The sequence below is a fragment of the Carcharhinus amblyrhynchos genome, chromosome 9 (assembly GCF_965287045.1).
Source record: "Carcharhinus amblyrhynchos chromosome 9, sCarAmb.v2.hapA, whole genome shotgun sequence".
NCBI classification, from domain to species: domain Eukaryota; kingdom Metazoa; phylum Chordata; class Chondrichthyes; order Carcharhiniformes; family Carcharhinidae; genus Carcharhinus; species Carcharhinus amblyrhynchos.
The window spans coordinates 108,364,588-108,424,761 of record NC_137332.1 but is presented as its reverse complement, the minus strand read 5'-3'; the positions used below and the strand labels follow the sequence as shown (position 1 = coordinate 108,424,761).

General features: G+C 45.3%; 1 protein-coding gene across 1 annotated transcript; it reads right to left on the bottom strand.

Annotated features, from left to right (window-relative positions):
• Positions 1 to 9,669: 9,669 nt before the first annotated feature.
• LOC145348171 (uncharacterized) lies at positions 9,670 to 55,358 on the bottom strand. The gene is made up of 10 exons (XM_080196364.1): positions 55,118 to 55,358; positions 44,342 to 44,656; positions 41,192 to 41,461; positions 36,392 to 36,502; positions 35,194 to 35,295; positions 34,000 to 34,119; positions 31,373 to 31,468; positions 26,901 to 27,002; positions 15,594 to 15,643; positions 9,670 to 13,789 (listed from the first exon to the last, which is right to left on the bottom strand). Exons 1-10 carry the CDS (start codon positions 55,200 to 55,202, stop codon positions 13,697 to 13,699), a joined length of 1,344 nt encoding a protein of 447 aa, XP_080052490.1. The 5' UTR covers positions 55,203 to 55,358; the 3' UTR covers positions 9,670 to 13,696.
• Positions 55,359 to 60,174: the final 4,816 nt, after the last annotated feature.

Genomic DNA, 60,174 nt, shown 5'->3' with positions numbered 1-60,174 from the left:
TATACACAGTCACAAAAAAAAGAGTGGGGGCGTGGGTAGTGAGGGAATACAGGAAAGGATTTGATGAAGGAGCTGAGGCCGTAGTAACATGACATGGTGCACAAATGCCTCAGAAAAATTCAAGAGATTTCAGACAGATGGTGCTGGATGATAAAGTTGAGTCTAGAATGTTGGTAACACGGGGAATAGAAAGCATTCTTTCTGGTTGAATCATAACTTGGTGTGGCTCCAAGATTTGCAGCCCAAGACTGTAAGGACCTACAAAAGGCCTTGAATGTAGTCCAATCCATCACGCAAAACAGCCTCCCATCCATTAACGCTGTCTACACTTCCCATTACCTCGGCAAAGCAGCCAGAATAATTAAGGACCCCACGCACCCCGGACATTCTCCCTTCCACCTTCTTCCTTCGGGAAAAAGATACAAAATTCTGAGGTCATGTACCAACCAACTCAAGAACAACTTCTTCCCTGCTGCTGTCAGACTTTTGAAATGGACTTCCCTTGCATTAAGCTGATCTTTCGCAACAGCCTAGCTATGACTGTAACTACTACATTTTGCACTCTCTTATTTCCTTCTTTATGAATGGTATGCTTTGTCTGTATATAACACGAGAAACAATACTTTTCATTGTGTGTTAATACATGTGACAATAATAAATCAAATTCTAGCCCCTTCCACAAGAGGAGATGCCCTGTTAGCACTCACCCTGTTACTTCCCCTCACAATCTTATACATATTTCTATAAGATCACTTCACATTTTTTATCCTCTCATTTTCCAGCCCTGACAAAGGGTCATCTAGACTCAAAACGTTTGCTTTATTCTCTCCCCACAGATGCTGTCAGACATGCTGAGATCTTCCAACATTTTCAGTTTTTGTTTCATTTTCTAAACTCCAATGGGTGCAGGCCCAGCAGTTCCAAAAGACAACCCCATCATCCCAGAAATTTACACTCCATGTAAAGTCGCCTAAATATTTATTGTTCAATTTAAGGTATGGATGTATCCCATTCATCTATTTAGCAACATATAAGAACATGTGTGAATACATGGCAAGTTGTTTCATTGAATATGACTTCTCGTTTGGGTCACAGATTTAAGGTGAGGGGGGAAAGTTTAAGGGAGATGTGCAGGGGAAGTTTTTCACACAGGGAGTGGTGGGTGCCTGGAACGCACTGCCGCAGAAGATGATGGAAGCAGACACATTAGCAACATTTAAGAGGCATCTGGATGGGTACATGAATAGGGAGGGCACAGCACTGCTGCCTCACAGCACCCGGGACGCGGGCTCAATTCCAGCCTCGAGTGACTGCCCATGTGGAGTTTGCACATTCTCCCCGTGTTGGCGTGGGTTTCCTCTGGGTGCTCCGGTTTCCTTACACTGTCCAAATATGTGCAGGTTAGATAGATTGGCCATGCTAAATTGACTCTAGTGGCAGGGGGATCAGCAGGGTAAATATGTGGAGTTGCGGGTATAGGGCCTGGGTGGGATTATGGTTGGTGCAGACCCGATGGGCCAAATGGACTCCCTCTGCACCATAAGGATTCTATGGATTCTAGAGGGATACGGACTGAGTAAGGGAAGGTTTTTTTTAAGTTTAGTTAGGGCATCAAGATTGGCATGGCTTGGAGGGCAGAAGGGCCTGTTCCTGTGCTGTACCTTCCTTTATTGTTTCTTATTTATTGAAGCTAACCTTCTATAAACAATTAAACAGGAAATGATTACTTAGTGCACTTCTTTTTTTAAATGAGGTTGTAACATCCCATAAGTTTTTTTAATTAGTTGTATATCTTAAACAATTAGGACTAATACAAAATAGCAGAACTGATAAGATACCTGACAAACTGACATCTGAACTGCCTTCTGAAAATGCTCTTCTTGTGAAATGGAACTGGGGTATAAAGTGGCCTGATTGGACCACCAAATCTTGCTATTTGATCACCTCAGTCTTTGCCCTATCACAGACACGTGTGGTTTTCTGATAAGTAGATAAGGCTGCTAAAGTGTAGTTTTTTTGAAATGTTAATTCTCTCTCTCTGCACAGAGGCAGTCTCCTAAGAGTGCCTTTGTTCCTTCTCGGTCAGTTTATTCTTCCAGATTGTAATCATTGCTATCGTTAGACAAAGCATTCCTAACAATACTTTCACTCCATTAGAAGACCATTTTGCCAAGGCGTGCTGCATCAACACATATCATTAGTGAGACACTGACCTGTGAGCTCGCCACTTTTTCCAATGATCATCCACAGCCAGGGCTCCTTCAACTCAATAAGGTGTCACCAGGCACTGAAGTGTGTCCGAAGGAAGTAAGCAGATAGGAGGATATTATTGTCACACATATTAGTATACTTTGAAAAGCATTGTTTCTTGCACGTTATACAGACAAACTGAAATGTAGAAGTGAGGGCAAACAACAAAAATACTGGAAAATCTCAGCAGGATTTTGCAGCATTTTTCTGTTCTTGTTTCAGATTCCAGCATCCGCTGTATTTTGCGTTTATCTCTGTGAAAGTGGCGGCTTGCTCAGACTGGTACAAAACCGTTTTTTTTTCTCTAACGGGTTGTAGGGGACACCAGTCTTTCCTGAGGATGTCTGAGAACTAGGGCAACGTGTTGAAGCTGTGAAAAACAGACTGCTCCTGTCACAGGGATGAGCTCTGGAGATTCCACCCGGAAACTATAAGTTTACTACGGCCAATCAATCTACCCGCACATCTTTGGATGTGGAGGAAACTGAAGTGTTAATGAAACAACAATGACATGTTAAAAGGAATCTCGTGATGCCTGAGGTGATTTTCCCTACCCAGAAAGTGCAGATTCTGCACAGTCATCCAAAACTGGGTTCCCGGCACTGTGAAGCAGCTGGGCTAACCTCGTTTGAATGAACTTGATATGCAACCCCTCTGCTGAATGTGGCGGTCCCTATCCCAAGTTACAGACTCGCAAAGTTAGTCAGATCCCACCCCGTCTTTTGCACTAAAAATAGAGTTTTAAAAAAAACCTCCAATTACTATATAATGTTTTTAAAAAAATAGCTACAGCCTGCAGTCTAAGAAATGTTCTCTAATCCCCATATTTAAATAAAAAATCGCCGATGCGACGCATTCATTGAAAGATTTTAAAGTAAGTGAAGCAGCTCCTGTGGACTTGCAAAACATCCCCCGTGGGCTCCCACATTCAAAACCCCAAAGAGACGCAGGTTACTGACCCTCGCAGCGGCTGCACTGAGGCACCGACAATGCCAGTTGTTTTTTTCAGGGGTGTCAAGGTTTGAAAGTAAACTTAACGGCCAAGACGGGTGTTTCCCCTAAAAGATGAGCAAAGACCAGTATCTCAAAACGAAAGCAGCGCCTACCAGCCAACTCTTGTCCGTGTGCCCGAGTATCTCCCTATCCCTCTCGTTGCTTTCGTCGCCTCTTCTTAAGCTCCGTGTGCTCCTCAACATGAAGATTAATATATTCAGCAAAGGCTTTTAACTGACACTTCCTGTGGGTGAGCCCAGACAAATGAGCAAGTTGTTACTTCTCAAAAATAAAAACCAATCCCTGCAAGGATTCATGAGCTGTAGCAATACTTATTTCAATCTTTGATCAAGGATCTAAGTCTAATATGGTCGTCCTTACACCTCTGTGGCGCCCCTCAATTGTGTTCATAATTCCCGTCTCAGCGTAGTTTACTGTCACGCTTCGGGGACGGTGCCTCTGTGAGAGGGTCATTCCTCACTCGTCCGAGTCTCACTCCCCCCTCCTCATCACAATGATAGCACCCGCGGCAGCCTGTACCTGCACTTGTTGCTCTCGATAAATTTTCGTAACACGATCTGCGTTACACAGATGTAACAATCGGGGAAATAAATATTGGTAATACATTTTTAAAGGGCGGCAACACAGGCACAGATTGCAAAAGGCGAGAAATGAAACATTGAATGGGAAAGGCGGGAACTCCTTATCCCTCGGAAAATCTGAGGGCCGGGCTATAAATTGGAAATAGTGGCTACTGAGTTATAGGTTGGGAGATTATGGAGCAATTTAGCATGGCCAATCCACCAAACCCACATATCTTTGGACTGTGGGAGGCAACCCACACAGACACGGGGAGAATGTGCAAACTCCACCCAGACAGTGCCCAAGTCCAGAATTGAACCCTGGTTCCTGGCGCTGTGAGGCAGCAGTGTTAACTATTTTGCCACATTTTGATTTGATCACACCTTTTGTGACCTCAAGCATTCTGAAAGTGATTTGCAAGTGCCAAAGATTTTTTTAGGTGTGGTCCTGTTGTAGCTAGCTCACTGCCAGGGAATTTGTGAATGTCAGGATCCCATTCACAGCAAAGCGGCCATTTCTTGTAAATTGGCCCAATCCTACAAAACAAGTGGCTACACATTAAATGTACTTTATTCACTGTAAAGTGTTTTGGAACATGCTGCAGTTGTGAAAAGCATAATTAAATGTGAGCTCTTCCCTAAAACCTGGGGCATTCTTTCTGGTTGTATCACAGCTTGGTACGGCTCCTGCTCTGCCCAAGACCGCAAGGAACTACAAACGGTCATGAATGTAGCCCAGTCCATCACGCAAACCAGCCTCCCATCCATTGACCCTGTCCACAGTTTGAGCTGCCTCGGAAAAGCAGTCAGTATAATTAAGGACCCCGTACACCCGGACATATTCTGTTCCACCTTCTTCTGTCAGGAAAAAGATTCAAATGTCTGAGGCCCCATACCAACCGACTCAAGAACAGCTTCCTCCCTGTTGCTGTTAGACTTTTGAATGGACCTACCTTGCATTATGTTGATCTTTCTCTACACCCTAGCTATGACTGTAACACTACCTTTTGTACTCTTTTGTTTCCTTCTCTATGAACAGTATGCTTTGTCTGTATAGTGCACAAGAAACAATATTTTTCACTGAATGTTAATACGTGTGACAATAATAAATCAAAATCAAATCAAATCAAGTCAGAAAGGTGCAGATGTGACCCCACTGATTAAGAAAAGAGGTAGACAAAAGGCGGGTAACTAAAGGCGAGTTAGCTTATCTTCTTTAGTAGAGAGAATGCTTGAATCTATCATTAAGGAAGAAATAGTGAGAGATCCAGATATAAATTGTCCCACTGGTAAGACACAGCATGGATTCATGAAGGGCAGGTCATGTTTGGTGGAATTCTTTGAGAACATTACATGTGCACTGGACAATGAGGAACCTGTGGATGTGGTGTACCTGGATTTCCAGAAGGCATTTGACAAGGTGCCGCACCAAAGACTGCTACATAAGATAAAGGTGCACAGCGTTACGGGTAATGTATTAACATGCTTAGAGGATTGGTTAATGAACAGAAAGCAGAGTGGGGGTAAATGGGTGTTTTTCTGGTCGGCAATCAGTGACTTGTGGTGTGCCTCACGGATCAGTGTTGGGACCACAATTGTTTAAAATTCACATACATGATTTGGAGTTGGGGACAAGTGTAGTTTATCAAAATTCACAGATGACATGAAGATGGGTGGAAGAGCAAAAAGTGTGCAGAGGATGGTGAAAGTCTGCAAAAGCATTCCCCTGCAGGGAATTTCCCTTGCATTAAGTTGACCTTTCTCTTCACCCAAGTTATGACTGGAACATTACATTCCACACTTTTGTTTCCTCCTCAGTGAATAGTATTGTTAGTGCGAGTGGGCATAACGACCACAACGGACTCAGGGGGAAGTTCAATAACGGCACAGCTTTATTTTCTATTTTTACATTGATGGAGAAACACAGTCAGGACATACAATCGGACTGTCCCGAAAGTGCTCTAAAGACTCCCCCCACACAGGCTATAGTTATGCCTGAACTGCGCAAGTCCAGAGCCACCAGTGCAACAACTACAGTGTCCACACGAGTCTGTCCAATATGTGCCAGGACATTCTGTGCCCGAATTGGCCTGATCAGTCATCTTCGGACACACCGCAACCAGCCTCAAAATGACTAATGGTGTCGAGGTCCTCATTGACGATGATGGACGAACAACAGCAGTGAGTGAGCGAGCCTACGAGAGAGTGAGCGAGCCTACGAGAGAGTGAGCGAGCCTACGAGAGAGTGAGCGAGCCTACGAGAGAGTGAGCGAGCCTACGAGAGAGTGAGCGAGCCTACGAGAGAGTGAGCGAGCCTACGAGAGAGTGAGCGAGCCTACGAGAGAGTGAGCGAGCCTACGAGAGAGTGAGCGAGCCTACGAGAGAGTGAGCGAGCCTACGAGAGAGTGAGCGAGCCTACGAGAGAGTGAGCGAGCCTACGAGAGAGTGAGCGAGCCTACGAGAGAGTGAGCGAGCCTACGAGAGAGTGAGCGAGCCTACGAGAGAGTGAGCGAGCCTACGAGAGAGTGAGCGAGCCTACGAGAGAGTGAGCGAGCCTACGAGAGAGTGAGCGAGCCTACGAGAGAGTGAGCGAGCCTACGAGAGAGTGAGCGAGCCTACGAGAGAGTGAGCGAGCCTACGAGAGAGTGAGCGAGCCTACGAGAGAGTGAGCGAGCCTACGAGAGAGTGAGCGAGCCTACGAGAGAGTGAGCGAGCCTACGAGAGAGTGAGCGAGCCTACGAGAGAGTGAGCGAGCCTACGAGAGAGTGAGCGAGCCTACGAGAGAGTGAGCGAGCCTACGAGAGAGTGAGCGAGCCTACGAGAGAGTGAGCGAGCCTACGAGAGAGTGAGCGAGCCTACGAGAGAGTGAGCGAGCCTACGAGAGAGTGAGCGAGCCTACGAGAGAGTGAGCGAGCCTACGAGAGAGTGAGCGAGCCTACGAGAGAGTGAGCGAGCCTACGAGAGAGTGAGCGAGCCTACGAGAGAGTGAGCGAGCCTACGAGAGAGTGAGCGAGCCTACGAGAGAGTGAGCGAGCCTACGAGAGAGTGAGCGAGCCTACGAGAGAGTGAGCGAGCCTACGAGAGAGTGAGCGAGCCTACGAGAGAGTGAGCGAGCCTACGAGAGAGTGAGCGAGCCTACGAGAGAGTGAGCGAGCCTACGAGAGAGTGAGCGAGCCTACGAGAGAGTGAGCGAGCCTACGAGAGAGTGAGCGAGCCTACGAGAGAGTGAGCGAGCCTACGAGAGAGTGAGCGAGCCTACGAGAGAGTGAGCGAGCCTACGAGAGAGTGAGCGAGCCTACGAGAGAGTGAGCGAGCCTACGAGAGAGTGAGCGAGCCTACGAGAGAGTGAGCGAGCCTACGAGAGAGTGAGCGAGCCTACGAGAGAGTGAGCGAGCCTACGAGAGAGTGAGCGAGCCTACGAGAGAGTGAGCGAGCCTACGAGAGAGTGAGCGAGCCTACGAGAGAGTGAGCGAGCCTACGAGAGAGTGAGCGAGCCTACGAGAGAGTGAGCGAGCCTACGAGAGAGTGAGCGAGCCTACGAGAGAGTGAGCGAGCCTACGAGAGAGTGAGCGAGCCTACGAGAGAGTGAGCGAGCCTACGAGAGAGTGAGCGAGCCTACGAGAGAGTGAGCGAGCCTACGAGAGAGTGAGCGAGCCTACGAGAGAGTGAGCGAGCCTACGAGAGAGTGAGCGAGCCTATGAGAGAGAGAGAGAGAGAGTGTGAGTGTGAGAGTATGAGAATGAGTGTGTGAGTGTGAGTGTGAGTGATGAATTTGTATCAATGCAGAGTAAAACACTTGACCAAAAAGATCTGTTTCAATACAATCACTTCAGGCTCATCAAATCCCTACTCTCTTCCTCTTGGCCATTGATCAGACTGACTGCTCTCCTTGCTTCATTCTTTATGGAGAGGCAGTGACACAGCGGTACTGTCGCTGGACTACTGATCCAGAGACCCAGGGTAATGTTCCGGGGACCCGCGTTCTATTCCCACCGTGGTAGATGGTGAAATTTGAATTCAATAAAAATCTGGAACTAAGAATCTAATAATAACCATGAAACCATTGTTGATTGTTGTAAAAACCTATCTGGTTCACTAATGTCCTTTAGGGAAGGAAATCTGCCAGCTTTACCTGTTCTGGCCTACATGTGACACCAGTCCCACAGCAATGTGGTTGACTTTCAAATGCCTTCATGGGTGGGTAACAAATGCTGGCCCAGCCAATGACACGCAACTCCATGGACGAACAAACTTTTTTTTAAATCCTCTTTTCACCCATTTCCTTCTTCATCTACCCCCAGCCAGGCAAGCTCTCCCCCGAGATCACTTGAAGCTGAATTCACAACTGCCCAAACCTTGGCCCCCATTCATCTCCACAGCAGATGATTAGCCCTTTGAAACATATTTCCCCATATAAACTCCCACTGCCTCCAATCCCAGTTGTCCTCCCAATGCGATCCATGTTTTTACTGGCTGAAGTCCAAGAGGTTGACATTTCCATACAATGGGTGCGCAATTAGGTTAGCTATCCATAGCTTAGTTATCACTTCCAAGTTACTGGAATGTGTCAGCTCAAAGGGTTGGTGGACGCAGAGTCAATGGCAACCTTCTAGAGGAAATGGATAAATGCTTAAAAAGTAACATTTTGCAATTCTGTGGCTAAAGACTAAGGGAGTGGTGCTAATTGGGTAAAAGAGACAGCACAGGCACAGTGGTGGAAAGGCCTCTGACACTGAGATATACAATTAAATCTGGCTGGATCAGATCAGGCTCCACTGAGATTCATTCTTCCCGTGAGACACTATCTATTATAGAATCCATATAGTGCAAAAGGAGGCTTTTTGGCCCATCGAGTATGCACCGTCCACCATCCCACCCAGGTCCTATCCCCATAACCCCATGCATTTACCCTAACTAGTCCCTCTGACACCAAAGGCAATTTAGCACGGCCAGTTCACCTAATCCGCACATCTTTGAGTGTGGGTGGAAACCAGAGCACCCGGGGGTAAACCCACATCGATGCTGGGACAAGTGTTTAGCCTTTACTTTTTAATTACTAAGCTAGTCCCAATTGCCCACATTTGGCCCATATCTATACTCTCTTACCCATGTAACTTGAATCATACCTGGAGTGAAATACCTTATGCTCATCTGTGCCAAAATCAAGTGTAAAACTTAGGGTCTAGGCTAACTTCATAAAACACCTTGGAATTTCTGGCCTGGGTCAGAATGCCTATCCAAATTCCATTTATCCGGGAGAACTTGCTTCTTGGTCTATAGATGTATCTCTGTGACAGCTGGAGGACAGTTGTCTTAGCCCAAAGCAACCCTTCTGATTTGCCCCTATCTACCACCTCCAACATACACTGCCTCTGGCACTAATGCACAGTGACGGCGGCGTGTACTATCTACAAGATGGAAACATAGAAAATAGAAACAGGAGTAGGCCATTCGGCCCTTTGAGCCTCCTCCGCCATTCCTTTTGATCATCAAATTCAATATCCTGATCCCACCTTCCTCTTATATCCCTTGATCCCTTTAGTTCCTACAGCTATATAAACACAGCTATAGATCCTTCAATGGCACTTTCCAAACTTACAACCACTACCACCTAGCAGGACAAGGGTAGCAGACACTTGGGGAACACCACCTGAAGGTTCCCCTCCAAGGCACAAACCATCCTAACTCGGAAATATATCAGCCATTTCTCCACTTCACTGGGTCAAAATCCTAACAGCACTGTGGGTTTACCTACATCATATAGTCTGCAAAAATTCAAGGCAGCAGCTCAGCACCATCTTCACAATGGAAATTAGAGATGAAGAACAAATGCAGGCCTAGCCAATCATCTTGCAAAAAAAATTTTTTTATTACAATTTCAAAGTAAATTTTATTTACTAGTTACAAGTAGGTTTACATTAACACTGCAATGAACTTACTGTGAAAATCCCCTAGTCGCCATACTCTGGCACCTGTTCAGGTACACTGAGGGAGAATTTAGCATAGCTAATGAACACTAACCAGCATGTCTTTGGACTGTGGGAGGAAACCGGAGCACCCCAAGGCAACACACGCAGACATGGAGAATTTGCAAACTCCACCCAGGACCCTGGTGGTGTGAGGTAGTAGTGCTAACCACTGTGCCACCCCTTTTTTGGATTGTATGAGTGGTTTTACAACTATATGAGCCTCCATTTATTAACCCTTACACTTAGCCTGGCTGGGCACCAGCACCAATGCATGCCAATTTATCTGTACCAGTGGCTTAGATCTTTGGTGGCTCATAACTCTTTGCAATGGGCTGAAACTAGGAGCCTTCTGGCTCAAAGGCAGGGAGCTAGCTATGGAACCACAGCAGTATTGCTTTTTTGTGACATTACACATATACAAATGATACAAAAGTTAAAACATAACACCGTAGGACAATATAATGAGGGTGTGTCCCTCATGAATAGCTTCAATATTCCATAGTTAATCAATTCCTTCTGTTTTGAGAAAAGATGATTGCTTAAATCCCTTTAGATTAGCTTACCAACAGTATAATTCCTGCTACATATAAGTGCCTTGTTCCCGAACAGGAACTTCCATTATAAATCTATCCTTGCTGCTGTGTCATCCAAACACACTTAAAACAATGACACTGGTTTTCCTTTGCAGACTTAATTGATTTCTCACACTTGGAGTAATCAGTTTTCTCATCAGTCTAGGAGTATCCAGTCTACAGCAGGTCAATAGAACTCAAGTGCATCCAGAACAAATAAATATTGCATTTGGCCAACAAGAAACATAACATAATGAACAATAACAAACTATAAATGGCTGAAGTCTCACGAGCCACTGATGGACCGTAAATACAGCTCTGCTCACATTATTCAGAGAAATAAAGAAATTGTTTGAATAAATATCAACAAATGCAAAGAAATGTTACATTAATATAATACTTTTTTCATATGAAGTAATAGCTTTCAGTTAAAAAATTAGCAGTCTTCAACAAGCAAACCAAGTTTGTTATGAATTAATGCTTTGCAGTTAAATAAATAGTAGTCTTTAAGAAGGAGACCACAAACAAACCGTTTTGGCACAATGTTCTGAGATCCAAGGATCCATGCAGGTACGGCAGATAATGAAGAAAGTTAATGGAATTTTGGCATTTAGAGCTAAAGGAATAGAATATAAAGATAAGGAAGTATTGTTGCAACTATACAAGGCATTGGTGAGGCCATACCTGGAGTATTGTGCACAGTTTTGGTCCGCTGTGTTGAGGAGAGATATAGTGACATTGGAGGCAGTTCAGATGAGGTTCACTAGATTGATTCCGGAGATGAGGGATTTGTCGTATGAAGAGAGATTGAACAGTTTAGGCTTATACTCTCTGGAATTTAGAAGAATGAGAGGAGATCAACTTGAGGTATACAAGATGATAAAAGGTTTGGATAAAGTGGACATGGAGTGGATGCTTCCACTGGTGAGGCATCCTAGGACGAGAGGTCATAGTCTTAGGATAAAGGGTAGCAAATTTAAAACAGAGTTGAGGAGAAACTTTTTCTCACGGCGCATTGTGAATCTGTGGAATTCGCTCGCCCAAATTGCACTGGACGCTGGGACCGTGAGTAAATTTAAAGAGGAGTTGGACAGATTTTTAATGGTTAATGGAGGGGTTGAAGGGTTAGAGAGAGAAGGCAAGAAAATGGGGATGAGGGGCATATCAGCCATGATCGAATGGCGAAGGGACTCAATGGGCCGAATGACTTAATTTTGCGCCGATATCTTATGAACTAATGCAGGAGGTATCACCGAAAGTCTAGATGGATTAAAGTTGTAAGGGAAGTCTGAATGAAGGTGTTAAAGAAGGTGAGGAATTCCAGAAATTTTAATGCACTGGGAAGCTGAAGGCACTTCTATCAATGGTGAAGTGGACAGGAGTTGGAGGCCTGAGGAGAGAGAAGCTGAAGTCTAGAATCAGAGAAAGTGAGAGCTGGAGGAGTGGCAAAAGCCTGGAGTGCTGAAAGTTAGAGACAAAGTCAAATCCCCTCATGGGGTATAGACTTGTGGGTAGAGATTCATTTAGTGTATAGCAAGGGATGTCAGTTCAACTCCACGTTACCACATCGCTGCTGATTCACACCCTGTTCTGATGCAGACACTGTGAACAAGTTAACACTTAAGATTGTGAAAAAGAAGATGTGAGAGCAATTTTTTTTCTAGGGTGGAAGGAAGTGGGCCTTCTGAATTGTATTCTGAGCAAAAGAATCATTCACAATGTCACACTGGGTCAGGAAAGAAATCTGAATGACAGAGGCTGAGTTGAAATGGGCAAGAGTAAACAAAGTCTTGTGGAGAAGAGAAATTTGGAGATGGGAGGGTGGGAATAGGGGGACTTGTTCGCTGAGACTGTGATACAATAAGAAGGGACTGCATGGTTTGATACAAATTTCCAGCAAAAAAGTGCATGGGTTGCTTCCACTTCAAGAAATGAAGGTGCAGGAATGGCCCAGGAGAAGAGAGGGGCGGGGGGGGATGGATAGAGGGAGTGCATTCAGCCCATCTAGTCTGCACTAATTTTCTGACCAAGTATCCCAACGAATTCCCCCCCTCCCAAACCTATCCCTGTAACCCTGTGTGTTTGCCCTGGTTAATTCAATTAATCTACACGTCCTCTGACACTAAGGGGCAATTTAGCATGGCCAATCCACCTAATGCACAGTCCCACAATCTTTGGTCTGTGGGAGGAAACCTGAGCACCTGGAGGAAACCCATGCAGACAGGGGGCAATGTACAGACTCCACACAGACAGTCACCCAAGGCCAGAATCGAACCCGGGTCCCTGGCGTCATGAGACTACAGTGCTAACAACCGTGCCAACCACTTCTTTAAGCTTACATTCCAATCCCCAAATTGCCATTTACTTTCCTAATTCCTCATTCTACCTACACACCATCTTTCTGACAAACCAGACTATCAATAGTTAAAATTTATTTATTGGTGTCTCAAGTAGGCTTTCATTATCACTGCAATGAAGTTACTATGAAAACCCCCTAGTCACTGTTCAGATACACTGAGGGAGAATTTGGCATTGCCACTGCACCTAACCAGCACATCTTTGGACTGCGGGAGGAACCCAGAGCACCCGGAGGACATCCATGCAGACATGGAGAGACTGTGCAGATTCCGCACAGATAGTCACCCAAGCCGGGAATCGAACCTGGGTCCCTGGGTCTGTGAGGCAGCAGTGCTAACCACTGTGCCGCCCACAATACAAATACAAATCACTGAGTGGCAAAAAAGAGCTGGTTTGTCAGTAAGCTGGCATTCTGCAGGGAAATGCAGAAAGATTTGGTGATCATTGATCCTTCATTTGAGTCCAGGGGTTTGGGGACATTGTGAATAGCAGCACTGGAAGGTGGGAAGTAGGCAAACTGAGCAGCCAAGCTGCCAAGGATAGATTAGCTGTGGTTATAGCTTGATAACAACACAATGAGTAGTGTCAGAATAGACCTAACCCTGGTGTACTAGCAGGGAAAGGTAGAGAACTAGTGCCCTATTGAGTAGGGGATGAGTCAGGAAGGGAACACTAAAGAGGAGGTAACAAGCTTAAAGTGACGCTAATGGGTGCAATAAACGGTAAACAATGCACTTGCTATTTTCTGATAAGCCATCCTCTTGTTAGCCCCACACATTGTAAACTCTCAGAACATTCTGCTTCACAGAGTGAAAACATTTTTTCACAAGTGTCTGAACACTGCATTTAAGAAAGCACCATAAGATAGTGGTAAAATACCTAAGGCACCTTTCAATGGGAGCCCAGCTCCTGCATATAAGACAGTTTGACCAGGGTGTCAGTGCAGCCAGGTTTCTTCAGAGTGTCAGTGCACCTAGGTTTCTTCACTGCTCTGAGTGGTCAGAGACTTCAGCTGTTCTTCACTGGATTCAATGCTTGAGGAGTTGAGAGATTCCTTGCTTTGCTCCTACAATAAATAAAAACATTATATTGAAATGCCTGGAAATAGTTGATTTCTTTAAAAACAAATTGAGAAAAGAAGTAACAACAACATTGACTAAAATTTATATGTATGACTTGTCTCTTTAATTTAGACTTTCAATCAAGTTTTTCACTTTTAGACATAGGGCTGAATTTTACAGGGAGCCACGTTGTTCACACTCCCCATCCCTGTCCATCCAATTTACCAGAACCTTTCCAAAGTGGCCAATGCAGAAAAAAATATCTGGCACTCAGCAATAACACAGTCTAGGCAGATTCAACTTCCCATGACTTCTGCCCTTGGTGGGACGAACTACTTGCCCTCAAGATATATTGACCAGTGTGATAGGGCAGCAGCTCCATTAGCCCCTGCAGTGCCAAAACTAGTAGTGGTCAATGCTGGAACTGCAGGGGGGGGGGGCCCTGGGAAGAAGACTAATGGTTCCCAGGCTAAGGTAAACTCTGGGCTTTTAGCACAGGAAGGTTTTGGGAGCCCCAGGAAAGAGAATGAGGGGTTGGGAAGGGGAGGGGAAAATGGTGGGACAGGTTTTGGAGGTCAAGCGGAAAGCTGCAAAGGGATAAAGAGTGACCATTATCTTGGTGGGGATTGGGTCTGCCACCCAATGTAAAGAGGGCACGGTGTTATAGTGGTTAGCACTGCTGCCTCACCATGCCAGAGACCCGGGTTCAATTCTGGTCGCAGGTGACTGTCTGTTTGGAGTTAACACATTCTCCCCATGTCTGCGTGTGTTTCCTCCCACACTCCAAAGATGTGCAGGTTAGGTGGATTGGCCATGCTAAATTGCCCCCTAATGTGAGGGAGATTAGCAGGGCAAACACGTGGGGTTGCGGGGATAAGGTTTGGGTGGGAGTTGCTGTCGGTGCAGACTCAGTAGGCCGAATTGCCTCCTTCTGCACCTCAAGCCAATGCTTTTATTCGATTAGACACTGATCCTCTATTCCACAAGCCTCAACTTAGTTAACCAGCCTTTTATATGGAACTTAGTCAAAGGCTTTCCTCAAATCCACATAGACAATGTCCACTGCATTACTATCGTTTATCCTAATAAACAAGATTTGTCAATTTTTTATTGTAAACCATATCATCCAGGTATTATTATAGGCTATGCAATAATACACGGCATTTAATATATTTAAATCTGCATTATACATGCAATGTCTCCACTATTTCACTTGTTTTCTGAAGTTTAGGCTATTGCCAAGAGAGCATGTATTGCAAAGTGGTTATCAATTTTTAACTTTCTGGCTTTCAAATCTTTGATATTAGTTCAATTTTGTATGTTTTGTCTACAATGATTTGGGTTAATTTCATTCTGCTTTTATATATTAAACACAGTTTAGCGTTACATGATCTTCTTTATCTGTGTATCACTAACATCGAACTCCTTTGCTTGCAGTCGGCACTGTTGAGTGCATCCATTTTGCTTCTTAGGAGCTGGAGCATTAGCTGGGTCAGCTCAGTCGGCTGGACAGTTGGTTTGTGATACGGAGCAACGCCAACAGCACTGGTTCCATTTGCGCACTGGCTGAGGTTATTCATGAAGGCCCCGCCTTCTCGATCTTGACCCACACCTAAGGTGTAGTGACCCTCAGTGGTTACCTGGAACTATGGAGACTTTACCTTTATTCAACCATCTGTGAGTTCTCCATAACAATTATTCTTTCACGACATATCTCCCTTTTCTGACTGCTAAAGGTTCAGGAAGGCTAATTTACAGGAGAATTCAGAGAAACAGCTGTATCTCTAACTCATCACATAACATACTCACTCCAAGTTCAATGTCATCCCTTCCAGTTGTCCCTTGATCCCTTTTTCTACCTGTTGATGTGAACATAGATTGAGTTGTGTTAATGAAATGAGCAAGTTTTCGCAACAATCAGAATATCAGGCTGTAAACTCTTTTCCAAATTTCTAACCAGGTAGTTTACCAAGGTTTAACAGTAGTTTTCCAACTTTGCTGTTCATGATATTATTGGCCTCTTTATTTTAGTGCCCTGGCTAAAGTGACAGATAAAGCCATTTGACAGAAGTGCGCGAGTGTCATTTTAAATCCGGAGACGTTCTCCAGTTTCCTTTTTCCTTAGGCAATCCCTTGGGATACAGGATAATTCACTCTAACTCAGTCGGTTCTGGCTCGGCTGAAATGTCCAGTGCACAATCTGTGGGTCATGATTGAAGACTTGGCAGATGTGTTGTTGGAGTTCAATGCTCTCTCTCTCTCTGGTTCTCAACTCCACCTCTGCATCTTCCCCACAAAATCTCTCGATGCATTTGGTGCTTTCCTGAAAGGACTTTTTCCAATTTGGTCGCTCACAAGCCAGGGACTCCCATGAGTCAATAGGGATGTTTGATTGGTTCAGGAATGCTTTAAGAACATCCCTAAAAAGAGTGACCTGGGAGCCTCCTGTCACAACCCACTTGCTGATGAAACCAAACTAGGTGGAAAGACAAGCTGCAGGGAGGATACAGAAAGATTGCAGAGAAATAGACGGACACAGGTTAGATGAGTGAGAAACAAGATGGCAGACAGAGCACACAACATAAGGAGTTGTGAAGTTAGTCCCTCTGACGGTAAAATAGTACATATCATATTTTTTTTGAAAGCTGAGAAACATGTAATTATTAGGGCGACACAGTGGCACAGTGGTCAGCACTGCTGCCTCATGAGGCCAGAGATCCAGGTTCAATTCCCAACTTGGGTCACTGTCTGTGTGGAGTTTGCGCATTCTCCCTGTATCTGAGTGGGTTTCCTTTCGGGTGCTCCGGTTTTCTCCTACAGTCCAAAGATGTGTGGATTAGGTTCTTTGGCAATGCTGAATTGACCCTGGTGTCAGGGGGATTGGCAGGGTAAGAGTGTGGGGTTGTGGGAGTAGGGCCTGGGTGGGATTATGGTCGGAGTGGACTCGATGAGCCAAATGGCCTCTTTCCGCACCGTAAGATTCTATGATTCTACAATAAGGAATTGTGAAGTTAGTCCCTCTGGTGGTAAAATAGCAAGATAATTTTTTTTTTAAAAAGCTGAGAAACATGTAATTATTAACATTCAGAGAGATTTGGGTTTATTTTACAAGGGACTTGGAAAGATGGCATGCAGGTACAGCAAGCAATTAAGGTGGCAAATACCACTATCCCAAGATTGGACTGGGATACAAGAATGAAGACATCCTGCCACGTTGTACAGGATGTCGGTGAGACTCCATATGGAACGTGTGTAGTTTTGGTCTTAACATTTCAGAAAGGATACAATAAATGTTCACCAAATTGGCCCCTGGGATAAGGGGGTTGTCTTTTGATGAGAGGCTGAGTAAATTGGGCCTATATTCCTTGGAATTTAGAAGATTGAGGAGCAATCTTATTGAAACTTAAAATTTTGAAGGGGCTTGGTATGGTGCATGCGAAGAGACTGTTTCCATTGGTTGAGGAATCGAAAACACAAGGACGCACAGTCTCAGGGCAAGGGGCTGATGATCTTTTTAGACAGAGAAATTACTTCACTCAAATCTTTGCAATTTGTTACCCGAGATGGTTGTGGATGCTCCATATTTGAATATGGTTACGGTTGGTCTGAGGTCTTCAAGGAAATGAAGGGATATTAGAAGCAAATGGGAAAATGGAGCTGAAGCCTAAGATCAGCCATGATTAGACTGGCATGATGGGAAATGTAGTCCATACTTAGTCCTATTTCTTATGTTCTAACCAAGTTCCAAGGAGAAAAGTTCCTTTTGGTGTTTGGTACGAGGCATACGTTTGAGATGCTCTGCCACTGGAGCTAGTTTTGAGTGTTAGAGGCATGATATGGGACATCTAGGCTTGCAAGAGGATGCTCCAATTGGACAGTCTTTCATACCATCACTTTTGGAGGGTGAAGGCACTGATGGTGATAATTCTCCAGTGCTTTGGGATGCCTTCTGTTCATTCTTTAAGTGTCTGAAGAAGATAAGAGTGTGGGTCCACTGCTAACAGGTAAAACATGACCTTAGTCTCGAGCTTGAGAGCCTGGCCTCAAAGACTCTTTTCCTCAGATGGCCAAAGGTTGAGCTGGCGATACTGAATTTTGTCCGCTATGTCTGCTTTTGTCAAGCGGAGACTGTGGAAAATGGTGAATCTCAATTAATGGGGAAGGGCAGCTTTTACGTGATGAAAGCTGATTGGATGAGGAGCTTAGATTTCCAGATGTTAAGCAAAAAGCCCATTTTCTCATATGTATCAAATCAAAGAATCCTTAAAGTGCAGAAGGAAGCCATTCAACCCATCGAGACTACACCAACAATAATCCCACACAGGCCCTATCTCTGTAATCCCACATATTTACCCTGCTAATTCCCCTGACACTAAGGAGTAACTTAACATGGCCAATCCACCTAACCCATATATCTTTGGAGTGTGGAAGGAAACCGAAGCACCCAGAGGAAACCCACAGAGACACAGGGAGAATTGCAAACACCACACAGTCACCCAAGGCTAGAATTGAATCTGGGTCGCTAGACCTGTGAGGCAACAATTCTGTGTCACCATGCTGCCCCAATAATACTTTCCACTATTTTTTTTTTGTGTGGGGCATGGGCATCGCTGGCTGGCCAGCATTTATTGCCCATCCCTAGTTACCCGAGGGCAGTTGAGAGTCAACCACATTGCTATGGTTCTGGAGTCACATGTAGGCCAGATCAAGAAAAAAAAAGCAGAATTATTTCCCTTGAGATGGATTTTTCCAACAATTGACAGTGGTCATCAGGAGATTCTTAATTCTAGATTTTTTTTTTATTGAATTCAAATTTCACTATCTGCCGAGGCAGGATTCGAACCTGGGTTCCCAGAACATTAGCTGAGTTTCTGGATTAATTGTCTCACCTTAATATCATTTTCAGAGAAGGAGTGACAATGACTTGGAGTTCAGTTTCTGCATGGCTACATATACAACTTCATCTACATACTGGTATTTTATGACCGGGATTTGAATTTGAGTCAAATGTGGAACAAGTTGAACTGTAGATTATCGCAATACTTTGTGTCTAATTTGATAGGAATAAAATGCAGAATTATGATGGGTTGTGACATTGCCCTGTTTGACCCCAAACTTCATTGAGACAGGGGGCGAGATCTGACTGTTCACACCGGTGGGTTCTTCTTTTCCTGCTGACAGTGCACCCTTACTGCAGGTTTCAATGGGGCGGATTCAATGGGGGATCCCATTGACAGTGGCAGGATCAGAATATCTCACCACTGGTCAATGGTGAGCCACCTCCCACCATCAAGAAACACACCGCAAGAGACCAGAGAATCTCGCCTGGAGTATGTGATGGTTCTGTTGCTAAGGGCAAGGACACGTCAGTCATTGTGGAGTAGGCGGAAGATGAGGATAAATTTCTGAGGGCAGCCAAGTTTGTGGGAAATCGACCATAAGCCTTCACTGTTGAGAGAGTCAATTACTTTGAGTGGTTGGGGACGGTCGTCATGTATCCATGACTCTCCCCATTTTATTTCCTCACTATCCTAGACTCTTGCTACAAAATGAAACCTGCACTTGGGCAAAATAATGTGGACAAGCCAATAGTTAATCACCAATTCTTCCAAATTAGAGTTCTGCACAATTAAATCACATCTTTTAAGTTAGCCAGATCTACTTGAACTAAAAGACAAATTTTAAAGTAAGGTGAAATGAGGTCTTGTGGGATACAGGGTGAAGATGTTGCCCAAAGCTCCAGAGAAAAACTGACCATATTATGATTGACAAAGAGGAGTGAACCAGTCGGAAGAAAAGAGCAGGAATCACAAAAAGTTGGTTTGCAGGTACAGTAGGTAATTAAGAAGGCAAATGGAATTTTATCCTTCATTGCTAGAGGGATGGAGTTTAAAAACAGGGAGGTTATGTTGCAACTATATAAGTTTCTGATGAGGCCACACCCAGAGTACTGTGTACAGTTTTGGTCTCCCTACTTGAGAAAGGATATACTGGCACTGGAGGGGGTACAGAGGAGATTCACTAGGTTGATTCTGGAGTTGAGAGGGTTGGCTTATGAGGACAGATCGAGTAGACTGGGACTATATTCATTGGAATTCAGAAGAATGAGTGGCGATCTTATAGAAACATAAGATTATGAAGGAAATAGTGAAGATAGAAGCAGGGAAGTTGTTTCTACTGGTGGGTGAAACTAGAACTAGGGGGAATGGCCTTAAAATAAAGGGGAATTGATTTAGGACCGAGGAGGAGGAACTTCTTCACCCAAAGGGTTGTGAATCTGCCTCGTACACCTCCTTTATACCTTGCAACTTAAACCTATGTCTCCTAGTAATTGACTCTTCCAACCTGGGAAAAAGCTTCTGACTATCCACTCTATCCATGCCTCTCTTAATCTTCTATCAGGTCGCCCCTCAACCTCTATCGTTCCAAGGAGAACGAACAATGTTTCTCCAACCTCTCCTCATGGCTATTGCCCTCCATACCAGGCAACACCCTGGTAAATCTTTTCCACACCCTCTCCAAAGCCTCCACATCCTTCTGATAGTGCGGCGACCAGAATTGAACACTGTATTCCAAGTGCGGCCTAACTAAGGTTCTATAAAGCTGCAACGTAACTCGTCAATTTTTAAACTCAATACCCCGGCAATGAAGGCAAGCATGCCGTATGCCTTCTTGACTATCTTCTTCATTACGTTGCCACTTTCAGTGATCTGTGTACCTGTACACCCAGATCCCTCTGCCTATCAATACTCTTAAGGATTTTGCCATTTACTGTACATTTCCTATCTGTATTATACCTTCCTAAATGCATTACGTCACATTTGTCTGTATTAAACTCCATCTGCCATCTTGCTGCCCAAGTTCCCAACTGAGCTATATCTTGCTGTATCCTCTGATGGACCTCATCGCTACCTGCAAATCCACCAAGCTTTGTGTCATTCGCAAACTTGCTAATCAAACCAGTTATATTTTCTGCCAAATCATATATTACAAAGAGACAGACAGTCCCAGCACTGACCCTTGGAGAACACCATTGTGTATCATACTCCAGTCTGAAAAACAACCAATGAATACTTAAGCAATTAAGTCCCATTGGTCTGAGATGACCTTGCACATATCTGCATCAATTGCACCATCACCATTCTGTGGCCTATAGAATACATTCAGGAGTGCAATCAGACCAGTTTTTGCTCTCAACTCTGACTAACTGGATTCTGTCCTTCCTCACAAAGCAAATTTCTCTTTCTAACACTATAATATCTTCTCTAATCTGCACTGCCATTTACTGGAGTCATGCAAGTCACAGGGAAGGTGTTATACATAGTCTACAGCAAAATAAAGTCATTTAATAGTCATGCATCCAGTGTCTTTCCTCTGGGTGCTCTGTTTTCCTCCTATACTCCAAAGTAAATACATGGGGTTACAGGGATGGGGCCTGGGTGGGCTTGTTGTTGGTGCAGGCTCAATGGGCTGAATGGCCTCTTTTTGCACTATTGGAATTCTACTCCATGCAGCTAGTGTAATGACTTTAATCAGGCAATTGAGGTGGGCCTGTTGGAATGTGAACTCCCTGATTAAAGGCCAAATTAATGGGCCAGTAAGGGAGCCTCTTGCTCTGTATTTAACCAGGCGAGCTAGTTCCTCTGGGACTCCTACTGCAGAATGCTAACCGAGAGCACTCTGTATGCTGCTGTCAGACTAGTAAATAAAGGGATTTTGGTGAAGGGAGTTCTTACAAGTAGATTCTGGAAACAGCTGAGAAAAACAAAGGTCACTTTTAACGAACACTGCTGATGATTTTACTATTCAGCAGGTTCATAAGAACCCGAATTAAATAGTCCATGCCAGGTGACAGCAAAGATGGGACTTGAAACTGGGAGTGTTTCAGGTCTGACTTTTAGACCCATTCTCAGGCGCCCCCATATACATTCTGCCTGAAAAAATAGCAGCGATTCCAAATCATGCCCCAAAGGCTTTTGGTGGGGCTGCAGCTCTGATCAGCACCTCCAACCACGCATGCACAGAGACAAAAGATGATAGAATGCGGCTCCCCAGCCATGTCGTTCCTGGGCTGGATGCATCCCCCTGGCCCCCACAGACATTGCCCCACCCCTACAACAGACCCCTTTATTTCCCCCCCCCCCCCCCACCGCCATCCAGACCAATTGCAAGCCCCTCCCCCCCCTTTTCTCCCCACCAATCTCAGGCAGAGTGGCAGAAGATCCCCCTTCCCCCTCACTCATCTCAGGCAGAGTGGCAACCAACTCTGCCTTCCCCCTCACTCACCTCAAACAGGATGGCAGCGGACTCCCCCTTCCCCCTCACTGATCTCAGGCAGAGAGGCAGCAGAACCCCTCCCTGCTGCCACCCCATTGACCTGAAGCAGAGAGCCATTGGATGCTCAGCACTTACCCCCTCACTAACTGGAGTGCCCGAATCAAACTTTTGTGGATCATGTCTGTTTCACACCAATTCAAATGCATTTAAATAGCCATTGTGTCCATTTCGGGAATGGTCCCAATCGCAGCCATTTTCAGCCCTTGGTAGGGAACGGGTATGGAGGCGGGCGCAGATCGTGCTACTCGCCTCACACTTGACTTTACCAAATTATCGTGCCCAAAGACAGGCGCTACTTGATGGTAAGATCTGGCCCATAAAGTCCAGGAAATTCCCTGTGACCCACTGACAGCATCAGGAGTACTCCAGCATCAATATCTCAGAGTAACAAGTGCTTTATTTTCATTTGTCCACTGAATATGGGCATTGCTGGCTGGACCAGAATTTATTACCCATCCCTAATTGCCCTGACCTGAGTGACGTACAAGCCCATTTCCGAGGGCAGTTGAGAGTCAACCACATTGCTGTGGCTCTGGAATTAAATGTAAACCAGACTAGATCAGGATTTCCTTCCCGAAAGGAACTACAGTGAACCAGATGGATTTTTTACAACAATCAACAATAGTTTCATGGTCATCATTAGACTTTTATTGAATTCAAATTTCAACTGAATTGGATTTAACATATCGCCATGATGGGTGGCATGGCAGGACAGTGGTATGGTGAGACAGTGCCTGTTCTGTGACAACTGACACAGCTTATTGGTCCCTCAAAACCTTTCTACCACCAACAAGGCATATCTATGATGCTACTTACTTGTCCAGGTGGATATAGCAACAATAACCACAAAACAATCCAGAACCAAGAATAACAAATTGATCAGAAGCTTAATCATCCAATCTCTCCACCACACAGTGTTAGCTTTAGCAACACCTTCCAGACCTGCAACTTAGAATCCCTACAGTGCAGAGGGAGGCCATTCAGCCCATCAAGTCTGCACTGACCACAAGCCACCCAGACCCCATTCCCCCCAGCCCCATGTATTTACCCTGCTAGTCCCCCCTGACATAAGAGGACAATTTAGCATGGCCAATCAACCTAACTCACATCTTTGGACTGTGGGAGGAACCCAGAGCACCCAGAAGAAAAACACGCAGACATGGGGAGAAACTCCACACAGAGTGACCCGAGGCTGGAATGGAACCCAGGTCCCTGGCGTTGTGAGGCAGCAGTGCTAACCACTGTTCCACTGTGCCGCCCTGAAGAACGGGGAGGAAGGCACATGGGGATATCATTTCCATGTTATACTTTAACTTTTTGTTTGGGCAGGCCTGATGAAACCATTGGTTTACGGTGAAATATGAACGTACAACCATTTATTTAAAGTTGAGGTAGACTCTGAAACCTCCTGCAAGACTTTCACTACATGAACTGCAACAATTCATCACTCTTCAGAAGAGAATCTGGTAGGGGTAATAAATACTGTTCTTGCCAGTAACTTACACACCCCAAAAGAAAATTTAAAAAATGTCATCAGGCTTCGTTATTTCATCAGGACAGCACACTGACAGAGTGGTTAGCACTGCTGGGTTCGATTCCCAGCTTGGATCACTGTCTGTGTGGAATCTGCACATTATCCCCATGGGTTTCCTCCCACAGTCCAAACACGTGTGAGTTAGGGACAATTTAGCGTGGCCAATCAACCTTAGTGTCAGGGGGGTTAGTAGGGTACACGTGGTTAAGGAGATAGGGCCCGGGTGGGATTGTTGTCGTTGCAGGCTCGATGGGCCAAATGGCCTCCCCCTGCACTGTAGGGATTCTGCGATCAGACACAGAAACAGGGAGAAAATAACCTGCAGCAACTCAGATCTTATAGGGCAGCATGGTTGTACAGTGGTTAGCACTGCTGCCTCATAGTGCCAGTAACCCAGGTTTAATTCCACCTTGGGTGACTGTGTAGTGTCGTATGTTCTCCCCGTGTCTGCATGCATTTCCTCCAGGTGCTCTGGTTTCCTCCCACACTCCAAAGATGTGCAAGCTAAGTGGATTGGTCATGCTAAATTGCCCCTTAGTGTCCCAAGACTTGGAGATTAGGTTAACTGGCCATGGTAAGTTGCCCTTTCATCTCAGGGGTTTAGCAGGGTAAATACGTGAGGTTACAGGAGTACGGTCTGGGTGGGATTGTCTTCGGTGCAGGTTCCATAGGCCAAAGGGCTGTGGGAGGAAAGCACAGCACCCGGAGGAAACGCCGCAGACACGGGAAGAGCTTGCAGACATTGACCGAAGCCGGGAATCAAACCTGGGTCCCTGACACGGTGCGGCAGCAATGCTAACCACTGTGCCACTTGTGACACTAATAAATAAAGAAAAAATCCCTAAGGGCCTTGTATTTTTCAGACTCAGGGGATAGAAACCAGAACCACTAGACAATGCGCTTAAGGATCCTTCGACCAAAATAAGATGGGTTCGGTGTTCAAACATTTATTCAGAGCAGAAGGCTTGACTGCAGCCAAATCTCTGGATACAAGAACTGGGTGGAGTTGGCTTCCTCTTTAGCTTACACAAAAAGTGACGGAAGCTTAGAGCCGGTTGACATTCGAACAAGTACTGAGTAATAAAAAGTCTAATCAGCCTGCCAGCAAAGTGTGTGACTGCTTTAGAAAATGAACTGCATTCTAAAATAGTCTGCAAGACGTTTGCAATAATGCAGCCCATTAGATTATAACAAATGTTATTATACAGGAATGCTCATTGCTCAGCTTAGAATCCCTACAGTGCAGAAGGCGGCCATTCACCCCATCGAGCCTGCACTGACTACAATCCCACCCAGGCGCTATCCCCGCAATCCCACGTATTTACCCTGTTAATCCCCTGAGATACTAAAGGGCAATTTAGCATGGCCAATTCACCTAATCTACACAAGTTTTGGACTGTGGGGGGAAACTGAAGCATCTGGGGAAATGCACGCAGACATGGGAAAAATGTGCAGACTCCACACAGACCCGAGGCCAGAATTGAACCTGGGTCCTTGGCGCTGTGAGGCAGCAGCACTAACCACTGCATCACAGTGCTGCTCCATTAGTTTCTCAGGGGTTTGGAGGAGCAAATGTGGTGGTATGTGCCAAATAAAACATCGGTCTCACATTTCAATGTTACAAACATGGGGAGGTGATGACCGGGTTGTATTATTGCTCGACTATTAAGCCAGAAACTCAGCAAATGTTCTGGGGATTTGGGTTTGAATCTTGCCACAGCAGATGGTGGAATTTGAGTTCAAAAAAAAACCTGGAATTGAGAATCTACTGATGACCATGAAACCGTTGTTGATTATTAGAAAAACTCATCTGGTTCACCAGTTTCCTTTAGCAAAGAAAATCTACCATTCTTACCCAGACTGGCCTACATGTGACTCCAGAGGCACAGCATTGTGGTTGACTCTCAACTGCTCTCTGAACAAGGGCAATTAGGGATGCGTAATAAATATTGGCCAGTCAGCAATGCCTATGTCCCAAGAATGAAAGAAGAAAACTCCCAAGTATATTAGCAGATAACTAAACGTTGTGAAGCACAAGGCTTTAGAGGTTAAATCACTGATTATATTTAGGAAGGAAATAGATTTATTTCTAGACTCCAGACTCCCTGGTCTTGTACATCCCACCACCACTGCCGGTGCAAATGGAAAAGCCAAAATTCCATTTGTTTCAGTGGGACTGGAGAATCCCAGCCATGGGCAACATCAGAGTTCCAGTCTAAAGGTGCTAGAGGGATCAACTATGGTCATGGTGAATGGTGGAGCAGGCTCAATGGGCCAAATGGCCTGCTTCTGCTCCAATTTTCATTGTTCCTCTGTTTTTACAAGTAATCTCCCGATTATAAGATGTGGGAAGTTAGTGGCACTGAATCATGCAGACAATAAAACAATATTCTTCAGCCAACTCACATCCAAGCTCATTTCAATAAAGTATCTCAGAGCACCAGTGTGTCAAACTGCCAGGTTAGTAAATGGAGTTCATTCACTCAGATCAGCAGCACCTCAAAGATAGGTGCTAGAATGAAGACCAGTATTTCCCACTTCAGCACAAACCAGAGAGCAATATTGTATCCCAGATCATAATGTCCTTCACTTGGCACAAAATAGCAGTTTGACAGCCATGGTACAGAATTTCCCTGCGTTCCCACTGATCACCAGGCATTAAACATGGAAAATCGGAGCAGGAGGCGACCATTCAGCCCTTCAAGCCTGCTCCATCCATCATTATGATCACAGCTGATCATCTGACTCAATCTCCTGATCCCGTCTTGGCCCTGTATCCTTTGGTCCCCTTTGCCCCAAGTGCTATATCTAATTGTTTCTTGAAAACATTCAGTATTTTGACCTGAACTGCTTTCTGTGGCAGCGAATTCCACAGGCTGGCCACTCTCTGGATGAAGAGGTTTCTCCTCATCTCCATCCTAAACCATCAACCCTGTATCCTCGAAGTGTGACGCCTGGTTCTGGACTCCCCTGCCATTGGGAATATCCTCCTTTCCTGTCAGAATTGTATAGGTTTTTTATGAGATCAACCCCCACCCCCTCTTTATTCTTCTGAATTCCAGAGAATACAATCTTAACCAACCTAATCTCTGCTCGGACGTCAGTCCCATCATCTCAGAAATCAAGCTTCTCTGCACTCTATCTCTAGAGCAACAACTGTTGAAGTATAAATAATTCCTGCCCACAGAATTTTGTATCCATTACAACAGTCTTGATACAATGTGTAAACCATCAACAATACTTACGCATGAAATTATATGCAAGAAATGACAACACTAAAACAAATGGCACAACCGTGGCAGGAATTAGATATTGTGGTAGTTTGGCTGCTGGCTCACATCCTTTTTCTGCAATAGATAACATCATATTAATACACAAACTGCACTTCTAACTATCACATTAATTTAATGACTCATTATAACATATAAACACAAGTTATTAACATCACATACCCTTTTTAATATGTATACAATGCAGAATTCATTAACTGTCCCCTCCTAGAGGTCTCTCAGTTATAAGAGACCATTAGAAATTCTTGGTTCTGAACACTTTCACCTTGTATCATTCTCTCCAGTTCATTGTTCCCTAGAAGGAAGGTGATGGCCTAGTGGTATTATCACTAGACTATTAATCCAGAACCTCAGCTCATGTTCTGGGAAAACCCAGTTTCGAGTCCCACCACGGCAGATGGAGGAATTTGGATTCAATGAAAAAAAATCTGGAATTAAGAATCTACTGATGACCATGAAACCATTGTCAATTGTCATAAAAACCCATCTAATGTCCCTTTAGGGAAGGAAATCTGCCATCCTTACCTGGTCTGGCCTATATGTGACTGCAGAGCCTACAGCAATGTAGTTGATTCTCAACTGCCTTGGGCAACTAGGGATGGGCAATAAGTGATGACCAAGCAGTGACGCTCATGTCCCACGAGTGAATAAAAAAATTGATTGGATGAATTCTGCATTCTGGACTCAACTGGGAACATGTCTCACAAAATTGTTCCTGATTACCAATCGTTGATCTCAACCATTTAAAAACAGTGAATGGTTGAGCAGAGTTTTTGTACACTCTCTACCAAGTTGGTGAGGAGCCCTGAAAGCGTCAATTGTCAGCAAGCATTTCAAATGTATCTCACTCCCTTGAAATAAAATACTCCTTCTTAAATGCTGTTTGCCTTTAGAGTGTGTGGAGAAGTATTCCAAGAGAATGAAAATGTCAGAGTCGAAGTAAGTTTAAAGTTTATTCAGTAGTGTCACAAGTAGGCTTACATTAACACTGCAATGAAGTTACTGTGAAAATCCCTTTGTTGCCATACTCTGGCACCTGTTTGGAGAATCCACTGTTCGCTGAGGGAGAATTTAGCATGGCCAATGCACCTAACCCCCTGGCCTAGGAAAACAACATGACATGAACCCAACATCCCAGTTGAGGCCATCCTCATATGTGCAGAACTTGGCAATCAGTTTCTGCTCAGTGACTCTGCGCTGTCATATGTCATGAAGGCCGCCTTGGAGAACGCTTACCTGAAACATTCTCCAAGGCAGCCTTCACAACATAGGAAAATAACAAACATTTAAGATCCAAATGTTTTAGAGTGATATAGAATTTTAGGATTTTTACAGCACAGATGGAGGCCATTCAGCCTATTGTGTATAGGCTAGCTGGTTGGTAAAATAAGATCTTTTCTAAGTATGTAAAGAGGAAGAGGGTTAAACATTGGTCTCTTAGAAGCAGAGACAGGAGAAATTATCATGGGGAGTGAGGAAAGGGAAGACACACTGAACACATTTTTTTGTCTGACACCTTCTATACTCTTCAAGGAATCCACTTGATCCCAGCTGTCTACATATGTCACATGCCTCCTCCTTTTTCTTGGTCAGGGCCTCAATATCCCGAGTGATCCAGGGTTTCCTACTTCGACCAGCCTTGCCTTTCACTCCAAAAGGAATGTGCTTACTCTGAACCCTGGTTAACACAATTTTAAAAGCCTGCAACTTGCCAGACATCCCTTTGCCTGTCAACAGACTCTCCCAATCAACTTTTGAAAGTTCCTGTCTGATAACATCAAAATTGGCCTTGCCCAAATTTAGAAATTTAACTTTTGGGTCAGACCTTTCCCATAGCTGTCTTAAGACTAATGGAATTATGGTCACTGGTCCCAAAGTGATCCCTCACTAAACTTCTGTCAACTGCCATTCCTTATTTCCAGAGAGAGGTCAGGTTTTGCCCCCTTTCTAGTCAGAGTATCCATATACTGAATGAGAAATTCCTCTTGAATAGATTCAACAAATTTCTCTCCATCCAAGCCCCTAATGCTATGGTTGTCCCAGTCAATGTTGGGTAAGTTTAAGTCCCCTATTATTACCACCCCATTTTTCTTGGAGCTATCTGTAATCTCCTTACATATTTGTTCCTCAACTATCTGGGTACATTAACACTGCAAGAAATTACTGTAAAAATCCCCTAGCCGTCACACTCCGGCCCATTTTTGGTTACGTTTAGAGACAGAATTTCAGCAGACCAATGCACCTAGCCAGCATGTCTTTCAGACCATGAGAGGAAACTGGAGCACTCGGAGGAAACCCACGCAGACATGGGGAGAACATGCAGACTCCATGCAGATAGTGACCCAAGGTGGGTATTGAACCTGATTCCCTGGCGCTGTGAGGCAGCAGTGCTAATCACTGTGCCACCATGCCCACTGATGACACAATTTTCTCATATAACAAGGTCTTTCTTGTTTTGGTCAAAGGAGTGAATTGCATTCCAATATATTCCCCCCCCTTACTGTCCTCCCAACCACAGTGGTTAGTACTGCTGCCTCAGCTCCAGGGACTCAGGTTGGTTGACTGCCTGTGTGGAGGCTGCATGTTCTCCCCATGTCTACGTGCATTCCTCCGGGTGTTCCGGTTTCTTTCTAAACACCAAAGATGTGCAGTTAGGTGGATTGGCCATGCTAAATTACTCCTTAGTGTCAGGGGATAAACAGGGTAAATATGTGAGGTTATGGGGATAGGGCCTGGGTGGGGTTGTTGTCGGTGCAAGCCCAGTGGGTCAAATGGCCTCACTGTGCATTTTAGGATTCTAGGAATCCTCATGGCTAATTTTCCTTCCCGCTGGAATCTCCTTTGCACTCTATCCAATGCATTCACATCCTTCCCCAAGTAACGCACCCAGAACCGGACATAGCACTAAAATTCAACATGACCTGCTTTCTTTTGCACTATACTATGGCCAAGTTCTCTAACCTCGCCTGCAGCTGGGATTCTCCAGTTGTGCTGCAGTGAAAGGAGTTTTGGCTGAGTGCCAAATTCTCCATTCTCGCTGGCAGTGGCAGGATGGACAAGATAGGAGAATCTTGGCCAATATGGTCTATCAACTACTTTCAAGATATCTTGCTAGTTTCAAAGACTTATGTTCATGTACACGAAGGTCCCTCTGTTTTTGCACCTCCCTAAGAGATTCTCACTCTATTTTATACTGTCTCTCCATATCCTTCCTGTCAAAATGAATCACCTCACACTTCTCTTCATCGGCCCAACCCACCACCTTTTGAAGTTCATCATAGTTGACAATGTTTCCAATCTTCATATCATCAGCATTGTTTGAAATCACACCCTCAACACCACAGTCTAGGTCGTCAACACTGCAGAATGAGGCCCATCAAGCCTGCACTAACCACAATCCCAACCAGGCTCTATACCAATAACCCCAGGCATTTATCATAGCTAGTGCCCCTTACGCTAAAGGGAAATTTAGCATGGCCAATCCACCTAATCTGCTCATTTTTGGAGTGTGGGATGAAACCAGAGAACCAGGAGGAAACACACACACACACACACACAGGCATGAGTAGAATGTGCAAATTGTGCACAGTGACCTGAGGCTGAGAATTGAACCCAGGTCCCTCATGCTGTGAGGCAGCAGTGCTAACCACTGTGCTGCCTCAAGAGGAAGATCAAGAGCAAGGTTCCCAACATTAACCCCTGGGGAACTCCACACCAAACCTTCAACTAATCTGAAATACAACCATTTATCAATATCTTCTTGTTTAGAATTAATTTATTTGATACAAGGGTTTCTGAACAAGGAGCGCCACAATGGTTAGCACTGCTGCCTCACAGCTACAGTGATCTGGGTTTGAATCCCAGCTTGGGTCACTGTCTGTGTGGAGTTTGCACATTCTCCCTGTGTCTGCACAGGTTTTCTCCGGGTGTTCCACTTCCCTCCCACAATCCGAAAGATGTGTCGGTTAAGTACATTGAGGGAGAATTTAACATAGCCAATCTACCCGAACAGGCACCAGAGTGTGGCAACTAGGGAATTTTCACAGTAATTTCATTGCAGTGTTAATGTAAGCCTACTTGTAGCTAATAAATAAACTTATAAAATAAATGAACTATCGATTGCTCTACCGCAGCATTGAGATAGTAAACACTGCATCATTCAAGCATAAAGTGGAACATTTTTCAAACAAAGGGAGATGCAGAACTGAGAGGAGAGAGAGGGGTTAGATTTGGAGTGGTCTAGTAAAGAACTGTCACAGCCACAGTGGACCAAATGGCCTTCTTTTGCATAGTTAACAAAACAAGTTGATGGTGTGAAAATTGCTCAAAACCACAGTGTAATTAGCTTTTCCTAGCCGCACTGGATTTAACAGGATATTACTTGCAGAGTTGAGCTTTTAGTTACAATTTTATCGCTTAAATCTCACCAGCTCGTTTCAATGTTTCATCAATCAGGATTGCCGACACAACTGTGACAACAGTGTCATGGAAGAGAGTGAGTGCACTCAGAACTTTGCTGCCAGCTGGAACCAAACAAAATGGAATTACAGAGTGCACAAGTGTCTCACACACACAAAGACATATAAGCACAGTTGAGTACACAGGTGCCCACGTACATTTCTGATCTCTGTCTCCCGTTCTGCTCATGAAGAATACAAATTATCAGGGACTGTGCAGTCCACGTTCCTGTGCTAGGGGCGAGATACAAAAGGGTCCAAAGAGGAAATTTGTTCACACAGAGGTAGTGTAGAGGCAAGTACAATTTTGTCTTTTAAAAAGCATTTAGACAGTACATGGGTAAGATGGGTACAGAGGGATATAGGCCAATATGGGCAATTGGGGCTAGCCTTAGGGGTTTAAGAAGAAAAGGGTGGCATGGACAAGTTGGGCCAAATGTCCGGTTTCCATGCTGTAAACCTCTTTGACCCTATGACTAAAGTGACCAAAGTTCAGCAAACCTACCTTACCTTAAGTTGATCTTTCTCTACATCCTAGCTATGACTGCAACACTACATTCTGCACTCTCTCTCTTTTCCTTCTCTATGAACATTATACTTTGCCTGTACAGCACGCAAAAAACAATACTTTTCACTGTATCCCAATACATGCGACAATAATAAATCAAATCAAACACAGGGAAATCAAGGGGAGAACAGCCCACATCCCTAACAACCGGCCCAATATCCTGCCCATTTTAAAATAACATGAATAGGATGGGAATAGGGGGATATGGTCCCCAGAAGGGTAGGGGGTTTTAGTTAAGTGGGGCAGAGGTGCTGTGTTTTACATGAAACTTCAAGTTGAAGTCTATTATTCCCTTTTACATCGATGTGAAAGCTTTTGTGACTTCACAGGCATCACGGTTGCACAGTGGTGCACTGCTACCTCACAGCGCCAGGGGCCTGGTTTTAATTCCCAGTTTGGGGTCACTACCTGTCCGGAGTTTGCACATTCTCCCTGTGTCTGCGTGGGCTTCCTCCAGGTGCTCCGGTTTCCCCCCCACACTCCAAACATGTGCGGGTTAGGTGGATTGGTTGTGCTAAATTGACCCTTAGTGTTTAGGGAACTAACAAGGGTAAATGTATGAGGATAGAACCTGGGTGGGATTGTGGTTGGTGCAGACCTGATGGGCTGAATGGCCTTCTTCTGCACTGTAGGATTCAATGAATAATTATTTTCCTGGTGCCCTAGACAACTTTTATCCTCCAAATATCAAATACAATAACTTGTTCATTAATCTGCCTTTTGTGGGATTTTCCTGCTTAATTTAGCGGCTTCATTTCCTGTTTCATAACGGAGACTATACATTCAAAAAGTACTTCCATTGGCTGTGAACTGGCAAAAGGAGCTATGGGAATACAATTTTGTCCACTCAGTCTGTCTCCTATCACTGCAGAATTAATCATTCCCCTGTCATTCAGAAGCCTATCTTTCTGCCCATCATATTGCTGCTGATCCTGGCCTCATCATTCAGAGACAGAATCGGAGAATGCCTACAGTACAGGAGGGCCATCCAGCCTGCACCAATAACAATCCCACCCAGGGCCTATTCCCATAACTCCATTAGCATTAACCACTGTGCTGCCCTCTATCAACACAAAAGCTCCAACTGTTATAACAGCCTCTTCTGGAGGCCTCGCTTCCAACCTTGGGCTTTGGAGAGGGTCATCACAATAGCGAGGACAGGTAAGACTCATCCTCCAGACAGAGAAACAGTAGCTGACCTAGTCACCAGAATTTTGCTGCCCCGCCCATCACAGAATTGGAGTGGACGAGGGGCAGACAATGGAAACGTCCATTGACCTCGGGCGGAATTTTACAATTTCCATAGAATCCCACTGCGCAGGAGGCCGCCATTCGGCCCATTGAATCTGCACCTACCACAATCCCACCCAGATCCCATCCCCATAACCCCATGCATTTACCCTAGCAAGTCCTCCTGACACTAAGGGGCAATTTTGCATGGCCAATCCACCTAACCTGCACATCTTTGGAGTGCAGGAGGAAACCGGGAGGACCCGGAGGAAACCCATACAGACATGGGGAGAATGTGCAAACTTCGCACAGACCCGAGCCGGCGATCGAAGCCGGGTCCCTGGCCCAATAGGCAGCAGTGCTAACCACTGTGCCACCTGTTTCAGGACAAGCGTGGCTATAAAATCCCGTCCAATTATTCAAAGCAGGAGTGTCAAATCCACGTGCTTTGTCGAGCCTGACCTGACATCCTGGCACAAGCCACAAGCCACGTTCGGCACAAGTTACTTGGAAAGATCGGGCTGGAATTTGGTAGATTGCTAATATCTCTCACTTAGCTCCATAGTACAACTGTTGGGTGCTGCCAATCCACACTTTTCCCTGCCAATCCTGTATTTCCCTCTACCCATGAGGAAACCAGAAATACAACAGGTTTATATTTGAAGTGTTCCGTTGAACAAGTTAACTGGCCATCCTCTTAACTCCTTCTTCTCTGCCCCTCACTGCTCCTATCTCCCACAATTAACCCTGGTCATTCTGATAGTGTGATATGAATATATAACATCATGTCTGAACTTACTTTCGGTTGCCAAGATCCTTTTGAATTTTTTGGGACAATATTTTGTGACGTTCAATATTGCACATTTTAATGACAACAGAGCAAAAAGTACCAACATGAACCATGCGATTTCATCAGCTCCTGTTGAAAGAACGAAAAAAAAATTCGAAATATCCCTCAATTAGAGGAGAAAAGGCATTATCTCACCACCATTCCTAAAGAATATGTAGCACGAAAGTAGCCGATAGCCTACTGGTATTATCGCTAGATTATTAATCCAGAAACTTCACTAATGTTCTGGGGACCCGGATTCGAATCCCACCATGGCTGATGGTGGAATTTGAATTCAATAAAAAAAAATACCTGGAATTGAGAATCTACTGATGACCACAAAACCGTGGCTGGAAAAACCCAACTCATTCACTAATGCCCAACAGGGAAGGAAATCTGCCATCCTTACTTGGTCTGGCCTACATATGACTCCAGTGCCACAGTGATGTGGTTGATTCTCAACTGCCAGCAGGCAACTAGGGATGGGCAATAAATGCTGGCCAGCCAGTGATGCCCCTGTCGCACAAATTAATGGAGGAATCGAAGGGTAATGTTGCGTACTTTGACCAGGTGTACAGATGATGTAGGGAAATGTCTGTAACTGCACACCATCCCTACATTCCCGATTTCAGACCACACACAGCTAACATCCCCTAAGGGATAACTCAGCTAATGATAATATATGGCGCTGCTGCCTCATATTGCCAGGGACCCAGGTTTGGATCACTGTCTGAGCGAAGTTTGCATATTCTCCCTGTGGCTGCATGAGTTTCTGCCAGGTCCTCTGGTTTCCACTCTCAGTCTGAAAGATGCACTGGTTAGGTGCATTGACCATGCTAAATTCTCCCTCAGTGTACCCGAACAGGTGCCTGAGTGTGGCAACTAGGGGATTTTCACAGTAATGTCATTGCAGGGTCAACGTAAACCTACTTGTGACACTAATAAATGAACTTTGGCCAATTAGTTGGCTCACTAGCCTATCAGCACCCTTTTCTCCTGTAGATCAAACTGTTGCGATTGTTTGAAATTTGCTATTTTTGTGTTTGTCCTGATGGGTGCAAAATGAAAAGCTTTGACAATGTGTGTCTCTTTTCAGCAATATGTCAGAGTGTACAATATTGTAGGATACTAACTAGTTGAAAAGAAATGGGTGCAATACAGTACCTTCGACTTGTATCCAACAGACGATGGCACACGTCAGAAGCACAGATGGAAGAATTGAGAGCAGCTGTAAGATGCTGAGAATATTTTCAGGTAGCTGAGGACCTGGATCATAAACAAATTCACATCAAAATTAATTGAGCAAATAATACGTTCAAATTAATTAATCCATGTAAAAAGGAGCAGAAATTAAAAAGTCACATCTAAATGTTTCATAGAATCTCTTATTAAATAGATAAAATTGATAGGCGGCACAGTGGTTAGCACTGCTGCCTCACAGCGTCAGAGACCTGGGTTCAATTCCCAGCTTGGGTCACTGTCAGTGTGGAGTTTGCATGTTCTCCCCGTGTCTGCGTGGGTTTCCTCCAGTTACTTCAGTTTCCTCCCACAATCCAATGATGCACTAGTTAGGTGCATTGGCCATGCTAAATTCTCCCTCAGTGTACCCGAACAGGCGCCGAAGTGTGGCAACTAGGTGATTTTTCACAGTAACTTCATTACAGTGTGAATGTAAGCCTACTTGTGACTAATAAATAAACTTTCAAAACTTTGATAGACGGCACGGTGGTATATAAGCAGCATGGTGATACAGTGGTTAGCACTGTTCCCTCATAGCACCAGGGATCTGGGTTTGATTCCCGGCTTGGGTCACTGTCTGTGTGTAGTCTGCACGTTCTCCCCACGTCTATGCTGGTTTCCTGCGGGTACTCCAGTTTCCTCCCACAGTCTTAAAGCTGGTTAGTTGGGTGCATTGAACCAAACAGGTGCTGGAGTGAGGCAACAAGGGAAATTTCACAGTAACTTCCTTGCAGTGTTAATGCAAGCCTTACTTGTGACTAATAAATAAACTTCTGAGCTTTACTTTAACTTTAAATGGAAGCATCGAAGAGTACAGGACAAACCTTTTAGGACAGAGACGAGGAAAAATGTCTTCACCCAGAGAGTGGTTAGCCTTTCACTACCACAGGAAATATTTGAGGCCAAAACATTGTTTTCACAAAGCAGTTAGAAATAGCTCTTGGGAAAAGGGGATCAAGGGATAAGGGCAAAGATGGGATCAAGCTATTGTGTTGGATGATCAGCCATGATCATAACGAATGGCAGAGCAGGCTGGAAGGGCCAAATAGCCTCCTTCTGCCCATATTTTGCGATGTTTCCAATTAACCGAACAGAAACCGTGTAAGTATCAACTTTGTCCTACCTTTCACTTTTTGCAAGCGTGAATTTATTCCAATGATGAAGAAAAGAGCAATCACAATGATCAATGCAGCAGTAGAGAATGCCAGTGTGCAATAATGCTGATGTGGAAGTCCTGAAATACAGAATTCATTTCAAGGTTTATGTTATTTTTGAACCAGATTATAGACAGTTTCCTCATCCATCTCAAAATCTAAGAACATGAGGAACAGGAGCAGGAGTGGGCAATTCTGCTCCTTGAGCCTCTTCCATTTAATATGATCATGGCTGATCTCATCTCAGCCTCAATTCCACTTACCTGCTCGTTCACCTTTCAAACATTTTACTAATTAAAAATCTGTCCACCTCTTCCTTAAATTTACCCAGCGTCTGGCAACCATTACATTCTGGAGTAGAGAATTCCCCAGACTCAATTCTTTGAGGGAAGTAATTGTTCCTTTTCTCTGTTTCAAATGTGTCACCCCCTTATCCAAAAACTATGGTTGGTTGCCCACAAGAGGAAACATGCTCTCCACGTCGACTTATCAATCTACTGATCATCTTGTCCAGCTCAATTAGTTCTCCTCTCACTCTAAATTCCAGGAGTACATAAGAACATAAGAAATAGGAGCAGGAGTAGGCCATCTAGCCCTTCGAGCCTGCCCCGCCATTCAATAAGATCATGGCTGATCTGTCGTGGCTCAGTTCCACTTTCCCGCCCTCTCCCCATAACCCTTAATCCCCTCTCTTATCAAAAACCCATCAACCCGCTTCTTAAAAATATTTAGCGAGGCAGCCTCCACCACATCAACGGGCAGAGAATTCCAGAGATTCACCACCCTTTGAGTGAAGAAGTTCCTCCTCAACTCCGTTCTAAACTGCCCCCCCCCTTTACCTTGAGGCTGTGCCCCCTAGTCCTACTGTCTTTTTTGAGCGGGAAGAGTCTCTCCACCTCTATCCTATCCATCCCATTCATCATCGTATACATCTCAATGAGATCTCCCCTCATTCTTCTAAACTCTAACGAGTACAAGCCTAGTTTATTCAGCCTCTCCTCATAGCTCAACCCCCTCAACTCCGGTGTCAGCCTAGTAAACCTCCTCTGCACTCCCTCCAAGGCCAAAATATCTTTGCGCAGGTGCGGCGCCCAAAACTGCACACAGTACTCCAGCTGCGGCCTCACCAATGCTCTATACAGCTGCAGCAACACCTCCCTACTTTTATATTCAATCCCCCTCGCTATGAAGGCCAGCATCCCATTCGCCTTCCTGACCACCTGCTGCACCTGCAAGCTGGGTTTTTGCGACTCATGCACAAGGACCCCGAGGTCCCTCTGCACCGTCGCCTGCTGCAGTTTTTCGCCACATAAGTAATAGTCCTTCCTACCATTCTTCCTACCAAAGTGGACCACCTCACACTTGCCAACATTAAATTCCATTTGCCATTTCCTGGCCCATTCTCCCAGCCTATCTAGATCCTTCTGCAGACTCTCCACACCCTCCGCACAATTTGCCTTTCCCCCAATCTTGGTGTCATCAGCAAATTTCGACACCCTACACTCGGTTCCCTCCTCCAGATCATCTATATAAATGGTAAATAGCTGAGGCCCCAGCACCGACCCCTGGGGCACTCCACTAGTCACCAACTGCCAATCCGAATAGCACCCATTGACCCCCACTCTCTGCCTCCTATTTGACAACCAATCCTCTATCCACGCTAACACCCTACCCCCAACTCCATGTCCCCTGACCTTCTGCAATAACCTCTTGTGAGGTACCTTGTCAAACGCCTTCTGAAAATCCAGAAAGACCACATCCACCGGCTCTCCTCTATCCATTGCCCTAGACACATCCTCATAGAACTCCAGTAAATTTGTCAGACACGACTTCCCTTTAATGAAACCGTGTTGCGTCTGCTCTATCAAGCAATTCCCTTCAAGATGCCTAGCAATTTCCTCCTTGAAAAGTAGAGGGCTAAAGTTCTCAACCTCTCTCTGCAAGTCAAACCCCTCATAAGTTCATAAAGTATAGGAGCAGAATTAGGCCACCTGGCCCATCGAGTCAGCTCCACCATTCCATCTTGGTTGATATGCTCTTAATCCCCATTTCCTGCCTTCTCCCCATAATCTTTCAACCCATTACCAATTAAAAATCTAATTCCTCCTTAAATTTACTCACTGTTCCAGCATCCACCACACTTTGGGGTAGCAAATTTTCTTCTTTGGGAGAAGTGGTTTCTCCTCAACTTTGCTTGAAATTTGCTACCCCTTATCCTATGACTACGGCCTTTCATCCTAGAGTGCCGCTCAAGAGGAAGCATCTGCGCCACATCTACTTTATCCATGTCTTTTACCATCTTGAATACTTCATTTTGATCTCCCCTCGTTCTTCTACATTCCAGAGAGTATAGGCCTAAACTGTTCAATCTCTCTTCATACGACAAATCCCTCATCTCTGGAATCAATCTAGTGAACTTCCTCTGAACTGCCTCCAATGCCATTACATCTTTCCTCAAATACAGGGACGAAAACTATGCACAATACTCCAGATGCGCCCTCACTAATGTTTTGTATAGTTTCAACAATACTTCCTTGCCTTTATATTCTATTCCTTTAGCTACAAATGCCACCATTCCATTTACTTTCTTTACTTCTGCTGCACCTGTGTGCCAGTTTTCTGTGACTCATGAATGAAAAATCTCTGGAAACAATCTAGTGAACATCGTCAGAACTTCCTCCTCAGGTAAGGGGACCAGATCATTACAGAATATTTTAAGCACGGTCTCACTAATGCTTTGTACGATAGCAGCAAAACTTCACTACTTTTATATTCTAGTCCTTTAGCAATAAGTACTTAGATTCCATTCGCAAGATTGACAAGATTGTCAAAGTCTTGTTTATTGACAAAAGGACACTTCACACCAGGCATGTTCACTTACTTTATGCACCCAACTCACCACCCCTGCGAAGATGGGATATCACAAACGTGAGGGCAGAATTGAGAGTTTCAAGTTGAGTTATCGAGATCACCAACAACTTGTCCTGGGCCCTCCATGTTGACACTATAGCTAAGAAATCACACCAATACCTCTACTTTCTCAGAAGACTAAGGAAATTTGGCATGTCAGCTACAACTCTCACCAACTTTTACAGATGCACCATAGAAAGCATTCTTTCTGGTTGTATCACAGCTTGGTCTGGCTCCTGCTTTGACCAAGACCACAAAAACTACAAAGGTTGTGAAAGTAGCCCACTCCATCACGCAAACCAGCCTTCCATTCATTGACACTGTCTACACTTTCCACTGCCTCGTAAAAGCAGCCAGCATAATCAAGGATCCCACGTACCCCAGACATTCTCTCTTCCACTGTCTTCTGTCGGGAAAATTATACGAATTCTGAGGACACGTGCCAACTGACTCAACAATAGCTTCTTCCCTGCAGCCAGAGTTTTGAATGGACCTACCTCATCTTAAGTTCATCTTTCTCCACACCCTAGCTATGACTAACACTGCATTCTGCACTCTCTCCTTGCCTTCTCTATGTACAGTATACTTTATTGGTACAATGCGCAAGAAACAATACTTTTTACTGTGTGCTAATACATGTGACAATAATAAATCAAAGCAAAAGAGGCACGGAAGTGAGATGTGGGAAGTCTGCACTCAGTTCTTAAAGGACAGCTTCTCTGAAGAAGGAGCCAAAGTGGCGGAAGCAGCGAGCAAGAGTGTGGGGTCCCTCAAATCTGGGTTCAAGAGGTTCAATGGTCTCATGCACCAAAGGTGCACTATCTGATAGCATTGGCCATTTGTCATCACGTTATCACCTTTCCACCACTGAGTGGAACTTGCTGTCCCTGACAACACTCGACAGGTCAATTCGATGGTGGTATCCACATAGGTAGAATTACTGAAGATTAAAGGCCTTGATAGTGCTTCTATGGGACATAATGAACTGATTAAAGGGGTGTCATTGTCAGATTCCAAATCTCATGGTTCAATGTCACCAGTGTGCAGCAGCACAGTACACCACAGATCAACACAGCTTGTGGCGCTGTGGAGATGGGAGTGCCTGATGATAGCAGTTGTTACCATGGCATACTAAACATGCACACACACACACACACACACACACACACAGTCGTGCTCATTTAAAACCAGAAAGTCCTGCCCGAGGTCAACAAAGACCCCCCCCCCCACCACTACCTTCCCCACCTACTACAATTCCCATGGCAGGTAGGGTGGAAAAATTCTGCCCTTTGACTCCTTTTCCCCTGACAGTTCAAATTCATGTCTTCCATCTCCCATAAGTCCTTTAAGCATGGCACAGGTGAAGGAGGAAGCTGAGGGGTCCTCAGAGGAGCTGGTAAACTTTCAAGGGAGCACTGTCGTACACACCACCAACCTTCAGCAGCATGGATACACGCACACCTCAAGGACGTCTGAAGATAGCTGCAGGTGTCACGTGTTGAGGCATTCAAGGATATGCAGGTTCGGTGGGTTGGCCATGCTAAATTGCCCCTTAGTGTACAAAGATATGTAGGTTAGGTGGATTGGCCATGCTAAATTGCTCTTTAATGCCCAACGATGTGTAGGTTAGATGAATTGGCCGTGCTAAATTGCCCTTTAGTGTCCAAAGATATGAACGTTAAGCAGATTGGACATGATCAATACATGGAGCTACAGGAATGGGACACGTTAGTGGGCCAAGAGTGCTCTTTCAGAGGGTCGATGCAAACTAGATGGGCCAAATGGCCTCTTAGAATCTTTACAGTGCAGTACCATTTTATTACATGTTTTCTGATTAACAACTGAGAGGCTTGACTCACCATAAACAATAAATGAATACGAACTCTTATTCTTGCTCACAGGGTTTTCAACGGTGCAAGTATAGTTCCCGCCATCTGATTTTATGGCTTTTAGAATAATCAATGTGCTGTTGTTTTCCGCTAACTGATAATGTCGGCCATTCGTTATCACTTTGCCATCTTTCCACCACAGAATGGAACTTACTGCCCCTGAAGACACTTGACAGATCAATTGAATGGCAGTACCCACGCAGGTAGAATTACTGGAGATTAAAGGCCTTGACAGTGGTTCTATGAGAAATAATGAATGAACAGATTAAAACGTACACTAAAGAACTCTGTCTTTTATAGGGCAAATCAACACCGAGGTGAACTTCTGGGTTGACTTTCCATCTTCAAGTTCACCCAGTTTCACCTTTACTTCAACCTAACTGCTGGTGAAATTCTCACCCAACGCCCTTCACATTCCACATGACAATCTTAAGGTGATGGGATTTTTAAGCTTCAGGTCCATGAGAGTATTATGGTTTGGGTAAATGAAAGGGGTCACATCATGTGATGATATTCCAGCGAGTGTCTGAGCGAAGATGATGTTACTTTTTAATAGTTCTTAAGGTCTACTGTGGTATTTTGTAAAGTGTGTGTGTGCATGTCTCTAATATAAATGGCTGGGGAATCAAGTTTGTTCTGCATGTGAATACAACCCAGGTGGAAACTTGCATCAGGAGATAAGTGAGGATTTGGATGTCCAGCTGTTGAATTTCAAAGAGAGGCAACAGAAGTTTACAATTTAGAAAAGAATCATGATTAAATTAGGCAAAATTATGAAATTAAATGCCACAAACAACAAAGTTATCAGCAAAATTAAAGCCACAGAATAAAAGGATCAATAGTTGTGTGGACACAAAGTTTCCCAAGTCACAGGAAGCAGGGAGTAGTGATACAAAGTATTTCAGGATAGATAGTGATATTGTGGGAGTTCCAGGGTTCACTTCTTTTCTTGAAATATATTAATTACCTAGATTTGGAATATGCTGGGACAACATTAAAAGACAACACAATATTGGAAGTATTGTAAATTGTCAAGTGGAGAATGATAGATGTTGTTGCGAATATCTAGTTTGTGTGTTGTTAGTTTGGTGGGACATTCTTGAACACGAGGACATAACGATATAAGCTTGAACTAAACTACTGCACACTGAAATAAGTGAAATATTTTATCCAAGCACAAAGAGTAGCAGAATTCTACTGTTGTCAATTGAAATTTGCATAATTCTGAGTTGAACAGGTTTTTCTGTTGGTAATGCATGTAAGGGGTGAAGAACAAAGACTGGTTGTAACAGTGGTTAGCACTGCTACCTCACAGTGCCAGGGACCTGGGTTCAATTCCTGGCTTGGGTCACTACCTATGCAGTTTGCACGTTCTCCCCGTGTCTGCGTGGGTTTCCTCCGGCTGCTATGGTTTCTTCCCACAGTCTGAAAGACGTGCTGGTAAGGGTGCATTGGCCGTGTTAAATCCTCCCTCAGTGCATCCGAACAGGTGCCAAAGTGTGGCATCTGGGAGATTAGCACAGTAACTTAATTGCAGTGTTAATATAAACCTATTTGTTTAAAGAAATGTTTATTTATTAGTGTCACAAGTACGTTTACATAGCACTGCAAAGAAGCTGCTGTGAAAATCCCCTAATCGCCACACTCCGGTGCCTGTTTGGCTGCACTGAGGGAGAATCCAGCATGGCCAACACACTTAACCAGCATATCTTTTGGACTGTGGGAGGATACCTGAGCATCCGGAGGAAACCCACACAGACACAGGGAGAATGTACTGCACATACAGTGAACCAAGCCGGGAATTGAACCCGGGTCCATGGCCCTGTGAGGCAGCAATGCTAACCACTGTGCCACCCACTAATAAAATAAACTTTAAACTGTTAAAGGTGGTGTACAGCTCAATCATGATTTAATAGAACAATAGAACAGGGGTGGGATTTCACAGCCTCGCTTGAGTGAGACCAGATATTCCCACCCAAGGTCATTGGACATTTCCATTGACTGCCACTCGCCTGCTCCAATTCCATGGTAGGCAGGGTGGTAGAATTCTGGAATCAAAAGACAAAATGCTGGAAAATCTCAGCAGGTCTGGCAGCATCTGTAAGGAGAGAAAAGAACTGCCACTTTCGAGTCCAGATGATTTTTTGTCAAAGCTAAAAAGGTGTAGAAAGCAGGAGATATTTATACTGCAGGGGGAGGAAATGAAAGGTGAGTCATAGCCATGGAAACCAGGGGAAAAGACTGTTCATAGCTCTCTCCACAGAGAAAATAAAGTGTGTGAATGGCCAAACAGAGAAACTGTCAGCTATGACAGAAGATGATGTGGGGGGGGGCGCAGGGAATGGGACAGAGGTAGAAAAGTGGAGGGGGGGGGCGGATGGCAAGGAGATAAAGTAGACGGGAAGGAAAGAATGGAGGGAGTAGAAAAATGAAGAAAGTCCATAAAGAAATAAAAGGTAGGGAACAGTAAAAAATTAAATAAAATAAAATGAAAACAAAGGGGTCGAGGAGGGGTAGAGCTGAAAAATTGTTGAATTTGATGTTGAGACTGGAAGGCTATAAAGTGCCTAGCCAGAAGATGAGATGCTGTCCCTCCAGTTTCACTGGAACATTGCAGCAAGCCAAGGACATATGTGGGCATGGGAGTAGGATCGTGTGTTAAAATGGCAAGTAACCGGAAGATCAGGGTCCTGATTATGCACAGACCAAAGGTGCTCAGCAAAGCGATCAGCCAATCTATGCTTGGTCTCTCCAATATAGAGGAAAGCACATTGGAAGCAGCAAATGCAATACACCAAATTGAAAGCAATGCAAGTGAAACACTGCTTAACCTGGAATGAATATTTTGGACCTTGGAAGATAAGCATAGAAGAGGTAAAGGGACAGGTGTTACATCTTCTGGGATTGCATGAGAAGGTACCATGAGCGACGGGAGAGATGTTGGGTATAGTGAAGGAGTAGACTAGGTTTATCCTGGAAGGAATGGTCTCTGTTGAATTCCAGTGCTGGTGCAAGAGGCTGAATGAATACAGAATGGGAATGCAAATAAGCCAATCTCAAGTAGAAAAGTTCTACTCAAGTTCAGGAACCAAAATGTGATGAGGTATCGAAAGCACTTACCAATGAGTTCCAAATCTGCACTCCATTGCCAACCTGTGCCTACAGTGATGGTGTAAGTCCCTCGGTCAGTAGGTTTTAAGTTGTTTAATTTCAGAGAGCCGTTGGATGTACTGAATTGCAGACGTGATCTGAAGTGTTCAATTGGTTCCTCTATTTGGTGATCTTTGTCAGCTGGTGCATAATCCAGAATATTTACCAGGCTTTCCTTGCTGTCATTGAAGGTCCAAAAGACATCAATGTTGCTGAGGTTGGATTCATATTCAGGATCCAATAAAACTGATGAACCAATGACTCCAAATACTTCTTTCCTTCGAGCTGATTCAGATCAAAAACAAATTCAATTTTTTAAACTGGAGCAGTACAACATTAAAATGTCACTTAGACGAAAAGCTGCAACAAATAAGATGGACAATACCCCTCACTTCAGGGAACAGGGCAGAGGAATGGCACATTTCTCTCTCCCTCCCTCTCAGTGAACACGCAGCATGGCAGTGGGGAGGGTAAGAAAAGAGGCTGCAAAGGGACAGAGATCCCACATGCCTCGTCTGAAGGAAGGAGACTGGCTGGAATCGGGGGTGGGTGATGGTCACAGAACAGCATTCCCCATAGAATCCCTACAGTACAGAAGGAGGCCATTTGGCCCATCAAGTCTATAACGAGCACAATCCCACCAGGCCCTATTCCCATAACCCCATTCATTAACTCTAGCTAATCCCCCTGATATTAGTGGGCAATTTAGCATGACCAATCAACCTAACCCACACATCTGTGGATTGTAGGAGGAAACCGGAGCACCCCACCATGCAGACGCCACACAAGCAGTGACCCAAGCTAGGAATCGAACTTGCTAACCACAGTGCCACCTCTATTGGCCTCATGTGGGGTCTTTTGAGCCTCGGGTGGGCGAGATGGTAAAATCCTGACAAATCTGTTCAGTCCAAGAGGATATATTTGGCTGAGGGGCCTGTTTCCATGCTGTAAACCTCTGACTCTATATCCTCCATCACCCCATTTCCATTTGTTTTACTTCATTTCTTCCTTTCACCTTATTCATCGATTTTATAACTTTATGTTCTTATTTTTCCACTTCTAAAGTCCTACTTCCTATCTTGTTTTCCAACACACCACTCTCCGCAGCCTCCCCCCACTCCCCCCCTCCCCAACACCCCAGAGGCCACATGCCTCAGGTTGTCCTTTGACACTCTGCACCCCTTTGTTCTGCAATTCACATATTCCGATTTCTTAATGGACACAATTAGCACCATCCCCAGCCTTTAACATCACCATTCAAATTCCTTTCGTTCTTTTTTGGTCTATGCTATTCCTATCAATGTCAGCACCGGGGAGGCGATGACCTCGTGATATCATCACGAGACTATTGATCGAGAAACTCAACAAATGTTTTGAAGACCCAGGTTCAAATCCCACCACAGCAGAATTTGAATTCAATAAAATATATTTGGAATTCAAAGTCTAATGATGACTATGAAACTATTGTCATTTATTGGAAAAACCCATCTGGTTCACCAATGTCCTTTAGGGAAGGAAATCTGCTGTCCTTACCTGGTCTGGCCTACATATGACTCCAGAGCCACAGCAACGTGGCTGATTCTCAAGTGCCCTCCAAGAGCAACTAGGGATGGACAATAAATGCTGGCCAGCCGGTGACACCCATGTCCCTCAAACAAATGAAAAAACCCACCCCCACCTCCCCCTACACCCCCTCCATCATAGTATAAATCTTGTCCGACTTTCCTTGTTTTCAGCTCTGACAAAGGGTCATCCAGACTCAAAACACTGGTTCTATTTTCTCTCTACAGATGCTGTCAGACCTGCTGAGATTTTCCAGCATTTTCAGTATTTTTGTTTCAGATTCCAGCATTTGGCTTTAGGATGCATCTTTTACTTTGTATAAGCAATTGGTGGCAGCCTTGTGTACCAACTAGAAGATGCTCCACACCAACAAGCCAAGGACATTTCGATAGCAAGTTCCAAACCCACGACCTCTACTGCCTACAAGGGCAGCAGACACATAGGGTGTCCACCACCTGCAAGCCACACACCATCGTGACTTGGAATTGTGTTGCCATTCCTTCACTATTGCTGGTTCCAAATCCTGGAACCTCCTTTCCAACAGCACCGTTGGTGTTCCTAAACTGTGGACTGCGGCAGTTCAAGAAGTTGGTTTCCGAATGGATAATAAACATTGACCTAGCCAATAATGCCAAATTCTATGAGTGTATAAAAAATCCTCTAGTGTCTGTAACTTGAGCTTCTCATGTTACAGCCACTCCCAAGCCCTGGAATTCCCCCATAAATTTCTCATTTGGCAAACATTGTTTCACATGTGTTTTAATGTCTACTTTTGTGGTCTGTGTTAAATTTTGTTTGCTAGTGATCACAAAATGCACTTAGTAAGTTTTGAACATCATAAAACCCTATGGCACCGTGGTTAGCATTGCTGCCTCACAGGGTTCTGGGTTCAATTCCAGCCTCGGGTCACTGTCTGTAGGGTGTTTGCACGTTTTCCCCATGTCTGTGTAGGCTTCCTCCGGGTGCTCTGGTTTCCCCCCCACACTCCAAAGGTGCACAGGGTTAGGTGGATTGGCTATGCTAAAATTGCCCTGTAGTAAGCAGATTAGCAAGGATAAATTCATGGGGTCCCAAGGATAGGACCAGGGTGGGATTGTTGTTGGTGGGATGAATGGCCTCCTTCTGTAGAGATTCTATGATTCCGAAACCTCAAGTAGTTATTGAGAGGAGGGCAAGCAGAGGGTAGAAGTAAAATACACCATTCCACAAATCCTTACATCCTGGAGGAAAGTGCTGCCCTCTTTGTATGTCAAGGAGAACATAAGAACATAAGAAATAGGAGCAGGAGTAGGCCATCTAGCCCTTCAAGCCTGCCCCGCCATTCAATCAGATCATGGCTGATCTGTCGTGGCTCAGTTCCACTTTCCCACCCTCTCCCCATAACCCTTAATCCCCTTGCCTATCAAAAACCTATCTACCCGTGACTTAAATATATTTAGCGAGGCAGCCTCCACCACTTCAACGGGCAGAGAATTCCAGAGATTCACCACCCTTTGAGTGAAGAAGTTCCTCCTCAACTCCGTTCTAAACTGACCCCCGCCAATCTTGAGGCTGTGCCCTCTAGTCCTACTGTCCTTTCTGAGCAGGAAGAGCCTCTCTGCCTCTATCCTATCCATCCCATTCATCATCTTATATGTCTCAATGAGCTCTCCCCTCATTCTTCTAAACTCTAACGAGTACAAGTCTAGTTTATTCAGAGATTACAGAAGATTAGGGTGCACGGAGTTGGGGGGGAAGGTGTTAGCGTGGATAGAGGATTGGCTGTCTAATAGGAGGCAGAGAGTTGGTATCAATGGGTGCTATTCTGATTGGCGGTTGGTGACTAGTGGAGTGCCACAGGGATCGGTGTTGGGGCCTCGGCTATTTGCCATTTATATAGATGATCTGGAGGAGGGGGCTGAGTGTAGGGTGACGAAATTTGCTGTTGACGCGAAGATGAGTGGTAAAGCAAATTGCATAGAGGGTGTGGAAAATCTGCAGAGGGATCTGGATAGGCTGAGCGAGTGGGCGAGGACCTAGCAGATGAGTATAATGTTAGCAAGTGTGAGGTAATCCACTTTGGCAGAAATAATAGTAGGAGGGGTTACTATTTAAAGGGTGAAAAGCTGCAGCATGTTACGGTGCAGAGGGACCTGGGGGTCCTTGTGCACGAGTCGCAAAAGCCCAGTCTGCAGGTGCAGCAGATGATCAAGAAGGCGAATGGAACGTTGGCCTTTATAGCGAGGGGGATAGAATATAAAAGCAGGGAGGTCTTGCTGCAACTGTACAGGGCACTGGTGAGGCCGCAGCTGGAGTACTGTGTGCAGTTTTGGTCGCCGCACTTGCGCAAAGATATTTTGGCCTTGGAGGGAGTGCAGAGGAGGTTCATTAGGCTGATACTGGAGATGAGGGGGTTGGACTATGAAGAGAGACTAAACAGACTGGATCTGTACTCGTTGGAGTTTAGAAGGATGAGGGAGGATCTTATAGAGACGTATAAAGATAATGAATGGGATGGATAGGGTAGAGGTAGAGAGATTTTTCCTGCTTCAGAAGGATAGCAGGACTAGAGGGCACAGCCTCAAGATTGGGGGGGGGGGGGGGGGGGGGGGGGGGGGTGGTGGTGGTGGTGGTGGTGGTGGTGGTGCAGTTTCGACCAGAGTTGACGAGGAACTTCTTCACTCAAAGGGTGGTGAATCTCCGGAATTCTCTGCCCGTTGAAGTGGTGGAGGCTACCTTGCTAAATATATTTAAGTCACGGGTAGATAGGTTTTTGACAGACAAGGGAATTAAGGGTTATGGGGACAAAGCAGGAAAGTGGAACTGATCCACTTCAGATCAGCCATGATCTTACTGAATGGCAGGGTAGGCTTGAAGGGCTAGATGGCCTACTCCTGCTCCTATTTCTTACGTTCTTATGAAGTGGAAATGGGGCGGAGATGAACTTGCAAATCTGGAGGCAGTCCTTAGGTGGCCATGGAAATCGATGTACAGCAAGATTGTCAGGTTACAAGACCCATCTCTGCTTACCAGGGCATTGACCCAGTTGAATTTGTGGTTGTTAGGCCCTGAATCTCAACAACCTGATCCAGCCCATGCCTTTTCATATTACCCGTTCTAACTCAGTCTGCATTAAATATGCAACTAATAGAATAACACTTAAAAGTTAGCAACACTGGAGGAGGAGGAGACAGAGCTGGGTGTTCTTCGCATTCATGCGAATACAAACTATGATGGGCGGTATGGTGGCACAGTGGTTAGTACTGCTGCCTTGCAGCGCCAGTGACCCAGGCTCAATTCTGGCTTTGGGTCACTGTCTTTGCGGAGTTTGAACATTCTCCCCGTGTCTGCATGGGTTTCCTCCCACACTGTGCAGGTTTGGTGGATTGGCCATGCTAAATTGCCCCTTAGTGTCCTAAAATGTGTAACCAGGGTAAATTGCACAAGTGCACCAAGGTATCTAGTTACAGGCATTAGTAGGGTAAACACATAGGATTAAGAGGATAAGGCCTGGGGAAGATGCTGTCAGAAAGTTGGTTCAGACCTGATGGGCTGAATGGCCTCCTTCTGCACTGTTGGGATCCTATGAAATTTGCCCCAGATGCTGTTCCATAGCAAATCTTTTAGTTCATTCACAGGAATGTGCCAGCACTTATTGCCCACCCCCCAATGAACCAAATGGAGCGGGGTTAAGAGTCAACCACATCCTGACTTGAAAATATGTTGCCATTTCTTCGCAGTCGCTTGGTCAAAATCCTGGAATTCCCCTCCTTATCGGCATTGTGGGTCAACCCACAGTACATGGACTGCAGTGATTCAAGAAGGCAGTTCACTGCCACTTTGCCCGTATCCCACGAATTAATTTAAAAAAAACACTGCTGTGGATCCAGAGGCACATTGTTTAAAGTTTATTTATTAGTATCACAAGTAGGCTTACATTAACACTGCAATGACGTTACTGTGAAAATCCCCTAGTCGCTATGCTCTGGCACCTGTTTGGTACACTGAGGGAGAATTTAGCATGGCCAATGCACCCTAACCAGCGTGTCATTCAGGCAGTGGGAGGAAAACAGAGCACCCAGAGAAAATCCACACAGACACAGGGAGTACATACAAACTCCACACAGACAGAGACCCAAGCTGGGAATTGCATCCAGGTCCCTGGCACTGTGAAGCAGCAATGGTAAACTCTGTGCAACCATGCAGTCCCACTGTAGAACAGGCCAGGTAAGAAATAAGAACATAAGAAATAGGAGCAGGAGTAGGCCATCTAGCCCTTCGAGCCTGCCCCGCCATTCAATAAGATCATGGCTGATCTGTTGTGGCTCAGTTCCACTTTCCCGCCCTCTCCCCATAACCCTTAATCCCCTCTCTTATCAAGAACCCATCAACCCGCTTCTTAAAAATATTTAGCGAGGCAGCCTCCACCACTTCAACGGGCAGAGAATTCCAGAGATTCACCACCCTTTGAGTGAAGAAGTTCCTCCTCAACTCCATTCTAAACCGCCTCCCCTTTATCTTGAGGCTGTGCCCCCTAGTCCTACTGTCTTTTTTGAGCGGGAAGAGTCTCTCCACCTCTATCCTATCCATCCCATTCATCATCTTATACGTCTCAATGAGATCTCCCCTCATTCTTCTAAACTCTAACGAGTACAAGCCTAGTTTATTCAGCCTCTCCTCATAGCTCAATCCCCTCAACTCCGGTATCAGCCTAGTAAACCTCCTCAATATCCTTGCGCAGGTGCGGCGCCCAAAACTGCACACAGTACTCCAGCTGCGGCCTCACCAATGCCCTATACAGCTGCAGCAAGACCTCCCTACTTTTATATTCAATCCCCCTCGCTATGAAGGCCAGCATCCCATTCGCCTTCCTGACCACCTGCTGCACCTGCAAGCTGGGTTTTTGCGACTCATGCACAAGGACCCCGAGGTCCCTCTGCACCGTCGCCTGCTGCAGTTTTTCGCCACGTAAGTAATAGTCCTTCCTACCATTCTTCCTACCAAAGTGGACCACCTCACACTTGCCAACATTAAATTCCATTTGCCATTTCCTGGCCCATTCGCCCAGCCTATCTAGATCCTTCTGCAGACTCTCCACACCCTCCGCACAATTTGCCTTTCCCCCAATCTTGGTGTCATCAGCAAATTTCGACACCCTGCACTCGGTTCCCTCCTCCAGATCATCTATATAAATGGTAAATAGCTGAGGCCCCAGCACCGACCCCTGGGGCACCCCACTAGTCACCAACCGCCAATCCGAATAGCACCCATTGACCCCCACTCTCTGCCTCCTATTTGACAACCAATCCTCTATCCACGCTAACACCCTACCCCCAACTCCATGTCCCCTGACCTTCTGCAATAACCTCTTGTGAGGTACCTTGTCAAACGCCTTCTGAAAATCCAGAAAGACCACATCCACCGGCTCTCCTCTATCCACTGCCCTAGACACATCCTCATAGAACTCCAGTAAATTTGTCAGACACGACTTCCCTTTAATGAAACCGTGTTGCGTCCGCCCTATCAAGCAATTCCCTTCAAGATGCCTCGCAATTTCCTGCTTAATGACGGATTCTAACATTTTACCTACCACAGACGTTAAACTAACCGGCCTATAATTCCCCGCCTTTTGCCTGGCACCCTTCTTAAACAACGGCGTAACATTAGCCGTTTTCCAATCTTCCGGCACTTCCCCGGAATCCAGCGACGTCTGGAAAATAACCACCAAGGCATCCACTATAACCTCCGCCATTTCTTTCAGAACCCTCGGATGCATTCCATCCGGTCCTGGGGACTTGTCCACAATCAGCCCCTCCAGTCTGTCGAGCACCACCTCTCTAGTAACAGTGATGTCATTAAGACCCTCCATTCCTACCACCTTTCCATCTCTAACACCCGGCAAATTATTCACGTCCTCCTCCGTGAAGACAGAAACAAAAAAGTTATTCAAGACCTTAGCCATATCCCCATCCCCTACCACTAGCTCCCCTTTCTCATCCTCTAAAGGACCAACGTTCACCCTAGCCAGCCTCTTCCTTTTTATATATTAATATAAAAAACGATAGCAAGAGTTTTTATAAAGTGCTAGCCCAGCCTCATAGCTTCTCCTACCCTCCTTTATCAACTTCTTTGTCAATCTTTGTTGACATTTAAACCTTTCCCAATCCTCTTCTCGCCCACTGCTCTTAGCTACTCTAAATTCCTCCGCTTTTAATTTAACACTTTCCTTCACCTCCTTCGTTATCCACAGCTTATTACCTCTCTTCCTACTGTCCTTTTTAACCATCGGAATAAATTTCCGCTGAGCACCAAGCAAGATCTCCTTAAAGATCCTCCACTGCTCCTCAGCAGACCTACCTTCCAACGCACTCCCCCAGTCCACATTCGCCAATTCTTCTCTCATCCTACCATACTCCCCTCTATTCAAACAAAGGACGCGTGTCCGGGAACCCACTTTCTCCTCCTCCATCTGCACCAGAAACTCCACCATACAATGATCACTCTCTCCAAGAGGATCCTTCACCGCAAGGTCCCTAATTCTACCCGCCTCATTACATAGCACCAGATCCAAGATAGCTCGCTCCCTCGTCGGCTCCAACACACACTGTTCAAGGAAATTATCCCGGCAGCATTCCAAGAACTCCTCCTCGAGCCCACCTCGTCCAACATGGGTCGACCAATCAATATGCAGATTGAAATCTCCCATAACTACTGCCGTCCCATTCCTGCACGCCGCACTTATTTGCGTGTTAACAGCCCGCCCCACCTCCAGATCATTATTCGGGGGCCTATAGACGACACCCACCAGCGTCTTCCTCCCTTTGCTGTTCCTAATCTCCACCCACAACGATTCCACGTTCTGCTCTTTGGCTCCGATATCATCCCTTGCTACCACCTTGATACTATCCTTAATCAGCAGAGCTACGCCACCCCCTCTTTCCTCCTGCCTATCCTTCCTAAACACTTGATAGCCCTGTACATTCATCTCCCAGTCCCTGTCACCTTGCAGCCACGTCTCTGTAATGGCCACCAGATCGTATCCATTTGTGTCGATCTGCGCCACCAGCTCATCCACTTTATTCCGAATGCTTCGTGCATTCAGATAAAGCGCCTTCATCCCAGCCTTCACCTGGACCCTATTTGCCGTAACGCCACCAATTGGGACACCCTCGGCCTCTTCCCTTACCTGTACCCTATCCTTAACTTTAGACCTCGTAGCGTCACCTACCCTCGCACCCTCCCCCCCACTAATTAGTTTAAAGCCCTGTCTACAGTCCTCTTTACTCGATTCGCCAACACTCTGGTCCCAGCACGATTCAGACCAACCCCATCCCGCCCGAACAAGTCCCACCTACCCCAATACTGGTGCCAATGCCCCATAAATTCGAACCCATTCCTCCCACACCAATCCCTGAGCCACCCATTCACTTCCTTTATCCTGTCAACCCTACGCCCGTCTGCACTCAGTTCAGGCAGTAGCCCAGAGACGACCACCTTGTCGGTTCTACTTTTTAATTCCATTCCCAGCTTCTCATACTCCCTCCCCAGATCCTCAGTCCGCACTTTGCCTACGTCGCCGGCACCCACATGTACTACAACGACCGGGTTCTCACCCTCCCACTCCAGGTTCCTCTGCAGCCCAGCTGCGACATCCTGTACCCGAGCACCAGGCAGACAACACACCCTTCTGTGCACTTTGTCATTGTGACAAAGGACAGTGTCAATACTCTTCACCCCACTATCTCCAATCACTACTACGTTCCTTTTCCCCTTCTCTTTGCCTATGTCCTGCTGCATCACTGTACCGTGTGCAGTTTGCTCACCAACCTCACCTGCCTCGTCCTCTTCCAGACTGGAAGCAAGAACCTCAAACCTGTTATGCAGATTAAGAGGCTGAGGCCTCCGCTCCTCACCCCCCTTCCTCCTCCTCCCAGCAGCCCCCTTTTGTCCCTGACCCTTAGATTTAGCCAGTCTAGGGGCACCCTCTCTCCCCCTGATGAGCCTCAGTGTCTGTAGCTCAGAGGCCAGCTCATCCATCTTGAGCTGGAGCTCCTCCAGCAACCTGCACTTACTGCAGACATGGTCACTGGGAAGGACCCTGGGGTCCGCCAGTTCCCACATCATACAGAAACCACACATCACATGCCCCTCCATTATTCACTGTAATTTGTTAATGGGGAAAAAATTTTTTTCCTTGTTTCTTGCTGTAGTAGTTTTGAAAAAAATTTTTTTCCTTGTTTTTTTTTCAAACAAACTCACCTGGCCTTTTTTCCTTCCAGCCCTTTTTGATATTAAGCCCTATTAACTCACTCTGCTGCCCACTCACTCCGCTGCCCGCTCAGACGCTGCCCGCTGTCTACACCAGGCCTCCTTTTAAACCTGGTGCTGATTGAAAGCAGGCTGGTCCACAAATGCCTTTTCACCACACCCTCAGAATTCTTAAAGCAGTAAATACAATAAATAAATGCTTTAAACAGTTCTACAAAGAGTAAAGTGCTTTAAACTTATTTTAAACAGGTTTTTAACAGGTAAAATCTTAGCTCTCTCTCTCTCAGCTCCAGCAAACAATGGAAGGCTTCACCTGCTGTCTCTTTCTCTAAAGGACATTTGTAAATGGGACATCACAGCAAAACTGTTCTCATTTTGCAGAGAGGATGTGACCCTGCAGCCACCTCACATTTCCACACCCCCCCCCCCAACTTTTGTCAAAGCTTGGGTCACTGTCTATGCAGAGTTTGCATGTTCTCTGTCTGTGTGGAGTTTGTATGTACTCCCTGTGTCTGTGTGGATTTTCTCTGGTTTCCTCCCACTGCCTGAATGACACGCTGGTTAGGGTGCATTGGCTATGCTAAATTCTCCCTCAGTGTACCAAACAGGTGCCAGAGTGTAGGGGATTTTCACAGTGACGTCATTGCAGTGTTAATGTAAGCCTACTTGTGATACTAATAAATAAACTTTAAACAATGTGCCTCTGGATCCACAGCAGTGTTTTGTTTTTAATTCCTCCGGAGCACTCCGGTTTTCTCACACAGTCCGAAAGACAGGCTGGTTAGGTGCACCGGTCATGCTAAATTTTCCCTCAGTGTGGCGTCTGGGGAGGGGGGTGGATTTTCTCAGTAATTTCATTGCAGTGTTAATATAAGCCTACACGTGACACTAATAAATAAACAGAAACTTAAACTTCATCTCCATTCAGTATCTTACCTGCTTCACCCAGAGACCAGACATTGAGGAGACCCAGCTCCTGCAACAGGAGAAAGGCAAGAAGCACAGAAGCGAGAGTGCCCATCGTTATTTCACCTAGACAAACTAATCCGCTCAAACTATAAACGCAGTTCACTGGAACGTCGGGCTTTATAAATCCTTAGCTCCAATAACATTGTGCAGAGTAAGACTCGAACCAATTTCTCTTTAAATCTTCCTGGCGAAGCGGAGATACACTTCAGTCAGAGTGTAGACAGGTTCTAAAGGTAGCGAGAACAATCACGTAACAAAGGCATGTAACATAGAAAGCGACCAATCCCCTCAGTGATATTCTGCTAATCGCCTGCCCTGGCCCCACCCCCCCGCTGACGTCACCATGTTCTGGCGTCGTTCCATTGCACACAAACCAACCATCCTTTCCTCAGTAATTTAAAAAGCCTCTTTTCTCAAAACAAACACCAAGAAAAATTAAATACATGTATATTTTCTCGCGAGATTGCGTGCCTTCCTTGCTGCCTGAAGAATGCTACCCCTCTAGCTGCGCCATTGCCAGGGAATTGTCTTTGGGCCCAGTCCTGCTCGGAGCTGATGCAACATACAAGCCACGCCCCTCGATCACTGTCAACACTTGAAGAAAACTCTTGCATAGCATCCCTGTATACCGTCCTTACCTGGGAGGGGATTCAGAAATAGCCCCTGAGCAGGTTAGCCTCCTGAATAAAGAATTTCACCCAGCCAGGCGATGCGGATCAACAAGTGGGATTCCTGCGGTTGTGTTTGGGGGAGTTTGAAATTACTCAGCTGAATTTCTTTTACAAACTTCCTGGATCTCTGCACAACACAGGCTCACATCAAAGAGGGGGCTGTGACTTTTAATTGTCAATCAGACTGCATACAGACTTCCAGTTGGGTGTTACGTTTCTCTAGTTATGAAGGCAGCACAGAACAATGTTTGTACACTGCCAACAATCATAGTATCCCTACAGTGCAGAAGGGGGCCATTTGAGTATGCCCTGACCCTCTGACAGAGCATCTTACCAGGCCATATCCCTACAACCCCATGTACGTACCCGCCAACCCCTAAACCTTGACATCTTGGAACTGGGGCACCATGGTGGCACAGTGGTTAGCACTGCTGCCTCATAGCACCAGGAACCCAGGCTCGACTCCCTGCTTGCTCAATGTCTGTGAAAACTGCATGTTCTTCCCCCATGTTTGCGTGGGTACCTGCCGGGTGCTCCAGTTTCCTGCTGGTTAGGTGCATCGGCCATGGTAAATTCTGCCTCAGTGTGCCTGAACAGGCGCCAGAGTGTGGCGACTAGGGGATTTTCACAGTAACTTCATTGCAGCATAAGCCTCCTTGTGACTAATAAATTAAATTTTACCTTTGGACTGTGGGATGAAACTGGAGCACCCGGAGAAACATGCACAGATACAGGGAGAACACGCAAACTCCACACAGACATCCAAGGCCAGAATTGAACCTGGGTTTCAGATTCCTGATTGGCACACACAAGTTTTATAAGCGTTTTATTAGACATAGGGGCAGAATTAGGCCATTCAGCCCATCAGGTCTGCTCCACTGTTCAATCACGGCTGATAAGTTTCTCAACCGCATTCACAACCCCAGTGGAATTCATTATCACAGAAAGTAGTCGATGCCAAAACATGGAATGTATTCAAGAGGCGGCTGGATATAACACTTGGGGTGAATGGGATCAAAGGTTATGGGGAGGAAGTAGGATTAGGCTATGGAGTTAGACTTTTAGCCATGATCGTAATGCATGGCAGAGCAGGCTTGAAGGGCCAAACGGCCTCCTCCTGCTCCTCTCTTCTATGTTTCTATTCTCCTGTTTTTTTCTCCGGAATCTTTGATTTCTTCCCCAACCAAGAACCTATGTATCGCTATCTTAAATGCACTCAATGACTTGGCTTTCTGTGGCAATAAATTCAAAGATTCACCTTTCTCTGGCTGAAGAAATTCTTCCTCATCTTGGTTCTAAAATTTCACCTCTTTATTCTACAGCTGTCTCCTCGGATCCTTGTCTCTTCCACTAATGGGAACATCTTACCCACGTCCACTCTATTCAGCCCTTTCATTATTTCAATGAGATTTCCCCCCTCATCCTTCTAAAGTTCATCGAGTACAGACCCCGAGTCCTCAAACACAAGCTTGCTCACAAGCTTCTGAATGTGATTGACCAGAGCCATAAAGCCTCAGTAGTATCCCTGATTTTTGTATTCTAGTCCTCTTGAAATGGATGCTGATGTTGCATTTGCTTGCCTAACTCTGATTACGTCTTGGGGGAAGGTTGGGTGGGGGGAGGGTGGTGGGATGGGAGGTTGACCACCTTGAGAAGCTACCCTATATCCTTTAGCCACAAGGGTTTGAATAAGGGAATGACACAGGGGAAGGTTCCATTCCAACCTCCCCCCACCCCAGCCCTGTCGCACCCCTGTAGAAAGAGCACATTGAGTGGGCAGGCTTTCTTGGTGGCAGTGCCCATGGGGCAGCTGCCTTCTCCAGTTGGAAGGAGACCATGGGGGAAAGGCTGAGGGAAGAGTACCCATTCCCTTTCAAGCAGAAAGCGGCTATCACAAGCTGGTGATGCCAACACTGTGCCAACCATCCATTCATCCACAGGAATCAATAAACCACTCTGAACTGTCACAGGTCGTATACGTTTTCTGTTTAATTAATTAATTAATGTATCAACTCTGAACTGAGAGAGTTGAAATGTCTAATAGTGGGGGATGTACACTTAAGGAGAGAGGAGGAAAGTTCAAAGGAAATGTGAGGGGTAAGTTTTTTTTTAAACACGGAGAGTAGCGGGTGTCTGGAACACGCTGCCAGGAGTAGCGGTGGTGCAGGCAGATACGAGGGCCAGAATTTTACTGCCCTGCCTGCCAAGGGAATTGGAGTAGGTGAGAGTCGGACAATGGAAAGGTCTATTGAACTCAGACAGGATTTTATGGTTTTGGGATGAGCAAGTCTGTACAATCCCACCCGAGGGGCATTTAAGGGGCTTTCCAATGAACACATGAATATGCAAGAAATACGGACTAAGGGCAGGCAGAAGAGAATAGTATAATTTCCTGTCATGTTTGGCACAACATTGTGGGCTGTGGGCGTGTTCCTGTTCCTGTGCTGTGCTGTTATATGTTCTAACTGCTGTTGGTTAACAAACTATCTTACAATTATTTACGGTCAATTGACCACCTCTCTTGGGTAACTGTGGTACTCTGAATTACAATCTTATAGTCAGTAGTTGGCTCCATAGTAGTCGAGATATTATTGAAATTTGAGAAACAGCAGTTCTAAGATTGTAGTTAAATTCGGGTGACATGGTTATCACATGCAGCTGAGAATCGCATAGCATTGGTGGGGAGTAATAGTTAAGAGTCAGGAGACTGAGGAAACAGAATATAGCTTCCGAATATAGTTCAGAAATTAATCAGAAAAAAATCTAGAATAAGTTGACCTAGGGTGCATGTATGTTTGTTGTACAGCTGATTAAAAAGTAAAAGAAGCTAAGGGAACAGGAAAACAAGTAACAAATGGAGTTGAGGCATCCGATCACTTACCCTAGGGACAGGAGGCACATTGCAGTACGCCATACAAGTTAAAAAAATTGGATCAAACACTCAAAACCAGCCTCCCATCTATTAAAGCTGCCTTCATTTCCCGCTGCCTTGGAAAAGCAGCCAGCATAATCAATGACCCTATGCACCCCGGACATTCTCTCTTCCACCTTCTTCCATCAGGAAAAAGTCTGAGATCACATACCAGTCGACTTAAGAACAGTTTCTTACCTGCTGCCGTCAGACCTTTGAATGGACCTACCTTATATTAAGTTGATCTTTCTCTAAACTCTAGCTATGACTGCAACACTACATTCAGCACTCTCTCTTTCCTTCTCTATGAATGGTATGCTTTGTCTGCATAGTGCACACAAACAATACTTTTCACTGTATACTAATACATGTGACAATAATAAGGGGAGATGATGGCCTGGTGGTATTATCGCCAGACTATTGACCCAGAAACTCAGCTCATATTCTGGGAACCCTCCACGGCACATGGTGGAATCTGAATTCAATAAAAAATTCAATAAAGACACCTGCTACTCTCCGTGTTAAAAAAAACTTGCCCCTCACATCTGCTTTGAACTTTCCTTCTCTCACCTTAAATGCGTTCCCCCACTATTAGACATTTCAACTCTCTATTCAGAGTTGATACATTAATTAATTAAACAGAAAAAGTATACGACCCGTGACAGTTCAGAGTGGTTTATTGATTCCAGTGGATGAATAGATGGTTGGAACAGTGTTGGCATCACCAGCTTGTGATAGCAGTTTTCTGCTCGAATGGAAATGGGTACTCTTCCCTCAGCCTTTCTCCCATGGTGTCCTTCCATCTGGAGAAGGCAGCTGCCCCATGGGCACTGCCACCAAGAAAGTCTGCCCACTCAGTGTGCTTTTTTACAGGGGTGTGGTGGGGCCGGGCTGGACTGGGGGGGAAGTGGGACCTTCCTCAGCGTCATTCCCCTATTCAAACCCCTGTGGCTAAAGGATACAGGACAGCTTCTCAAGATGTCAAGATAGTCAACTTCCCATCCCACCACCCTCCCCCCATCCAACCTTCCCCCAAGACACAATCAATCAGAATTAGGAAAGCAATTTTTAAGAAAGCAATTAAGAATCTACTGATGGCCATGAAACCATTGTCAATTGTCGGAAAAACCTATCTGGTTCACTAATGTCCTTTAGGGAAGGAAATCTGCCATCCTCACCTGATCTGGCCAACATGTGACTCCAGAACCACAACAATGTGGTTGACTCTCAGCTGCCCTCTGAACAAGGGATGGGCAATAAGTGCTGACCAGCTAGCAATGCCTATATCCCACAAAAGAATTTAAAAAATCAAGTCAGAATGAAATATTACCTTTCACTCTATACCAATACGTGTAACAATAATAAATCAAACCAAATCAAATCAAAACTTTTGTGGGTCGAAGTAGTTCATGAGAATCCACTTAAGTCAAAAGAGGCTGAGA

Bases quoted from the DNA above. Each gene is read 5' to 3' on its own strand.
- LOC145348171 (XM_080196364.1), bottom strand. From the start codon at position 55,202: ATGGGCACTCTCGCTTCTGTGCTTCTTGCCTTTCTCCTGTTGCAGGAG. The intron at 34,120-35,193 runs GTACTGTATTGC...TTCTTTCAACAG, and splicing joins CTGTTGGATACAAGTCGAAG to GAGCTGATGAAATCGCATGG. The intron at 27,003-31,372 runs GTGAGATTTAAG...TATCTATTGCAG, and splicing joins TGAAACATTGAAACGAGCTG to AAAAAGGATGTGAGCCAGCA.